General features: G+C 39.8%; 1 protein-coding gene across 5 annotated transcripts; it reads left to right on the top strand.

Moving 5' to 3' along the window:
• Window positions 1–13,748: 13,748 nt before the first annotated feature.
• Window positions 13,749–65,062, top strand: Cpeb2 (cytoplasmic polyadenylation element binding protein 2). Of its 5 annotated transcripts, none has more exons than XM_038320746.2 (12): window positions 13,751–15,575; window positions 17,803–18,084; window positions 18,848–18,937; window positions 25,166–25,256; window positions 37,060–37,110; window positions 44,253–44,276; window positions 52,582–52,752; window positions 53,832–53,921; window positions 56,611–56,729; window positions 56,858–56,972; window positions 59,300–59,481; window positions 61,086–65,062. In XM_038320746.2, exons 1-12 carry the CDS (start codon window positions 13,932–13,934, stop codon window positions 61,311–61,313), a joined length of 3,087 nt encoding a protein of 1,028 aa, XP_038176674.1. In that variant the 5' UTR covers window positions 13,751–13,931; the 3' UTR covers window positions 61,314–65,062. The 5 variants fall into 5 exon arrangements, with proteins under 5 accessions (XP_038176697.1, XP_038176689.1, XP_038176680.1 ...); XM_038320779.2 differs by lacking the exon at window positions 13,751–15,575 and adding an exon at window positions 16,786–16,862; XM_038320761.2 differs by lacking the exon at window positions 18,848–18,937 and having other exon boundaries at window positions 13,750–15,575.
• The last annotated feature ends 7,027 nt before the right edge of the window (window positions 65,063–72,089 follow it).

Raw genomic sequence — 72,089 nt, 5'->3', positions numbered from 1 at the left:
CAGAGAAGTTAGACAATATTGAGGACCCTATGAGAGAGAGAGAGAGAGATACGTGGATCTAATCTACAAGGAAAACAGAAAAAGACAAGATCTCCTGAGAAAATTGGGAGCATGGGGACCATGGGAGAGGGTAGAAGGGGAGAAGAGGAAGGAAGGGTAGCAGAGAAAAATGTATAGCTCAATAAAATCAATAAAAGTTAAAAAGAAAGAAATGAAGACAGCCAAAAGGAAATGTTTACAATTATGCAGCTTCATATTTCCTCTGTGATAGAAGAGTTCTAGATTATCAATAAACCTGAGAAAAGTGAAATAAAAAGAATGATGTGTTGGCCAGTTTTTATGTCAACTTGACATAAGAGATGGTGGTTAGAAGAGGGAATTTTAATTGAGAAAATGGCTCTATAGGCAAGTCTATGGAACATTTTCTTGATTGATGATTGATGTGGAAAGGTCCTATCCCAATTGTGGGCAATGCCACCCTGTACAGGTAGTACTGAGATATATAAGAGAATAAATCAGAGCAAGATAGTATGCAATATTCCTCCATGGTCTCTACTTTAGTTCTTGTTTCCAGGTTCCTGCCTTAAATTCCTGCCCTGACTTCCCCCAGTGATGGCTGTGACTGGTAAATGTTGAGATGAAATAAACCCTTTCTGACTTAAGCTGCTTTTTGGTCATGGTGTTTTAGCCACAGCAATAGAAGCCCTAACTAAAAGACCTGAGATGGAGTAATGGAGAGAAGAAAGAATGCGAAGATTGGAAGAAAAAGAAGGAAGGGAGGAAGAGAGAAAGAAAAGAGAGAGCACTAGAATTATTAAAATACAGACAGTTAAAAAGAGGGAACTCAATACTAGCCTCCTGGAAATTAAATGCATCATTAAAGACTACTATTCATTATATGTCAGACAATACATAACCCAGATGAAATGTGTTAATTTCCAGATAAATCTAAACAACTACAATGGAAAGGTAAATGTACAAATCATAGACTAATAATAAGTAAAGCAATTTAAAAGATTTTGCTGAGTAAAGCCCAATTCTAGATGGCTTAACTGTTGATTCTTACCACAAACATGAAGAATGGCTATTAATCTTTCACACATACTTATAAAGAGATAAGATATAAAACTGAACTTTGAGATATCATCTTACACCTGTCAGATTGGCTAAAATCCAAAACACCAATAATAACCTTTGCTGGAGAGGTTGTGGGGTAAGGGGTACACTCATCCATTGCTGGTGGGAATGCACACTTGTGCAACCACTTTGGAAAGCAGTGTGGCGGTTTCTCAGGAAATTCGGGATCAACCTACCCCAGGACCCAGCAATTCCACTATTGGGAATCTACCCAAGAGATGCCCAATCATACAACAAAAGCATATGCTCATCTATGTTCATAGCAGCATTATTTGTAATAGCCAGATCCTGGAAACAACCTAGATGCCCTTCAGTGGAAGAATGGATGAAGAAACTGTGGAATATATACATGCTAGAATACTACTCAGCGGTAAAAAACAATGACATCTTGAATTTTGCAGGCAAATGGATGGAAATAGAAAACACTATTCTGAGTGAGGTAACCCAGACCCAAAAAGATGAACATGGGATGTACTCACTCATAATCGGTTTCTAACCATAATTAAAGGACATCGAGCCTATAAATTTGGGATCCTTGAGAAGATAATAAGAAGGTGAACTCCCAAAAAAAGATATAGTAATCCTCCTGGATATTGGAAGTAGACACGATCGCCAGGCAAAATTGGGAACTTGAGGGTTGGGCAAGACTGGGCCAAGGGAAGATGGGGAGAGAAAAGTGTGAAGGGGAGAACGGGGGGAGCTCGGAGGAATGGGGTGCTTGGGATATAGGAAGGGTGGATATGGGAGCAGGGAAGCATATATCTTAATTTAAGGAGCTACCTGAGGGTTGTCAAGAGACTTGACCCTAGAGGGGTTCCCAGGTTTCCAGGGAGACGCCCCCAGTTAGTTCCTTGGGCAGCTGAGGAGAGGGAGCCTGAAAAGGCCAGTTCCTATAGCCATACTGATGAATTTCTTGCATATCACCATAGAACCTCCACCTGACGATAGATGAAGAAAATGACAGAGCCCCACATTGGAGCACCGGACTGAGCTCCCAAGGTCCTGATGAGGAGCAGAAGGAGAGAGAACATGAGAAAGAAAGTCAGGACCGTGAGGGAACAACCATCTGGCGACAGATGGGGAAGGTGACTGAGCCCCACATTGGAGCACTGGACTGAGCTCCCAAGGTCCTGATGAGGAGCAGAAGGAGCTAGAACATGAGGGAGAAAGTCAGGAACGAGAGGGGTGCGTTCACTCATGGAGACGGTGGTACAGAACTAATGGGAGATCACCAACTCCAGTTGGAATGGGACTGATGGATCATGCGACCAAACCCGTCTCTCTGAATGTGGCCAACAGCGGGGGCTGACTGAGAAGCAAAAGACAATGGCTCTGGGCTCTGATTCTTCTGCATGGACGGGCTCTGTGGGAGCCTTCTCAGCTTGGTCGATCACCTTCCTGGACCTGGGGGGAGTTGGGAGGACCTTGGTCTTAGCATAGAGTGGGGAACCCTGATGGCTCCTTGGCCTTGAGAGGGAGGGAGGGGAGGTATGGGTGGAGGGGAGGGGAGGGAAGGGGGAAAAGGAGGGAAGGGAAGGGGGAGGAGGAGGGGAGGGAGGGGGGAGGAGGAGGGAAGGAGATGGAAATTAAAAAGAAAAAAAAAGAAAAAAAACAAGAAAAAAAAGTAAAAAAAGAAAAAAAAAAGAAAGAAAGAAAGTCAGGACCGTGAGGTAACCTCCAGCTGGCGTCAGATGGGGAAGGTGACTGAGCCCCACATTGGAGCACTGGACTGAGCTCCCAAGGTCCTGATGAGGAGCAGAAGGAGAGAGAACATGAGGGAGAAAGTCAGGAACGAGAGGGGTGCGTTCACTCATGGAGACGGTGGGACAGAACTAATGGGAGATCACCAACTCCAGTTGGAATGGGACTGATAGATCATGCGACCAAACCAGTCTCTCTGAATGTGGCCAACAGCGGGGGCTGACTGAGAAGCAAAGGACAATGGCTCTGGGCTCTGATTCTTTGGCATGGACGGGCTCTGTGGGAGCCTTCTCAGCTTGGTCGATCACCTTCCTGGACCTGGGGGGAGTTGGGAGGACCTTGGTCTTGGCATAGAGTGAGGAACCCTAAAAAAAAAAAGAAGAAGAAAAAAAAGAAAAGAAAAAGGAAAAAAAGAAAAAAAAAGAAAAAAAGATATAAAACTGAGGAACACTTCTTAATTTTGAGGAGAGTATTATTTACACTAATGCCAGTCAGACAAAAACATCATGAGAAACCCCTACAATTTATTGTCCTTATGAGTGCACACTCATGTTGTCTGTAATGATATTTCACACATCAGTGGACCTTGTGCATGACAGTGATTCTATAAGACCATATCACAGGGCAATGCTGCGAATGTCTTCAATTTGTGTAAGCATATGCTTTGATGCTTACACAACTACAAGGTTCCCTAATGACACAACCACTTAACAATGCCTTTATCCAAAGAACCCCTATAACAAGGTGCAATCATCCTCCACAAAATACTACCAGTTTAGAACTAATGACATATCAAAAGTCATGCATGATGACCAAATGGGATTCATCTCAGGAAGGCAAGGATGGTTTCAAATCTGAAAAAGCAGTGATAACTTGTAAAGGCATTACGTAGTAGTATATTTTATATATAAGCTTAACAAAGCACATCATTACATTTAAACTGCTGGTACTAGAAAATTTCACATTACACATGTAGTTTACATTGTTGTTTATGTTAAATATCTATTGGACTATGATGGTCTAGATGTATCTTACTTTGAGGATCAATGTTCTTCCTGCATGCAGCAGTTTTCACTTCTTTTCCACTGTTACTATTGAAAGACTAACCATGATGAACCTGCCCAGGTGAACTAACACCACCCTGTAGGTGACAATATCATCACTGGAGTGCATCTGTCTTTATAGATAACTTTTCCCTACTTACATCACATATCTTCCTTATATGGATCAAGCACTCCCTGAATGTATTTAACTTTCATAATTTTCTTCATTTTTGAACGCCGGAGGAATTTAGTGTTCTTCTGAATTCTTCATTTGGATTTCTTCTTCTACTACTTGCAGTTAGGCACATAGGCAACCTGCGACCAAGGCTGTCGTCCATTTGCGTACTGTTTAGTGGCTTTTATTTCCATTTTTCTGTACCCTACCGCTGTTTTCATCCAGTTGGCTAGCTAGTCCATACTTTTCCATACACTGCACAGCAGATGACGCCTCAGTTGCTTTCATTGGTTTGCCTATGTGAACATTTAGACTGTGTCAAACACTATAGCCCGTTCTCTGCTTAAATGTTCAGAATCATCCCCAATTCAAGGTTAAGATTGTCACTACCCTCGCTGATGACAACCCTGAGGTTCTCAGTTTACTGCCAAAGTTACAAGTAATTGAGGGCGTTGCACTAGAGCAGTACCCCTGGCTCCATCTCCTACGGGGCCTACCACAGAACTGCTAAATGTGCACCTCAGAAACATCACAGTGCTTCTATATGGAATTTATGCCATTGTGAAAATATTTCAAATATTTCGCTATGTAAGTTTGCTGTTACCCTTCTATATTGAAAGCAAGTCATTTCCTTGCTATGGGTTATATTATTCAAATTTAGAATGATTCATACATATAAATGAAGCTTGGTGTCACAGAGAAATCTTCATAAATTCCTTAGGGCCCCTCTAGAATTTCAGAGGAGAAGTGAATAGTAACACGGAGCTGGCAGCAGCAAGGATGCCCACTCTCCGGGACAAGGTCCGACATCACCACTCTTTGCTCAGAATGTTTTCTCCCCACGTGCCTAATCAATCTTTGCACAAATGCCAGGTAGTAGCGCCCTGCTAAACACACTCGATGGTTTTCTTTTTAACTGAGCATTCATAGATTCCAAACTGAAGTTAAATTTCCACATTCTGGGTTTCCTCAGATGTTAAGATCACATCTGATAGATGCTATACTTTTCACACAGAGTCTAAATATCGAACATTTAGTAGAAATGAGCCCTCATTTTTCTTTGCGTACAATAATTTAACAATTGACGGAGAGTGCTTTGCAGAATGTAGGGAGAAACAGGAACTACGTGAAGTTTATTTAATATATACTACCAGGATTCATTCTTCTAATTAGACAAGAGAGAAATGGAAAAGCACATTTGATGGCCATCTTTGAGTTGTTGCACGATGCACATTTCAAAATAAAATGCTTTATCTTAAAAGTCACCAGTACCAACTATTAAGTCAGGGTGAAGGCTTGAAGGACTATTCTTTCTACCTTTATTTTATAGTAGAAATAACTGTCATTTTATTTTCTTACAAGATTCTGGAAGCATTTGCTATTTTACAATTATAATCACCTAATATTCATGGGTACATAGTGATGTTATTGGGTTAGTTAATCATTGTCACATTGATTGGATTTAGAGTTATCTAGGAGAGAGGGCACACCTTTGTTTTGTGTATATCTGTGAGGTCATTTCCAGAAAAGATTAATCGAGGGGGGAAAACCCACTCAATATGGATGGTGCCCTCCTGCAAGCTGGGGGCCCAGAATAAAAAGAGAAAGACAGCTGACTGGCAGCACTCCCTCCCTTCATTTCGTATCCACTGTGAACTGAAAGGGACCTCCTTGCCACATACTCATGCCCTCACGATATTCTCTGCCCAAGCATATGGGCCAAATGGCCATGGGCTGACCTGTCTGAACACATGAACCAAATTAAGTCCTTCCTGCCTTCAGTTGTTTATAGCAGGTGTTTTCATCACACCGCGGAGGCTAACAAACACAGTAACACGTACCTAGTGGGATGAGTCAATCAGGATTATTAACACCACAGTCCTCTTAACTGCTTATCATTTCAGGTTTAACTACAACTCTTACACTCGGCCCTCAGCTCCTCTTCCCTAGCAGCCAGCCTCTTGCAACCACCAGTCTATTCTCTGCTTTCATGAGTTCAAGTGGCTTCGATTCCACGTACAATTGAGAACACGTGGTGTCTGATTTTTTACTTGGCCTGCTTATCTCACCTGGAATAGTCTCTCTTCAAGGCTGGAGAGCATTCTCCTGTGTATATATAGCTATCCACTGTGGACATAGAGCTACATTTTTTTTTCCTCTCCATCTATTTGTCCTTTGATGAACACTTGGCATGATTCGCTGACTTAACCTTGTTAAAGCTGCAGTGAACGTTAGGTGTGGCTATCTCCTCGACATCCTGGGTTCAAGTAGGGTAGAGGGCAATACACTGCCATAGCTCAGGGGAAGGGTGCTGGCTCACTCTACACAAGGACCTGGGTTTGATTCACACACACACACACACACACACACACACACACACACACACACATCGTCTTCGAGGGCAGACCTGTTGTCACTGTGGCTCCTTGGGAAAGCAATAGCCTTTTTTTTCTTCCCCTGAGCTTTAGCTGAAGGACCACAGAAGAGAGCTGGGGACATTTGAGGCACACTAAGCAGAGGCTATGCAAACATCCATAAACAACCTTTTTTGTTCCTGATCTCTGGTTTTTATGCTGTAGAACAGGAGGGTTATTTGGCTTCATCTATTCAAAAGATGTTACTAAAAGGAAAGGAAATAAAGATGAAAATAACTTTTAATTTAGGTTGGGATTGTGATATATCCGGGTGTATTCTGCCTTCCTGACAACTTCTGCTTTACTCAGTATTCTGTATTCACCGTGGACTCCACCCCTGACCAGCCCAGCAGGATGCTGTTGCATCAAGCATATTCCAACTTATTAGGCTAGTTTCAGTCTAGAATCTCAGTGCTTATTACTACATATATATAATTATGGATGCAAATTATCATAATTCTTATCAATGACAACATTCATATACAGCCTCTGTGACTACAAACAAGAATAATGATTGTGTTTTCAGTTCTATGTCTGAGTATGACTTCTGGACCTAGACCACCTGCTATACAGTGGGAACTTGACTAAAGTCAGATAATAGTTTCTGAGCACAAAATATAAATCAGTAAGAGTGTGAAAACAAAGGAATGTGTGAAATATGGCCCCCACCTCAACTGTTTACAACCCAATCCAGTTGACCCAGCCTTACTTGAAGAGAGAAGGTAACAGCAAGCGAGCTGCTAGCTATGAAAGAGGATCCAGTCAGGATGAGGAAGACTGTGCAGGGGTTAAAGGCCTGTTTCCTGGGTGTGAGAATCAGAGCTGAATGGTAAATCTCCTTTCAAAGATCTTGTCCTGTTTGGGAGCTACACCTTCTCATCTGGGAAAGATGCTACACGCTTTCTTCGGTCAATGAGCTTACATTTGGATAGTGCAAAAATTGGAACAAAACATTGGGCTTGGATCCGCAAGTAAACAATTTCTATTAATCTTTGATTGTTTTCCTTGCTTGCATGGCCTGTCCAAGATTCTGTGTTCCTTCGTCAGACAAATGTTAGTAATGCTGTTGGTTCCACACAAGGGCACATCGTGCTGCAAGTGTGCTTTGCGATCCTCTCCTTCCCGCCTTCCCTTCTCATCTTGCTCTCTTCCCTTCCTTTCATCCCTCCTTCATTAGCATTCATTAGGCAAGTTCTAGTCAGCAAGGAATAGTCATTCAGATACTGTGACGAGTGAGGGAAACACAGCCATCATCACTGTCCACGTGAAAGATGTTAGAAAAAAAATAATTGGAATAGTACACTTGATCTTAGCCCAAAAGGGGGAGAAAAAGAATTGTTACATGATGTGAGAACATAGAAAAGGGATACAACCCTACCAGGAGGATACAAGAAGCACTAAGGCATCTGAGCTGGCCCAGGAAGGTAAGACAGTGATAGCTAGGTAAGAGAAGCAAGAAGCAAGAGGTGTTTCAGGAAGTACTAACATGTGCAGAACTGGAGATGTGGAAAGACACGTTGGACTCAAAGATGGACAAGGGCGGGAGATAGGAGTGAAGACACACACTGCAAAGAAGTTCTCCACAAATTTGAACCTGGTACTGGAGAGAATCACCAGGCCAAAGAAGTACAACCCTGGATAGATGGTTGCCGACAAGGACAATCTGGCAGGAATGTCGTGATTTTTTTCTAGAGTACTAAAGGGAAATGATTAAGGAGAAGAAAGGGCAGAAAAAGCTACCAGGGCAGGACAGAGGAAAGACGTGAAGGCAAAGGGTAGAGATGAACAGAGGGAGGGAGGTCGGGTCTGAGAAACACATCTGCAGCAGAACTGACCTCGAGGGCAGGAGAGGAGGTGGGGGAGGAAGGGATGAGACACGTTGCCAACTTGTGAAACAGGTGGTGTGATGATGACACCCAGTCCAGGAGCCAAAGAGGAGAAGCAGGTTTGAGGGAAGATGTCAGCATAGGCATGGGCACACATTGCGTTGCTATGTCTCAGAACACATACGTCACAGTAAACTAAGCAAGCTAAATTAAAATAGGAGGGTGAAAATCTGACTTTAATCTCAAGGCTAGGCAGATTTGGAAAGTATTAGCACATGAGCATTGATGAGAGCACTTAGAAAGAAAGGAGTCAAGGAATTCCACCTGAACAGATACCCAGAGAAAAAGGCCGACACCGTTGAAATTAGAGTAAAGGTTAAAATGCAGGATGAGATGGGGTCCAAAGTAGGAGAGAGCAAATTTGGAGACTGTATCAATAGAGCAGAAGCTGTCTGTGGTCGGTCTGAATCTTAATTTACACCCCAAAGCAGAAATAATCAGCCCCACCTAAAGACTTGGCCTTGTCTCACACTGGCGGGACCCCCAGATACCTTTATAATGAGTGAGAGGCAGCTGGAAGGCAGGGCACTGAGTTGGCCTCTATGCTGTTCTTCCTCAAATGGCTCGCTGTTTCTGGCAGCCAATTTCAACTCCTCTGTTCAAGAGTCTCAATATTCCTAGTACTGGAGACCGAATAAGGAATCTATTTTTTTTTCTTGAGCCTACTGATGCCTAGAACTATCTTGGCTTGCTTTTGGATCCTGGGTAGCATTCCTGCTAGCGAATGAGCAATTGGCAGATATATATTCCACGGTCTACGTACTGCTGTTATTTCCTGCATGGTCCTCCATCAGTACAGGAGACCCTTCATTCAGTGCATGCAGTTGACAACTATGTATCAGGCCCTGTTTTATGGAATAAGGGTGCTGCAGTAAATACAACTGATAATGTATTTTCCCAGTACACTTCAGGTCTGATTGGAAGGTCAGAAATGTATGTTAGTAAGTAGTTGGTCAGGTGGGAAAAAAAAATCACACAGGATAGGGGCAACAGGGAGCCTGAAGAAGAGGGATGGATATTTTACGGGGAGCAGGGGTGGGCAGCAAAGGTAGGGCTGAGCAAATGAACTTGAGCAGTAGACAGAATTCTCTAGATGGACAGAAAGGATAGAATAAATATAGATTACAAAGGGGCTGATTAGGTCGACTTGCCCAATATGGGATGGGTAGTTCAATAATGGTTATTTGCTTGCTGGAGATCAGAGAAAACTAGTAGCTAACTATTTGATACACAGGATGAGATGCCTCAGTATGCCTCAGCAGAGGTAATCTGATCGCTGAAGGTTTGGAGGGCTCCTGGTGAGTTGTTAGTCTTTTGTGCTTGTGGAAAGGTTGAAGAAGCTGGGTTCCACAGTCAGTAATAGACACACAGCAGTGGCAGGAGCAGAGCAGATGTGTGCACAAGCAAGGCAGGCCGGCAAAAACCTCCCTGCATTTCCTTCAGATCTCTTTATATCTAGGACACTGCTAGAAGAAGGTTCTGCCTATTGTGGGAAAGGGAAAGGGTCTTTCTGTTAAGTTACTCTTTCTAGGAAATGCTCTCATAGGCCTGTCTTGAGGTCTGTCTCTTAGTTGATTCTAGGTCCAATCAAGTTGACAGCCAAGATTAGTCATCAGGAGCAGAGACCTAAAGCAAGCAAGAGAGAGAAGTAGAACAATGTGATGGACCGAACCTATTGGTGTTTGGAGGATAGATTGCAGACAGTGGAGGCTGAAAAGGCAGTGAACTGAGCTGGCTTGGCTGGAATGTTTAGAATAAATCACTCTATTCTGGGGCAAGAGGAGATAAAGGCAATCAGGAAGAACCTTTGGTTATTAAAAGTGTTCCTTTATTCTGAAAAAGTATATTTAATAAATGGGATTGCTCTGTCTTCCATTCTGAAAAGGGCATTGTGACTATTACGTTTAGAATAGATTATAGAATTAGGAATATTATACGCTGGAGCTCTCTACATCACATTCTTCTGACTGGAGACTTAGACAATGAGAATAACAGTCCAGGGGAGAGAGAGTGTTGGCCTGGACCAGATTGGGTGTGGTTGGGATGTTGAGAAGTGACTGGACTCTGGCTATAACTTTAGGAGAAGCAAGATGTTCTGGACATGCTACAAATATGGATGTCAAGGTTGACTTCAAGGCTTTTGACCTAAGCAAATGGGACAATTTGAGATGTCTTTGAGACATTCACTTAGATATTCAAATAGGTACTTATACTGGACAGTTAAAGCAAAAGGGGAGCAGTAACTTAAAGAGAAAGAATCAAAAGTCAAGCAGCTAGGGTTTTGTTTTTCAAAGATGGGAAGTGGTAACTGGTATATTTTTGTGCACCTGGAAGTCCTTCCAAGCAAGGAGAGAGATAATGAGAAAAATAAGGGAGAATTATTGGAACTAGGACCTGAATAGGTGAGGGGAGATGAGCCAATACTGCCCTTAGGCAGGCAAACAGGCCTTGTAGCAAGGGAGGAAAGTCAGGTGACCCGGGACTGAAATTCCTCTGAGGACTGTCTTCCTTTCTCAGGGAAACAAGCCATCAGGCTAGCAGCGGAAGGTAACACTAGGTGAGAAGGCACGAGGAGAGGGTTTGAAGACAGAGCAGAAAGTCTGATGAGGTACTTTGGGACTCTGGTTTTTAGATTCTGTCTCGAGATATATTTATGGATCTTAAGATTTGTGATTTGAGATCATTTAGATAATTTTAAGCTAAAAAGGGAGTTCTTCACACCTGCCAAGATTAAGAATTGCTTAATAAAATCTTTTTGCTCCATGAACATACGTGGGTTTGAGTGCATATAAAGTGGAAGCAAAAATATACTTTTCAGCGCTTTCCCAGGATGGTGGGAGTGGATGAATGAACTGCTTATTTTGATTTACATACATTTGAGATACCAAGAAGTGAAAGTCACATTTAGCTAACAGAGAATGAAGTCATATACATCCAGAAGACAATGGTCCCTTATAGCATCTAGTCTTTCTAGTCTGAATCTATCCCCTTAATTAATGATCATAAAGTAAACATATTTTCAGATGAAAACAAGAACATAATATGTACTCATATTATCTGGGGTCGGAACTTGTCAGAGACCACAGGCCGCTCTCTAGCCCACCTTCCAGCGCCCACTCCAGCAAATCCTTCTAGATAACAACACAGACTCATGCAGTCTGAGTTTGGAACCTGCTTAAGACCACAAGCCCTTCCTACCACCGTCACCCACCTACACATTACAGGAAACCTTTCTCTCTGAACATTTTCACATGTGAGAAGTTTAGCAGCTTGAAAGCTTTAGATGTCAGAAGGTAACTTTCCCTGCTATAAAAAACAGGGCCTTTACAAAACTCTGCAAGGTATTAATGAGTGGAGGACATGGCCTGTAGGGTTTAGAATTTGTTGCACTGAAAATGAAATTTGACCTCATGAATAATAACAAAGGTGATGGTCCTTGCCCATTCCGCAGATGTTTGCTCTTTAAAACAACCCCCCACTGCGTGCGTGCGCTTAGCACTGAGAAGCCTTGTGTTCAAACCCTGGTATAGAAGGGCACTGTGCAGTGCTCTCTCTGCTCTTAGAGGATCCATGCTGTTTTCTTTGAAGACAAATACAGTTTTACTTCAGGAAAAAAAATCTGTTTTTAAGACTTCTTTGACTTTAGTTGTCTACTTTATCCCTGTAAAATATATTAATAATATCTAAAATCTTCCAATAGGTGACTTAGAAATAAACTTGGGGGGGGGGGGGGTCGACAGACTGGCCTGGGACTTACCTTTACCCCTCAGCAATCCTCCTACCCCCTTCTTCTAAATGCTGGGATTACAAGGCACGAGCCTCACTGACATTTATTGATATACTTTTAATTCTAATGTATGCCGGTTTTTAATATTGTAATGTAAAGGAACTACTTCTCCAGATTCATATTTATCTTGGTTGTTAAATAGGACCTTGAGATTAACTTCAAATACCTTTCTGTTTACCGGGTTAATTTGTGAAGCATTTGTGAATTCTACAAAACATGTTTTTAGAAAAGTTAATTTATTAGTACATCACACATAAACATTATAAATAAAGTATCTTCTTCCTGCAATGCTGTTGTCATCTGCTTGACTTACATACATTTGAGACAAGATGAGGGAGCCAATTTAACTGAAAGCGAATGAGGATTCAGAATTACGTTTCTCTGCACCCCTAAGAGGATGCTAAACTATAGCATTAGTCCCCTCTGAATCAACATTTTGTATACTCTTGAGGTTAGACATTATTTCTGGAATTCATTCAGTAGTTTCACTTTCTAGATATCAAGAACACTTAAAATTGAAAACCAAGAACATACAACTCTTATTTTATTTCGTTGTGTGGATCCGTTATTACTGAACTGCAGTTAAGTATGCTTTTCTCTATGTGAAATGTTCCTGTGGGAAGGAATTACACAGGATTAAGTCCCCTTCCAGCGCTCCTCGGAGCTCTGCACGGAAAGCTCTTTTCTATTTTGCAAGCCTCAACAAGTCCGCTGCTGAGTCACAACCTCCTTTCCCCCCTGATGTGAGAAATCTTTCTCCCTTGGAAATTAATAAAGCTTCGGAAAGGTTCTGATTCGAGTCTCCCGGGGAAGGAGGGAGGGACGCCAGAATGAACTTGTAGAGGAGGAGTCCGGCACACCCGGATCGCAGTGGAACGCACCCAAGGCGTGCTGCAGCAGGGCTGGGAACCTACTCAGCGCAGGCGTGTGCAAATAACCGCGCACATTCGGGGCAGCGCAAGACTTTGTTCCCCTTTCTGCAGTGAATATATTTACTACACAGTGCGCTGGTGCTTCGCGGTTTACCCTGGAAAAAAATAAAAGCCTTCTCGCGGAGGCAGGGGTCAATGACAGTCAGTGACAACTCGCTTGGGGGTGCACCAGAGAACACAGAGCACAGGACCTAGTCAGATTCCAGCAGCCCAGCGCCCTAGCCCTCGGTGCAGCTCCGCTACAGCGGTCCCTCACGTGACCCCAGGGACTGGGAGAGGGCGGGACCTGAGCTGGGGGGCGCGTGCAACAGGGGCAGGAGGGGCGGTTGCCCAGAAACCGTCCGCAACGCCCGCGCGTGCTCGCCTCCGTGCGCACGCGCGCGCGCCCGCCTTTTCCAACCTCCACCGGCCTCTTCTCCATTCCGCCCTTGGCAAGCTCCGGGCCCGAGGGACGCGCTGCGCGCGCCCGCCGCCGCAGCCTTCAGGACGCATGCTAATGAGGGGCGGGGCGGGGCGGGGCGAGGCCGGCGGCGGCGCGCTCCCGCGTGCCCGGGCGCAAGGCGGGTGGGCGGGGCGATTGTGAGGTGGCTGCTGACGCACGTTCCGGGGTTCTTAAGCGGCGAGGGCGGCGGCGGCCAAGGCAGCGGCGGTGTCGGAGCCGGTTCCGGGAGGTGGCGGTGGCCTCCGTGAGGGGCGGCGGGGCCCAAGTCGGTGTGCCCCGGCTCAGTCACAGTGTCCCCTTCCCACTGACCCCCCCCAACTCCTTCCACCACGGCCGCGCCGCCACGGCTCCCGGGTCTTCCTAGGCGGGGCAGGGGACGGGGTGCGTCTCCTGCCGTGGCCGCCGGCCTGATAAATGCGGGACTTCGGGTTCGGGGTGCTGCACACTGCCCTGCTGCGCAGCGGCAGCCCCCGGTCCTCGCCCGGCGGCGGCTCGTACCGGCCCTTCGCCGCCGGGCCGTCCGCCACGCCCTTCGGCCCGCTGTCGCCACCGCCGTTGCCTGTCACCGGCTTCTCGGAGGCCGCCTCCCCCTTCGCCATCCCCTCGGGCGGCGGCGCGGCCAGCCCGGCCGCAGCTTCCTCTTCCTCCCCGCTCGTGGCGCATCAGCAGCAGGCCGTGCAGGATGAGCTGCTGCTCGGACTGACCCAGCAGCCGGCGAGGCCGCTCTCGGGGGCGGCGGCGGCGGAGCAGCTCCCCAGCCACCACCCCGGCGGCGGCACGAACGCGGGTGTGACCCACCTCCTCCCCTCCCAGGACTTCAAACCGAGTCTGCACCACCCCTCCTCCTCCTCCGCCTCCTCCTGCTGCTGCTGCCGCACCTCCTCCCCGCAGGACTTCAGTAAGCGGCAGCAGCAGCAGCTGAGCAGCCAGAAGAGGAAAGAGTTGAGCCCGCCACACCGTCCCCACCCTCCGGACGCGAAGCCACCGCCGCCGCCGCTCCACTGCCCCGGTCGCTTCAGCTCGCCGCCGTCAACGCCGCCGCCTCCGCCCGGGCCGCTCCTGCAGTCGGCGCCGCTCGCCCAGCGCCCGCAGCCGTTCAGCCTCCCGCACACGCAGCACCTCCCGCAGCAGGACTTCGCCCCGCGGCAGCGCCCGGCCGAGCTGCCCCCGCTCCCGCAGCTCCCACCCTCGCCGTCCGCAGCCCCGCGGCGCCGCCACGGAGGCGCGGGAAGCCCTCGCCAGACCCCGGGCGCGGGCGAGGGCAGCGCCGCCGAGACCTCCAATGCGGGCTTGCCCCCATCGACGCCGCCGGTGAACCCCGCGCCGGGCTCCATGGAGTCGCCCAACCACCCACTGCTCAACAGCCCCAGCACCCTCCTGCCCGGCGCGGCGCTCGGCACCAGCGCCTTCAGCAGCCTGCAGAGCCCGGACCTGCCGCACCCCGGCGGCGGCGGCGGCGGGGGCGGGGGACCCCCCGGAGGCGGAGGGGGAGGCGGCTCCGCGTCTCCGCCACCGCTGCCCGGTTTCGGCACCCCCTGGTCGGTGCAGACCGCATCGCCGCCGCCGCCCCAGCCTCCGCCGGCGTCCCAACAGCAGCCACCCCAGCAGCCGCCGCAGCCGCCCCAGCAGCCGCCGCAGCCACAGCCTCCGGGCTCCTCGGCCGCCACCCCGGGCGGCGGTGGCGGCGGCGGCGCGGGCGGCTCTCTGAGCGCCATGCCGCCGCCCAGCCCGGACTCGGAGAACGGCTTCTACCCCGGGCTGCCGTCGTCCATCAACCCGGCCTTCTTTCCGAGTTTCTCGCCGGTGTCGCCGCACGGCTGCGCGGGGCTCAGCGTGCCGGGCGGCGGCGGCGGCGGCGGCGGTGGCTTTGGCGGCCCGTTCTCGGCGCCCGCGGTGCCCGCGCCGCCCGCCATGAATTTACCTCAACAGCAGCCGCCGCCGGCGGCGCCGCAGCAGCCGCAGAGCCGGAGGTCGCCCGTCAGCCCGCAGCTGCAGCAGCAGCACCAGGCGGCCGCAGCCGCCTTCCTGCAGCAGAGGAACTCGTACAACCACCACCAGGTACGGTCCGGCGGGCGGCGGTGGGGCAGGAGCCCGCCGCCCCCTCGAGCGGCCAGCGCCGGGGCATGGCGGCGGACCCGGGGCCGGGACAGTAAGCTCGGGTGGGCAAGCGGAGACAGGTGGGCTGGAGCTGCTCCGTCCCCGGCGTGCCCGGGGCGGACGGGAGCCGAGGCTGTTCCCTTCTGGAGTTTGTTCTGTGCAGCACTGGGAAAGCCCAGGTGGCACCTGCAGCCGCACCCCGGGACTGTCACCGGCAGGGAGGAACTGTCAGGCGGCGCGCGGCTCTTGGCCCCGGGGCTGGGGGTGCCCTAGGTGTCTGCTCTTTTTAGTATTTGTCTCATCTTGTGGGTTTGAAGACCAAGGCACCCTTGGAACTAGGATTAACGTGTTTCTTCTTAGACGTCTCCACATGGGGTGGTGTGCCGGGATCATGGGGGTATGTGGCTTTAGGAAATGACACCCAGGCAGACTCTTTGCTAGTCCGTGCCCTAGACTTTTTTTTTCTTTTCTGTTATTGCTCTCCCCCCGACCCCCGCCCAGTGCACATTTTGGGTGACCGCTGAGTTCTTGATGTTGAGAGTTTTGTTGCTATTTAATGGAATTAGCATTTATTATGGTGATCATTCGAAATTCAATGTCAAGATAAAGGATTGTCATGGAACCAAAATTTGACTTTAACCGGTCCTTACTTCTCAAACTTCTGTTGACCAAAGTTTTCAAAGTGAATGCTGTTTAAATTAACCAAAGTAACAGCGAACAGTTAATCGAAATTAACCCAAGTAGAAGTTAACAGTTTTGCCGAATCGCTGTTTTCTCCCCAAGAATGGGGGGATGTGACCTATAAGGAAGGAAAATACTGACTTTTGAAGTAATACTCCATTTCCCATGGTTTATGTGATCTTGAGCAACTGTCTTTAGTGTGTCAGGCTCTTCATTTTTTAACTGGAAGTTTGCGCAGAAATTTATACGCAATTTTGAATTCCCAAAGTCAAAATAGAACGTTATCAGGATGTATGTCGTGATTCATATTTTAACTGCAATATGCGCCAATAAACAAAAAGAAATAGGTCTTACCTCGGAGTGTAAGAGGTCACATGGCTTTCAAATGGAATTTTAGGTCATTGGAAAAGAACTTTGAATTGTGAGTCATTTGGTAGGCAAAACAAGGCTACTGCATGGGGTAATTCTGCTGAGACTCCTTGGTTGTGCTTTTCAACTGTGTGGAAGGAGACAGAGCCTTTATGTTCAGGATTTTCAGCATTTCAAATCCTGCAGTAACACCCATAGGTACTGGATGTCAAGTTTTTAAATTTCTCGTAAAAGAAAAACGTTTAATTTTAGGATTACAGTATTTACTGAGTTTTAGAAATGACATGGTCTGTGTTTTCACTGTCTAAATCTTAGCAGAAAAAAAATTGTTAGGTTTAGCTTATTAACAGAAATACTAGCAATTCATAGTTTCCTTTTTAAAAAAGTATTATGTCTTGTGAATTTTCCATTTTTTGATGACTTTTCTCATCATAGGTTCTAGACGGGAATATATTTTGCTTTTGAATGTCAATTAACTTGAGACTTACATTAAGATTATTAAGAATAAGCAAAGCCTGTGGTTTATTGTATATCTCAGTGGATCCACCTATAGGTAGCATCAGATAATTGCTTTAACAGTTCAAGGATAATTTAACTTAATTAAAGAAATATTGAAAGAAAACAAGAATAAAATACCATAAGCGTTGAATTAACAGTTCAGGAAAATGAATTTCTTTCTGGACTGACCTGACCTTGAAATTCATCTTCAGTTCACAGTGAATGTTACCTCTGTTTGTTAGCTGTTTGGGAAGCCTAAGATCTAAAAATTTTGCTTTCATAGCTGAGATAATTAAGACCATTTAACTAATACTAATTTAACTAGTCCTAGTAGAAGATAGGTTGCTTTCAGGTTCTTCAAAGTTAACTTAAGCTTTGAAGAGTTTTTTAGTAATTGTCATGGGACTTACTATTTATTGTAGATAGGGGATGAAAACTCCCGAACACTAAGTAAATAGGATCTCAACTAGGAACGCTTCTTTTGTAAACCCTTAGGAAATACTCCTGTTGGCTTTTGCACTTCATTTTTAATGATTTTTTTTGTTTTATTTTTTATTAAATTCTTAGCGTAGTTCTGAAATTTGAATTTGAATGCTAAGCTCTCCAAGGCCTGTCATTGAAATAGCTGTGTTTTCCTCAGCCTCTTCTGAAACAATCTCCTTGGAGCAACCATCAGAGCAGTGGTTGGGGCACTGCGAGCATGTCCTGGGGAGCAATGCATGGCAGAGATCACCGTAGAAGTGGAAACATGGGAATTCCAGGGACAATGAATCAGATATCTCCACTGAAGAAACCATTTTCTGGTAATGTTATAGCACCACCGAAATTTACTCGTTCTACACCATCACTGACTCCAAAGTCTTGGATTGAAGATAATGTGTTCAGGACAGACAACAATAGTAACACACTCTTACCCTTACAGGTAAGAATGGTATGTAAATGTCCTTATTCCTAATGCTTATCTTTTGAATAGGAAGTGGGGTGGTGGAGGCAGCAATGGCACTATAGGAAGATTAACAGAATTAAAGATAAACAAAATTTAAGCATATCATTTAATTATTAAAGGGTAAAACAGAGAGAAAACGGAGATACAAGAATTTCTCTGTAAACACGCAATGAATGGAAATAAGCTTCCAAACGTTTTTTTAAAAAAAAATGTTTCTTCCATTACAATGTGAAGCCTTTAAGTGGCAATTCCTTAAAAATGTCTAAGTTAGTTATTTCTTAATAGACAACCAAATTTGCCTTTCTGATAATATAAGCTAAAACATTTTGTAACTAGTTGCACATAGGTTTGTCTGTGGTAAGCTGTTTACTTATTAGAATGTTCTTCATACAGCTGTGATTGTGCCACAGTAATGTTAAGACCCTTTGAATATAATTCAGATTGCCTCCACTGGGTTCAGTGACTATAAATATATACTTATGTATGTATGTGTATAATTTTCAGCACTAACTGTGGCCTAATATCAATGGATATGGTTTTTCCAGGCCTGTTTAATATTTTGTGACTCTAGTAAATGAGGTTTAATTTTCATCAAAACCTTTAAAGGATGGAACAGAAATTTAAGAAAGAACTTTGATTGTTTTTCGTTTCTATCTCTGTTTTTTGGTTTTTGGTTTTTCTTGGGTGGGATGGGGAAGAGAACTGCTCATTTCTGATGCAAACTTCTATGCTATTGAAGGTGAGATCTAGTTTGCAGTTGCCAGCTTGGGGCTCAGATTCACTCCAAGATAGTTGGTGCACTGCAGCCGGAACATCCAGAATAGACCAGGTAGGCTGCACAGTGTGTGCTTCTCAGGGTCCTGGCCAGGAGTGTAGTGTTTACAGTATGAATGCGAGTGATCATTTGCTTTTCAATTATATCATATAAGTATATGCCAGAGATTATTAAAACAATTTAGTTTTTAAATATCTCGATTTAAATTCTTAATCCATTTATTTTCAAATTTAAAAATTTTTATTCATATTTTGAAATCATAAAAAATTGGTTTTGATTACAATGAATTAATCATGTATCCAAGAGCACCTGACTTTAAACATCAGTCAAACTGAATAGGTACTGTCTTCCTTTCAGAATTACCCACAATAAAAATGCAAACTCATTTGTGTATCTACCATCCAGCTTCACATTTCGTGTTTTAAGAAATCTTCCAGTAAATGTTTGTCAGATATGCCTCTGAATAACTCCTGTTTTAATTTAGGGGTTTTTTACCTTTATAAAATAAACTTTTATGGTATAGTATTTTTATTCTAAATTTTGTTCTAAAATATCTTCAAGATCTTTGTGATTTAAAGATGCTGTCTATCTTTCTGCAGACTGAATTTGAATGTATACTGGTACGAGTTCATGAGGATTATTATGTGAGGACATAAAAACCTCAGTCCTTTTATATGAGGAGATTTTCTTATAGATCTCAAGTTTGACCTTTGTTTTGAAATTTTGTAAGTTAAGTGAGTGGAGCTATATAACCCATAGCTAAGGCACTTCCTCAAGTAATTTATCAGCATGAACTGATTTTTACAAAGACTGTATAGGCAGATTAATAACAACACATTTTATAAATAGCATCCTAATCTGGAGGACTAGCACTAACTTGAATAATCAGTCATTAGCTGTTGTTTTAGAAAAATCCTGACTATTTATCGAAGTTGTCCTGCCAGGATCACAGCCTAGAAATGGTAGTTATCTTGTGTTTAGCTTCTTATCTTGTTAATTTAAGCTTCCCACTCATCCATTTCTAGTCTCTTTCTCATTCTGTCCCAGTTCACCTGTATTCTGGTAGCTCTGTTCAGACTGAGTCCATGATTGCTTAAAAATAGTTAGGTTGGGAGAGAAAGATGATTGTGGTTATTTTGCAGGTGAAAGGGGAAATATTTTCAGAGACGAATGAGCATAATTATTTCAAGTGTAAGCACAAAAGCAGTGGGCCCTGTATGACACAGCAGCCTTTGTGTTTGCGGGGTAGGTGGGGCTAAAGTTGAGTTGAGCTCTCGCCAGCCACTAGCATAGACAGAGGTGATGGTGAAGGGGCATTTAAGACTCAGTTCTGAGACTAACAGGACTGCAGTGCTTTACCTTCCTACTTCATCTTCAAAGCCACTCTGCCTTTGCCCATTTGATAACTTAGGATTTTAGGTAGATTTTTTTCTCCCAATTGACTGTTTATATATACTTTCTGGTAAACTGCTGAGTAATTAGTATTTGTGCAGAAGTGTGATGTGATAGTGGATAAAAATAGGTGATAGAAATTGAACTGAACTGGAAGACAAGTCATTCCAAAACCGGAATCATCATCTTCCTTGCATTCTTTACCACATCTCTTGGTCATAGCCTCATCAATAAAGAAGGATCTTGATGAGCAATGCCATGTAAAACCTTTGCTGCCCAGGCCTTTTACATTCTCTGATCTGCTTTGCCATTTCTTTTCCTCACTGATCACACAGTCCTCCAGTCCCCAGGCTAAAATGAAAGACTTAGGACCCATCGGGGAGGGTAGAGTATATATGACCTCATTGCTGCCTTTAAGTGATCAGATGGTCTTTATTATACATTCTATTATGTTTCCATCTTTCCATAAAAGCTGGTGGCATTTGGAGTCCTAAAAACACAAAAGCATCCATGTAAACTGGTAGTGTAAAATATAGACGATTTGGCAAAATTAAAATACTTAAAATGCTTAATTACTTAGATAATTTGAGATTTTATTTTGTGATCATAGAAATTTTAATATTAGCAATTTTTGTTAACAAGTATATTATTTTAAACCATTTAATTTTAGTGTATGGTTTATATTTACTTCAGTCTGAAATGAATCAGGTCTACAATCTAATAAGTTACAGAACTAACATCTTCATTCAGGATACTTCAGATGTGACCTATGCCAAGATCTGGACATGCAATTAAATTCAGTAAATGGGAAAAATATTTTCATAGCTTAATTTATTTCATTTGTATCAAGTAAAATTTTATAATTTTGTTATTTTTTATTTTCAATATTTTTTATGGAAAAATGTCAAATTTAAAGCATTTTTAAAGCACGATGCACATTCCCAACTTTAAAAAGAGCTATCAGGGCTTATCTAATGCATGTGTGTATGTATCTGTGTGCAGGTGTGTGTGCACATGGAGATGAGGATGGTAGGTGTCATCCCTCGGGACTGCTGTCCACCTCCTCTGAGACAGGGCCTTTCATTGGCCCAGAGCTCACCATTAGACAAAGGCAAGGCTTTCTGGCCAGTGAGTCTTGTGGATCCACCTGTCTCTACCTCAGTAACCCTGAAATCCAAGAACTCTCCACCATGCATGGCTTTTGAGGTCACTGCCCCATGCTTGTGAGGCATGCACTTTACCATTGAACTGCTTGCCTGGTTCCTAATGTTCCTACTTATCTCTCATAAACTACGTTTTCTTTTTTGTTTTTTTTTTTTTTTCTTTGCCGTTGGGACTAGGATCTTACTTTGTAGCTGAGGCCGATCTCAACTTTGAGATGTCCCTGTCTCTATCCCTTGAGAACTGAAACTATTAGGTGTGTCCAGAATTTATTAATCTGAAAATGCTTTTAGCATTTAGTAAGAACTAATATTCAAAACTGTTATTGATTTCCTCAAAATAAAATTTTCCATGAGACATTTAAAAAATCACAATGTGTTTATTTGTGGATACTTAGATGTTTTAAATCAATGTAAATTTCCCTTTAACTTAGGTTGTTTACCACTTACATGTTTTTATATGTGGCACCTCTGCAGTATGCCCTGAGAAACCCATCAATACATGTTATCTTCTTTCTGGGCAGTTTCAATGTTTTCAGTGCAGGATATTTGCTGTATATTATGGAAACTGCCTTGAACTAGTTGAAGATATTTTCTGTCAATCAAACATCCAAACTAATATAAAGTAATAAATCACATTTTGGAGATCTTCTTCAGGAAAGTCTGTCACTTGACTCTTTCATGTGTCTCCCTAAAAAGTAGTGTGTGGTAGAAAAGCAAGGCCAGCATTTCATGAGCCTGAACTTCGAGAGTGTAGGAGTCTTTAAACTCACACACAGCCAAAAGTCAAGAAGCTCTTTTGTTGGAGCAGTGGGTGCTTTCCCTGGGTATTTAGTGTCTTAGCCTCAGTCCTTTAAGTGTTTTTGGAATATTATCTCTCTACCCTTTCATAAGTGCTTATGGCTAACATACGGGTACAGAAAAATAGTCACAAAAGCAGTAGACTTTCAGAGGCTACTATCGTTTTCCGTTTCTTCTGTTTTTCTTTTCTTGATACTGTAGGACTTTTATCATCTCATTTCTGTAAAACCCCAATTAATTGATTTCCAGAAGGCTTTAATATTTTAGACTAGGTTGTATATGAACTTTTCCTCAGTTTGATTTTTCTGAAATGTCTTAGTAATTTTCAAGCAGCCATGTAATAGTAAAACTAACATGATCTTCTGTATTTGTTAGTATGTCAGGACTGTGTGTTCATCTTTATTTCTAAATTGCCTCAAGTCTTCCTTATAGTTTTAAACTGATAACAATTTAGATGAGTAAATCTGTTCCTAGTATCCTTACTTTAGAAGAACACATTTGTTTTATAGCACAATATGAATCATTAAATACAATTTGTTTTAAACTATTGTCTTTAAAAGACAGTTATGAACTGTAGAATGTTTTCTTCTAAATATTTAGGGTATAGAACATAAAATATTTTAGGTACTTATACTCTTAGAGCCTACACGGTACATCATAAGAGTATTAATGTTTGCTTTGACAGTTTTTTATTAACCCTAACTTAAATATACTTAAGAACTTCAATATTACAATAGTCTTCCATTCAATAGCTAGAAATTCATCTGATAACAAATCTATTTTAGTATCTTATACTTGTTCCAGTTTAGTCAATTAGCAGATTCTATAGAAAAGTCTAAGATTTAGTCCTTTATAATTACCATCTTAACAGTAGTCTTTACACTCATACAGCTCAGCCTACACGTTTTATAGAGAGTTTTATGGTAGTGATAAAGGGGTATTCATTTTACAGACATTTGAAAGCTAGATGTGTGTGATTAGAAGGACCCTAACCTTAATTACTTTAGAAGATAGTGGAAGAATCCAGGAAATGGGCACACTGTCGAGCAGAAAGAGAGATGGTAAAAATGGAGGCATTAGTAAGCGTGGAGGTCTTGTTTGCACAAAGGCCCCCCTCTTCTTACGTCCATCTTATGCCATTTGCTGTAACAATGCTTTAGGTCTATGTGTTCAAGTGGTCTCTAGGCATTGTTAAGTCTGATTTGGTTATTTTCCAGAAGATGGAGGCAGAGTATAAAGAGGTTCAGTGGTGTAGAAGATCACAAATCTCAGTGTTGTTTATACTGTGCTGGCCAGCAGCTTCACGGTCCACCTAACATCTCCTTAGTCAAGATGAGTTAAGATGGGGCACCAGTGTGTACTAAACTGCTTTTCACATAATTCTGCAGCATGTCGAGTTTGGGAAGGACTGCTCCTTTTCATTGATTCTCTCCCGCTCCCCTACCAAGTTCACCTGTTCTAGTGAAGCGCAGTACAGATAGGTATGTTGTGTGTTCAGGATCTTTCCCTTGAAGGTCAGTGAATTGGACCTCTGTAGGTAGTTGGTGATTAATTGGAGCAAGAGCCTCCTCTCTATCAGCTTTGCCTCTTTCAGTGTTACTACTCACCCTTCCTAATTCCTTGATAGCGCCTTGTTTAGTCTACAATGCTGATCCTGGCCCCTGGCTTTAAAAAGCATACAACCCTAGTTAGACATCAAAGAAGAAGAAATAAACAAACCTTATGTTTTTCTTTAGCTCTCCAAAGACCTAGTTCTGAATATTTTCTGGTTGTTGGTTCCTTGGGGAAATCATGAGGGCTATAAGCCATTACTTAATGAAATAATACATGTAAATGTCCATGGGTGCATATGATCCTAGAGACTTCTGGTATAACTTGAATCATGTGGCGCCAGGTTAATGCTTTACTTGGATTTCTGTGGAAACTGTCAGTTAGTTTACTTTTCTTATTCTTTTCTGGTTCCCTGTGCTGATCATTTTGAGAGTTTAGATGACCTATCCTTGCTTCGAATTTGTACATTCATGCATATATAACAAGTGAGTGGGGATGGCTTTGACATATTTTAGAAAAGACATCAGACTCTTTGGAGGGCATGGACCATAGCTTGTTTGTCTAGTTTCCCTTGTTAATTGCTTATTCATTGTGTTTGTGTTGAGTAGAACATAATATCAGTTCTTAGACATTAAAGAACTAAATGTCTTCTATAAAGCAAGGAGATTGTGTTGTCAGCAGAAATGCTGCTGTCAACACAGAAGGAAGTTCTCAGAGTTGGGGAAGGGGATGTGAACTGAAGTGCCTCCCTCCCCTCTTCTGCTGCCTTCCTTTGGAGTGGAGTTCGGAGAGGGAGGATTACAAAAAGTGGAAGCACTTTGGAAAGTGAGATTTGAATGTAAACATATGAGGAGGCATTCATACCTTTTCTAATATTAGTATCCTACACTTAATTTTTGTGTATAGAATGCTTACATATTCACTGTTTTGCAATTCTGAAGACTAAGTCAAGTTTTAAGTGTGTGACAGATGTTTAAAGTGTGGTGCAACTGTTAAATTCTTCTCAAGATGCTCATTTTTAAGTACCAATGTCTGTCTTCCTAGATATATGAGAGAAACATGAAGCAACTGGAAATGTTTTCTGTGTGTAATGTGTGTAAAAATGATCAGAGAGATTATTTCACTGCATTCAGCTAATACTCCAATAAAATTACATTAATTTTTATATATTTTAGAAATGAATGTGCTAAAAATATTGTCCCTTAATAAGAGACATTGTAGTTGACATGATACTTAAATATCAGTATTTTCTTGGGATACAAGTTAAGTGGTAATATATTGATCAAGTGTCCTGCTTTATATAAGAAAGATTATATGTTTTTAACTTTTACTTTTAAAATTACATAGATCTTATATCTTTTCTTTTTCTGTCTTCCAGGATCGAAGTAGAATGTATGATAGCTTGAATATGCACTCTCTGGAAAATTCCCTTATTGATATCATGAGAGCAGAGCATGATCCTCTCAAAGGTATGTGGCAATTTACAGCATCAGTTTCATGCCTATATTGTTTTGTCTGCTTATGAAAAACTAGTACTTATATAAACTAACTTTCTGATATGTAAAGAAATATCATTAGCGTTATTTCATATGCATTATTTTCTGTCTCTCGTTGTCCTTTATATTAGTGCCCTTTATTGCAATCTTACCACCTTGAGGAAACAGGAGTACTAGTTACCCAATGCGTGCAACAGGTCATGCAAACTTTAGCCACTCAGAGCATCAGTAAGTAGTTGTTGCCACACCATGTGAATATCTTAGGGTTTCTGTTGCTATGTTAAATCAAATTAACCAAGAGCAAAGGTTTGGAGAGAAAAGGGTTTCAGCTTAGAGCTTTTAGTCCATTGGGGAGGAAAATCAGGACAAGAGCACAAGACAGGAACCTGGAGGCACGAACAGCAGCAGAGACCTTGAAGTGACACTGCTTACTGCTTCTCGTCACTTGCTCAGCCTGCTTTCTTATACCGTCCAGAACCTGCTGCCCAAGGGTGGCACTACAGATAATGGGCCGGACCCTCCCTTATTTATCATCAGTTTTATGAATACATTTTCTCGATTGACTCCCTCTTCCCAAGTGACTCTAGTTTGTGTCAAGCTGACAGATCAGTAGCCAGCAACAGTTAATGTATTGTGAATTTACGAGAATAATAATTGCTATTTCTAGCTCAGTACTTCTCATTGAGTCAGAGTCGTGGAATTCTTTATAAGTTCTCCAGTTTTTATCCTACAAATGTAATAATGTTTGTTGAGACAGAGTTTCTCTGTGTAAGAGCCCTAGCTATCCGGGAACTAGCTCTTTAGGTGAGGCTAGCAGAGATCCACCAACCTCTGCCTCCTGAGTGCTGGGATTAAAGGTGTGTGCCCCCATTGCCCGGCAAATGTAATTCTTTTAGAAAATTTTGTCCTAAAAACTCCAAAAACTGTTTTGTTGGCAGCTAAATTGATAACAATAATCCAAGACTTTCTCAGCTTCTGGGTTTTAAACATAGGGTTTTTTTTTTTTTTTTACTCTCTAATCCTCACATTTTAAGGAGCATGTTATGATTGTTGATGTACACTGGTGGCTATTCCTCAAACTAATATGGTTATGGCTTGGGTTCTTTTGTGTTCTTGTGGGTGTTGTTGATCTTTTGCCTCTATTGTAAGGTTCTCTGTTTGCGGTCTTATTCTTTTTCACAGTGAGTACTGTTTACCTTGGATCATCCCTTTCAGAATAAAATCCACACCAGGGTGGCATGACTGTATACTAGCATTCATGAGACTGTGTAGCAAGACTGTCTCAAAAGTAAACACACACACACACATATACAAGAAAGAAAATTGTTAATAGTTTACAACTAAGAATTTCTGTGCTGAATTCTGTCTTCTCTAGGAAGAAAACTCCTAGGAATTATAAAGTAAAATCAAGCTAGTTCACTGTTACCAATGCATATGAAAAGCTTTCCTTATTTCTCCTGGTCTTTGTTGACAAGGCTTCTTGAAGATGCTAGAGGAAATGTTTGTTACCAACACTACTCATCTTTTTTCAAGCCTAGGCAGTTAGAACGGCATCTAGAGGGGGGACCTAAAAGGAAATTTAGCAACAGAATGATGCTAAGAGTAATGAGTTAAAAATTATAAGAAATTCATATCTTTTGATAGAAAAAAATTAACTTTGGCCCTGAAAAAGAAAGGAAAACCTAAGCCTTCAGCGACTTGTATGGATCGCATGTTGGCCAGTTTCTAACTGGAACGTTTCATTTTCCACATGTATTATGTCAGAAAAGGGAAAAGAAAACTGAGCATTTGGGAGAACATCTCCATGTAGTGTAAAGAAATGGGGCTACGTCTACTGCCATGGTGTTAACAGCTATCAGCACTGTTACCTGAGCATCCCAACACTAGATTTTCTTCTCTTTCTTACTGGCTCATTACACCACTTCCTGCTTTATCATGACACATTTTCTTCCTCCACACATTCTGATCATTATACTCTACTGGGAGTGAGGATGCTGGACCCCTATCCAATCTGTCTAGGCAAGGTGATTGCAAATTGAATGAGCCTGCCAGGGTTAACCAAGGCATATGTTGTCTTCTCATCTTTCCTTTTCTTCCTCAGAAAAGCACTTTGTCTTCTTATCTCAGAAAATCTTGCCCTTGTTTAACACACAAACCACCAACATGTTTCTCATAGGAGCAAGATGAAGTATCCTCTTAAAATGTCTTCTTCAACCATCATTTGCTTCATCTTCCTCATGAGATATACCAATAGACAGGAGAGGGAGAGTGCAAAATTTTAAAATGAGTTCCCTTGTCTCTTTCTATTGTCACAAGAGATTGTATTACTTATATATTGCTGCAAAAATAACTCAAGAGTTTAGCTTAAAACATTTACCTTATATAATTTGTCAAGCTTAGAATTGGGTAGCAACTTGATTATTTCTGGCTAAGGGTTTCATAAGGTAGCAGTCAAGAAGTTGGTTGATCCTTCAGCCTGAAACCTTGATTAGGCTAAAGAATTCCTTTCCATATGGTGGGAAGGTTACAGCGTGACTGCTAGTGCCATGTCTGCCTACCCCTGCTGCCCAGAGTAAATGGCACAGATCAGTGCAAATGCCCCGGTGCCCTACAGCCTAGCCTCAGAAGCATCACACCGCTGTTTCCACAATATGGCTCAAGATATGTAAATATGAAGAGACGGGGGCTAGAGGGAACCATTATGAAGGTTAATTATTTCAGGAGTCAAAGGCAGATCTATAAGTTTATATTTACTTATAAGATTAAAGCAAAAAATAAACTTCTCACAGTGGGTGTCAGCAGGGAGGAAACAGTTGAGCAGATGTATAGAATGTGGAAAGAGTAAGTGATTACTGATCTGGCTAAGAACTAAGTGGCTTCACTCATGGAAGCCACCTCTCCTCCCACTGTCATCTAAAATTCTTGGCTCTAGTTACTCACTTTTTCCAGCACCTATCTCCATGTTTTAAGAAAGAGGTTTTTATGGTCTTGTATAGCAAACGGGAAGCTCTCAGCTTGTTGGAGATGGACAGATAGCAAGTGGTGGCCGGACACGGAACTTTGTACCATGTGCCAACTCTGTACCCTTTGCTCACTGTGCATTGTGAGGATATACACTTGAGGAAAGCCAAGTTCTTTATCCCTGAGGAAAGTATAACCTGCTGGGGAAAGACAGAAGGATCACATACCAAAACTTTCCATGTATCTACAGAAACTAGAACTACTGTAGAGGAGAGAATGTTTAGAAATATGGTAAATGGAAAGTTATTCCTAATTTATATATGGAATAAAGGAAATTCTGATATGAAGCTGGAGTAGAACACTGATGAAGAATTACTGGGAGGAAGTGTCATTGCGTGAGAAAGCAAACTTGAGATTGGCACTTCTGAAGAACTGAAAGACTGGTCCCAGTTTGTTGTTTAGTGTCACATGGCACTGTTGGTTATACCCTGCTCATTCAGTATTGTAAGGCATGGTCTGTCATCAGAAACACTAGCGCACTGGGTGTGCTTTCCTCAGTCCGAGTACCTCTGACGGAGTTTCTGTGTCCTTCTGCAGTGTGTTCTCTCTGTGAACACTCTTTCTAATGGCTGTCTTGATTCTAGGCACACTCTGCTTTCCTTTGAAAAGAATAAGTGTAGAATTTTAAGTAGCTAAAGAAAAATTATGCTTTGCCAAGTACAGTTTCATAATTTTGCAATTTTATATTTGCATATGTACTTAAAATAATCTGTGATCTTTTTATGCTTGTATGAGTTGGTTCATTCTTTCCCTTTAAACAAAAGAACAAGACAGATCATTGTTAAGCCACCCTCCTTCCTTCCCACAACAATTTGTGAAAAGGGTCTTACTGTGTAAGATTTAAACACTGTGCCCTCCCTCGAACTGTAAGAACAAAAAATTGAATTTCAGCTTATAAAAATTGACCTAAAGACTATAGGGAGAAATACAGTTTGTGTAACAGTTCTTGAGATGATCAGTCTCAGCTGGTCGTAATGATTTTTTCAGTGTTCCCTGAATAGTTCAAGAAAGTCCAGAAACAAGGACTTAGAATGGAATTTTATGCCAATAAACATTTTGAAGTGCATGCTTTTCAAAGGCTCTAAGAACCTAGTCTCTATTACCTAGTATCAGCTTCATTCCTCACTGATAAATGCCTGTGTTTATGACTCTAGAAGCAAGAAGCCCTGCTGACATTAGGGTACCTGCCCCGAGAGATAGGAGCCTCTTGACGCTTCTTGTGGAGTACCAGATTCTTGCTGTCGCCCTAATTTGCTCTCTGTTTCTCTCATTGACTTTATGAAAGGAAACAAAGTTCAAAGCCACAAAGCAACTTAGATGAGTTTGTAAGCCTCCTGTGGAGAAATCATATTCTAGGACTTAGGAACTTGTGGGTGGGCAGAGGTTCTCAAGCTCGTGTCAGAGCCACTCCCCACAATTGTATGTTTGATTTTTAGCCCTCTGTTGTCACTGGTCACTATCCTATGATTTTCATGTCCTTTTTCTTTCTTTTTTTTTTAAATCTTGACTTTTTAAAAGCAATATTCCTCTTAATGAAAATAGATTCTTTTCTTACATAGACTATATCCTGATTGCAATTTCCCCTCCTTTTACTCCTCCTTGTTCTTCCCCATTTCCCCTCCCATCCAGATCCACCAGCTTTCTAGCTCTTATTAGAAAGCAACAGGCTTCTAAGGGAACATAATAAATTAAATAGAATATGATATAATATAGTAAAAGAAAAACTAACACATCAGAGTTGGACAAGAGCAACAACAGAAGGAAAAGAGCCCAAGAGAAGGCACCAGAATCACAGACCCACTCATCCACATACTCAGGAATCCCATAAAAACTCTAAACTGTAAGCCATTAATATATCCACAGAGGCCATGCCTTTGTCTTAATGGTATATAGATCTTGTTTTGTTGGGCCTGCTTTCCATTACCCTCCCGCGATAGGACATCCATTTTGAACACTTGTTCGTACTGATTTTTTTATAAGATGATAGAGCAGTATAGAGTTATAATGTCCAATTTGTTTTCTTTTAGTTCCTGGGTTGCTGTCAAGCACGATGCTGTCCTGAAGCCTGTTGCATGTTTGTCTTAACATTTTTTTGTTCTTTTTGGGCCCTGTTTTATTTGTCATGCCTGTAGTTCAGAAGTTCCACAGTAATGGTTTATTATAGGTTACAAACATGCATACACGCTTGCCTCTATTTCTCTTACTTTTTGAGTTGCATATTCCTTTGGATCCACAAACAGCCTTCTTTACTTCATAGAAAGTTGGGGCTTGATTTCTTTTATAATTTAACCACTTCTACCATTGTGGGAAATTTTTAATTGTTAAGCCTTGTACACTCATAATCTGTTGGTTTGGAGAGAAACAGTTCCCATTGTTTTGATTTGTGTGCTGGGATGGAGAGCAGAGCAGTGAGCTGTCGCTGCTTCACTCCCGAGCTCGTCACAAGGTGTTCTCGGGTCACGTGACTGCAGTTTCAAGACCCTCTTAGAGAACCTTTTTATAACTTTATTAATATGCCTTTTAATTTTATCTGATCTTAGTTGTCTGATTGATATTCTGTTATAGTGTTGTCTATACTTTCTCAACATCCTTTTTTTCTTCTTGTTTTGTTCTCATGCTGGATGCTTTCGTCAGAGACTGTTTACTATCCATGCTTAGAAGTAAAATACTAATATGGAAATGGGAAGTTCTGTGCATGCAGTTAGGTGTAACTAATAGTGACTCCAATAAGCAAATGATAGGAGACACTGACAATGTCTTTTTCTCAGTATTTCACTGTGGTCTGGGAAGCACACCTTGGTATCTTCCACTTGTTTTTGTGAGATCTTGTTGAGTCTAGCTTTGCAGCCCTCTTTGAAGAACCGAAAAGGTAGCCATGTATCCCTGGTGCTTTTAAAAATGAACAGGCATTTAACGGCCTTCCTGTTTTCAGTTCTACCTCTCCTACACCTTAAGGGTTAGCCAGAGCTCCTCGATGCTGATTCTCACCAGGGTCTGCTTGTTTCCAGATGGCGTTCCCATGCCCAGAGTGGCTTGGGGCTGTGCCTTCAGTGAGTTATGGTTTAGTCGGTGACACTTTAAAAGTTTCAGCTTCCAGAAACTTGCTAGTGTGGTTCCCCTGCGATCTGTTCCATTCATCTTTGCCCTAGTGAAATATTTCTCTGTCAACAGAAGCCATGCTAGGTGATTTAAAAAGCTAAAGAAGTAAATAAAAGTATTAATTCCTCCACATTTAACTGGAAGATTCTGTGGTCCCTAGTCAACTTGTACTTCATGAGTGAAGAGGCCCTGCATCCCTGCCCAGGGTAGATTAAACTGTATAAAAGACTCCGAGAATCAGATTCCTTTCAGAGTATCTCATTTATTTGAGCTATATCAACTTCTTAGTTTAGGTATCTTTCAAAGGATACTATGTCATGGGAACAGTGACCATATATCTGTTTGTATTTTGCTGTAATATCTATGAAAATGCCAAGCAAATAGAGGCATAGGCACTATTGTTTATATAAGTAAACATTTTGCATTTTAATATTCTTCATAAATATTTGTTCAGAATGTCTAGAATCATCATGTATGGTATCTGTGCATGTATAACAGCATGCCTCACTATAACTAGCTGTTAAATTAAAATCTCATGCATTTTTATCTATATTTATTTCCATGGGCTATACTAAATGTTTAGTTTTGTAACTGAAGACATAGATACATACATACATGCATACACACACATACATGCACCTTGACTTATAATTTGAAAATATTATCATTCAAAAATGTATTTACCACACCTAATCTACCAAGTGTGTGCAGAGCACTTACCACAGTATTTTACATATGAAGTATGTAAAACTGAGGGATGTAGCTCAGGGGTCCCATATTACCTAGCATGCCCAAGGTCCTGGACTCATCCCCATCGTGGCAAAAAAATGAACTGTTGAATATCCCTTCTTGAATACTATATTAAAAGCAAAACCTGGAGTGATAATATGATAGCTTTTCCCACCATTATAAATCATGGATGGTCCTCATTGCTAACTATACCAGTTTATCATTGCCACTTGAAATATTTGGTCTCCCATTTGTTATTTTTAGTAGCCATCAGAATATTTTTATTTCAACAAATTTATACTGGAAAGTTTACAGCCGTCAGATCAACTTGACTTTAATATTTTCGTATTCATTTTAATATAGTAACAATAATCCATTATTTTACTAGATAGCCAATTTAGTGTTTTCTTCTTTCTCTTAGTTATACTTTGCTTGAAACAAACAGTTACATTACATGATTCTTGGTGTTGCTTTGTGTATTTCATAGTAGAAAGTGATACTATGACAAAGAAATAAAGCATAGTATAATTAGACAAAAATGATATGATAGGATCTTGATTTAAGAGTGAGCAGTTGAATTCAGAGGACATTAGCTTTTATAAGCTAGATGTCAAGAGTGGTTGTGTTGCTTTCATGGAGTCTACTCTTTTCATTTAAGGGTCTTTTCTACATTTTATGACCTTATTCCTAGGGCTTTGGGGGGGAATTTGTGAAGTTTGAGAATGGGGTCAAAAATGACTGTCATGTATACTGGAACTGATTAAAAATTGGAATTATTCAATGTTGGTACTGACTACATTTAAGTGGGTTTTCAGAACTTCATGTCAGATCTTTAGACATGGAAGTAAAGGTGAAATGTAGATTGCAAAAAACCATTGGATAAACAGTGAGAGTGCTGCTTTATTGAAAGCACATAAGAAAGAATGTTAGTTGTCTTCAGTTAGGAATTCATAGTTGTGGGTGTTAAATATGCCCATACATTGATCACACATCAAGCTTATTTTTCCTCACAACCAGCATGTTCAGCCATGTTCAAACTTTGTTTGGACACCAGTAGCTTATTATTAATGATTACTACCAAGTATCAACTGCTAATAAGTACTAGAACTTGGTAGTTCTTGAGTTGGTGCTTTTAACCATTGTACCTTTTTGTGCATTTCTAATCTAGGTTCTTTATGATTATTATATATGTTGTCATTTAGTTTTCTCTTTAAAAATATTGACAAAATGCATCACACTGTACTTTAGCAATTTTCTCATTATTGATGAGGAACATTCTTGAAAATATTTTAAATTACCTAATATTGTCGTTTTTACAGTTATTTATTTGCATTTGTGCATGAGTGTGCACACATAGCACAGTACACATTTGGAAGACAGAAGAAGTTGTAAGAGTTAGTTCCCTCCTTCTACCACAATGGCTACAGGGCTCACCTCAGGCCTTCAGGCTGACAGCAAGTACCTTTACCCACTAAGTCATCCCACTAACCCCATGTTAATGTTAAAATAGACTTGCCTAAAAGTAGCACATGTTCATTATGGATATATTAAAATCTTGGTAAAACAATCATTCCACAAACTTGCTTACAATTATAATGAATAGCTTGCCTCAAGACTTTGTATACTTAGATTCTTTGGGTTATCAGGAAAGTCAGCTTCGGGGAGATGGAGGTTCTTTTTTAGAGCGGAACATGTAGAGTGTGGTGGTTTGAATAAGAATGACCCCTGCCGGCTCATGTATGAATGCCTTGTCATCAGTTGATATACTGGGAAGGATGAGGAGGTGTTACCTTGTTGGAGCAGGTGTTGTCTTGGAGGAGATGTATCACTGGGAGTGGACTGTAAGCTTTTAAAAGCCCACCCCAGGCCTAGTGCCTCCTCTCTTCCTGCTCATAAAGATGTAGCTCTTAACTACTTCTCCAGCATCATGCATAGGCCTCCATGTTCCCCCCAAGATGATAATGAACCAACCTTCTGAAAACTGTAAACAAGATTACAATTAAATGCTTTCTTTTATAAGAGGTGCCTTGATCATGGTGTCTCTTCACAGCAATAGAACAGTGACCAGGACAGATGTCTACATTCCTTTTCACTTTTCTGTTATCTGGAAATTCCTGTTGCTGCCTCCTGACCTAAAACTTCCTTAGTTTACCCATCTATCTGCATCTCAGCAAGCAGAAGAAAATTAGTCTTTCCCTTTTGAAGCATATTTTCCAAAAATTGTACATACCACTTTTATCTTTATCTTCTGGCCAGATCTTACACAGTATGACAAAAACTGAGAAATGGAGTTTTTTACGCTCTGGGCCTTCCCCCCACCCCCGTAGAAGAAATTGGGATTCTCTTGTTGATAGGTAGGCATAGTGTCAGTTTATGTACCACCAGCCTTTTAGACTTATAGCGAGGAATTACTTTCTTAGCCGTGTGTTCTTTTACACATATTTTTTCTATTGCAGTGTAAGTGTTGTAAACCTTCTATGCATTCTTTTTCCTATATCCTGTTATCAATAGGATCAGTATCAAAGCAATATAAGAGAATCAAGCCAGTCAGGTTCCCATTCTGGCAATCATTCCTACCAATGAGGAAGTGACTTAACCTTTCTTGTGGTAAAGTATATTCACATTAAAATGAAAAAAAATAAGAACCAAATTCAAAGGATTGTTACTAGGAGTAAATAATTGACAGTTGAATCTATAAAAGCCCTTTGTATATAATAAGCCCACAGATGTTGCTCATCATTACTTTCAGTTGGCAGATTCTTAATCAAAGTGGTTTTGGTATAACTAAAGCATTAACTGTGAAAGTTAACTTACTGATTAATATTAACACTTTCACTGTAGTAGATGATAAGTATTTGGATCATTTGAGTCTAAATTTGCTCATTTATTTGTGGAGTGTTAGAATATATATTTAAATATACACTCATTCACCAATTCATTTTCTTCTGTTGCCTTTAAAAGTCTATTCAAGTGCCAAAGTGTAAAAGGACTGTTTTGCAGTCAAAGGGAATAGTGAAACTATTATAAATTTGTATCGACATAAAGTTACCTGTCTTAAGCAAGACCCCAGGACAAAGGCTCTGCTTACTTAATGTAACATTCTAGTATGTAGGCATCCATTCCTGAGTTTAGCTAAGTGCTTCTTTGTGTTTCATTTTGTGAGATACTGTACAGACATAATTCTTAAAGCAGTGGGCAGGCATTACTGAAGTTTTGTGTTTGTTTCTCTGACTATACCACAGGGAAGGCTTGTCTTATTTCTCTTTTTACCTTCTGTGTTTTACATTCTATCAGGAGAGAAGAACTGTTGTACTCAACAGCAATATGGTTGCCATTTAAAGAAATTTACTATTTTAAATATCATGTCAGAAAATCAGCAATTTTTGATGGCTTTACATTATTCTCTAAATTTCGTCAGCTGCAACAAAATGTTAGGAAAGTCCTAATTTCCAAAATAAACTGACTTTTTGAAAGTTTTGTGACATGCTGCTAAAATGCCGCTTAAAAGCTGTGTGTCTGGGGCTGGAGAGATGGCTCAGAGGTTAAGAGCACTGACTGCTCTTACAAAGGTCCTGAGTTCAATTCCCATCAACCACATGGTGGCTCACAACCATCTGTAATGAGGTCTGGTGCCCTCTTCTGGCCTGCAGGCACACACTCAGAATATTGTATACATAATAAATAAATATATTTTAAAAAGCTGTGTTTCCTAGGTCTTTCAAGTTTGTACCTTCTCTTTGTGTTTTCTTGATTCTCCTCAGAACAGTAGGCATCATTGTATGTTTCTGGATTATGGAAGCTCTATTGAACAGCTCATTTAGTTAATTCATGAAACTTGGGAGTAAAAAAAAGGTGATAAATTGTTCTTTTAAGGGACAATTGCTTACTTTTCTAAACCACAGTATGCCAGAGATCATATTATGCATGTTTATATGCGAATCTCTACTTCATTCATCTCGGTGTGTGTATGCTTATTTTTCTGATGGCAATGAATTTCATGTAGGGTTATTGTCCTTTTAAAGAGAAACTATGCCGATGGTGACTAGAATGCAATCTCAGTATTACATTTGAATATAGCCTTAAAACTGAAGTATCAGAGTTAGATGAATGCATTCCTGCCTTTCAGTGAGCTTCAATAATGGTCATCCTTGCTGTTGACAGTAGCCAAATACACACTCTGGTGTGAAAATAGTAGCTGAGCCACAGTGTGTTTTCTGCATGGTCTTTGTAGCATGTATAATACTGTTGTCTCCAAATTTTTTAAATGCAAAGTCTTAAAGAAGAGCAACTTAGAGCAGACAATTTGTTACTGTTCTCACAAGCCTTAGTATTTTCACTTTTTCTTCATAAATAATGTTTAAACTCTAAATGAAGTACACTTATAATGATATTAGTAATAATAGCAGCCTAGGATGTCTTCTTTGAATTTATTTAAACATGACAGTGTAAAACCACATTGATGTTATAAAAACCACATTGAAGTAAAATTTTAAAAAGTGAAAAGGCTTGTTCTAATTTTACATTTTAAAATTTTAGTTATTGTTGAATTCAAAATTAAATCTATTTCCTCAAAGTTTTATTTTTGACAAAAGTCTAGAGAAAAATTCCAACTGATTGACTACACTTTAAAAACTCCTTTATCATGTTTTCAGAAACGAAGTCCCCATGATGCCTTTACAGTATAGATAGAAACACACGTGTTTGCATTTGCTCTCATCATGATCTTACGGCATGGGAACTAAGATGAACTTTCCCAGTTTGTTTTCAGGTTTCAGAGATAATATGCTTTGAGTTAAAGATAAACTTTTTAGTTTTAAAAACTATACATTGCTTGAATTTTTTTTTCTTTACCCTATTTACCCCTGCCCTTTTTTCTTGTCAGATAGCTTCATAATCTTTAAATTCTTCTTTTCTTGTCTATTTAAAGGTCGTTTGAGCTATCCACATCCAGGAACTGACAATCTGTTGATGTTAAATGGTAAGTTTTACCAAACGTTTGTTTCCACACAAATGAAGATGATTCAATATGTATTCCCCTGAACCTTACTCCATATAGATAGTTCAGTTGTCTTGTAAAAATAAAACAGTGTTCAGGTATGGCTATACTCACCTGTAGCCCCAGCTCTGTGGGATGCTGGAATGAGCGTCATGTGACCCATCAAATACAGACCATGCTGGGTAGCAGAGAGAAGGCACATCTTTTAAAACCATGAAGTAAAACTGCAAAATTAAGAATCTGCGTGTTTTGTCCCTGAAAAAATAGTCATTGAGAAGTGTATTGTGACAGTATAATTCAACCACTTCAGCCTCAGGAGCAATCCTTGTTGGCATGATGGAGTTCTATTTCAAGTTGTGACCTAAGACAAGAAACTTAGTTCTTATTTTCCTGTTTCTCACTCTGTAAACTGGAGATAAAGGCAACTTTAAGGACTAAATAAGATAAAGTTTGCAAAGTAAATAGACCCTAGTACTCAGTATAAGCACTTGTGTTTGTTTTAAGGAATATAACGGTGAATTTATAAATGTAGTAATCACACTGATTTAACTTATTCTAACTTTCCAATTAGAAGTTCATCAGTCAGAAAGGAAAAACTTTGATTAAAATGTTTTTCTTGACATTGGACAAATATAAATATATTTATAGTCACAAGATTAGCATAAACATGATTATGGGAGTGGAGATGAGGGGGAAAGTCCTTTTAAGGAGGAATCATGAATTACAGTCAAGGAAAGGTAAAGAAGAGGGATACTTGTAAATAATACATGCTCAAAATTGCATCATTATGTTAGCTTGGGTCCTTTCACTTAAAGTTTTATTAAAATAGGATGTAATAAAGGTGTATGAGCAAATCTGAAAGTGAGGTCAGTGTGCAGTTAGGCCATGTACACAATGACTGAAAAGACAGAAGGGTAGAAAGGAAGCCTGTTGCCTGAGAAGTGTCAGGGGAGACAGGATTTTGGGATGAGAAAATATTGAAGCATGGTGATAGGGAAGGTGATGGGTTGATCACAACCTGAGTATAATGCCTTGGGTTGGCAGACATGGCAGCCGGGTCTAACCTAGTCTAAACATGTAGCAGACTGGTCTAACCTAGTCTAAGCATTGGAACTTTGAGTAGAGCGATGAGGTTGGAAATGTTATTCAAGGACCTCTTCTAGTCCTTGGTTCTCAGGCAGTGACTAACATGGTGCTGTTGAAACCGAATGTAACATTACAAAATAGCTTATTGTTAATGTTCTGTCCATTTGATTTGTGAAATAGGATAGGCTTAGCTAATAGTAAACTATATGTGGATTCACGCCCCTTAAATGTTCTATGTAGAAAATAAACATAAAAACTTTTTTATTCTAATATCTGAAAAAGTCACTGAAGTTTCCCATTTTTCATGTGTCAGAATACATTTGAAAGAAGTACCCCTAAAAATGTGTGAGTTGCGTTATTTACAGCTCGTCTTACGTTGTTGACTGAATGATAAAATACCAGTCATGTAAGCAAGGAACTTAGAAAGGCACAATGGTTTTGCAGATTATGATGTTGTTGTTGTTATGCTAGGTTATTAATCAGCTGCTTTTGTAAACTGCCTGAAGTCCTATAAATGTTGACTAAATCATGCTTCTTCATAAATAAGATATAAAAATATTTTATTTCAGGCAAGTTACATCTAGTAGAAAATATACTTATTTTATTATTTCTTAAAAAATTTCTTAATTGTCTGCATTTGAGGTGATGGTGCTTACTTGGCAAAGAAAGACAACTTGGGGGTTTTAAACTTTTATCAAGGGATTAGGGAAGGAAAAAGAAGGTAATGACTCTAGGGCATCAACAAATATTCAGGTCAGGACAAGAGCTTTGCTCCACTGGGAAGCATGTCCTTTTTTATTCACCGGGGACAAACAGTGAAGAGATGAAAGAAGATTCACTTAATTGGGTACATCCATGGGGTGAGGTGAGGAAGTCTTAAAGAGAGGCGTCAAGGATACTCAGGATACTGAACAAAGGCAGATAACAGCACTTGATAAGGAGAAATGCAGCTTAGATATGTTTAGCATGTTATGTTCCCTGGAAACCAAAGAATTAAGTGATGGTGATACAAGGTTCTTCCTACATTAAGTAGTTTTTAAATATTACTGACTGATGGTGGAGCATTTTATGTTATAGATTGAAGTCACTGTAGGGTAGTTGGTTAAGTAAGTTGCTTCCCCATTACTTATTATTGTTGTAAACGTAACTAATACCATTCACTTTAAAGATCAGTTTTGAGTACTACATTTTACATCACTGTGCTATGTGAGGTGTGTGGGTAGCATCACAGACTCTAAAGCTAGCTTGCCTTTCTGTACAATGTGGAACAACATGCCAAACTTGACCCTGACTTTATTTCTTAATACCTAAACCAAAGCACACTGCTTGCCGCAGGGGACTATTGAGAGGAGTGAGTGAACTCATGCACGTATTTAGAACCTCTTCTGTGAGTAAGTGTTAGCTGGGGAGAGTGAATAGTGGAAATCAGTGCAAAGATCATCAGTTAAAGTCGGGTTCTTCAAACAGATGAGGAGCTAGCTGGGTGAGTGCTTCAGATAGCATGACAGGAGGAGACCACGTACGTGATGTTTTCAGCTATTGCAAGGATGTTGCATATGATGAGCAGAAAACTTGTTTTCTTATTACAGGAAACAAATAGGAAAGATGCTACATTCGGCATAAGGGCAAAGTTTGGGTCCCTTGTTTTCTGCAATGTAGGAGCGTTCTTCCATGGAGCACACAGAATAGATTTCAGTGATAGACATATTATTATTAAGCAAATGCATGACTGTTGCAGTTAAGGGCATTTTTGAGAAATAAATGATTACAGTGATATTAATTAGGCCTGAATATCTTTAATTAAGCATAGTAACGATTTAAGTAATAGTAACATAATGCCAATAAGATATACTAACATTAGAAAGGCCTTATAATTCCTCCTTATGAGTTGTAGTTAAAGCTTTCAGATAAAGGTTTAAATAAATCTGGGGGTAGGAAGTCAAACAGGATGGTGATCACATGGCCTAACATTAGGGAGAGCCTCTGTTGAACTTATGACTCTAAGCTTCTGCTACTCAGATGCCCCTTAACGTAAGATACAGCTACACATGCACACCCACTTAGCTCATGGAGTTATATGGACTAAAATGTTTTAACATAAATGCCATATAAGGTGGAGCATGGTGCCATTAGTTGTGGCACTCAGGAGGCAGAGAGTAGCCGATCTGTCAGCTGGAGACCAGCCTGGTCTACATAGCAACTTCCATCTAACCAGGACTGCATAGTGAGACCTTGCCTCAAAAGAAAAAAAAAAAAAAACCAGAATATAAATGTAACCACAGAGGGGCTCCTGTTCCTAAATAAACCGTATTCCTCAGGTAAGTTTGGAATCAAGTGGACTTGATGTAGAGACTGCAGTTACTGGTTATTGTAAGTCACTGTTATTGTTAAGTCTCTGTTATGTGCCCACAGTTAGTGTTTATCGGCTTTTTAAGAAAGTCACGTTATATGCAGGTATAGACTGTTTAAAAACCCAATTTTAAATCGTTAGAACAATAGTTTGTTCACATATCTGAGTGTATAAACCTAGCACATATAGTATCAGGAGAAAAAAAGTAAAGTCAGTCCCAGAAATCTGTGTGTTTTCTGCAGTATAATGAAAAATACAAGGTTCTGTATGTCAAGTATTTGTCTCTATTTTGATTGAATTGCATTTTCCCCACTTTTCTACCACTTTGCTACCTTTTAGCTAAAGTAATTTAGCTATAGAGTTGAGAACCAGTATATAAGAACAGACATCCCTAAAGAGAGTATAAAAACCATTCTGTTTCCTTATTGTCACTGTGGCTAGAACCTGAATTAGATTATTGGTTAATCCATCCTAAATTTTACAGTCACTTGTGTAGAAGACTTCAAACTACTTCTGAGCCTCCTTTATACATTGATAAAGCATCAGTAATATAGGTATATGTGTGTATTAAATGTTCCTACAGGTCAAAATAGGAAATTCTTCGCTTTTTAATCTGTTACTTTTTTATAAATGATTTTTATAAAAAAAGTAAAAGAATAAATCATTGCCCTTTCCCACTTTAAACCATTTTTATTTGGAGGTTCAGAATGTTCAATGAAGGCTTTTTTTGTTTGTTATTTTGATAGTATTCTTTTTTTCTTTTTACATACCAATTCCAGTTCCCCCTCCCTCCACACCTCCTGTTTCCCCACCTTTCCCCAACCCCACCCATCTGCTCAAAAGTGAGGGTAAGGCCTCCCCTGGGGAAGTCAGCTAAGTCTGTACCATCACCTCATTGAGGGAGGACCACCCCCTCCAGTACCTAGGCCGAGCAAGATATCTCTCCATAGAGAGTGGGCTCCAGAAAGTCATTTCATGCATTAGAGTTAGATCCTGATCCCACTGCCAGTTGTCCCATATACTATCCAAGACACACCATTGACACCTGTATTCAGGGGGCCTAGTTGTTAGTCAGGATTCAGTAATCTCCCAGTAGCTCTTGTCAGCTGATTCTGTGGATTTCCTCGTCGTGATCTTGACCTCTTTGTTATTATTGTTCCTCCCTCACTTTGATTATACTCCTGGAGCTCAGCCCAGTGCTTACTTGTGGATGGATATCTGCATCTTGGCTCACTCGTTAAAGGCTAGGCTCACAACCAAAGAAGGCTTTTTAAAAACATAATATTCATGTGGACTGTTTTTGGTAGAGTTACTTGACTATTCTGCTGCAGAGTTATGCTGAAACAAACCCCAGAACTTTATATAGAAACATTATTAGAAACGTGTGTTAGACACACCGTGTTCAGTACAGCGGTAGCAAAATGGTGATTTCCATGATAGGGTAGAAAATGTTTTGCATAGTTTAACTTCATTTGTAGTCAATTCTCTCTTACTTATTATTCATCTCCCCACACCATGCATGTGTCTGGGTGTGGGGGCTGTGCGAATGTCATATTGTCCGTGTGGAAGTCAGGACAAAGGCCAGGAGGTGTTCTCTTCCAGGTTGGGTTCCCAGGATTGAACCCAGGCCTTCTGGCTTACATGGCAAGTGCCTTAACCCACTGGTTATCATACTAGACAGACTTCTGGTTTTAGTGATATAGAAACTTCAAATCTGAGAGTTGTCCAGATTCAGAAATTCCTCTGGTATGAGATAATCGGGAAAATTTTCTAAATGACTAAGCTCAAGCCCAGGAATGGCATGAAACTTAAGCTGCTATAAATATTTATATGTTTTCACTATTTTAGTATTGAGAAGCCCCATCTAAGAGTGTGAAAGTTAAAAACATTAGCAGGATTGGTGTTGCATTACTAGGTTGGGAATTATTTTCCACATTCTGATTTCATCACAATTTATAGTTTGATTTCAAACTTGTTGAAAATAATTTCATTTGTTTTATGAATCTCTGATTTCTGAATCATTGTTGAAATTCTCCAAAATAAACTTAACTTGATTAATATTATTGGCCTACCCCAAGAAAAAGCAAAAAACCCAGCTCTTGAGATTTTGCTGTGCAACATCTATGCTATGTTGTGGGACCCGTTGACCACTTGAAGGCTTAATATAACTGTTAAGAATTAAGCAATTTCATTCTCCTTCACTTAATAGCTCTGTTTAAATTATGTTTTTCAACCTGATCTTCTACATTTAGTTTCTCATTAGGATGAAACTATTTTAAAAGCCTGTTTACATCTTAAGAATTGATAATAAAATTCTAAAAGTGTTGTCTACCTTTACCCTCACAGTAAAATGACTCATATGTTAAGTAAGATGTGCAGCAAATCTGTAGACTGTGAGACCATTTTCACTCAACAACAGATTGAGTATACACCATAATGACAGAGATAAAGGTGGTTAGCTTCCTTAAAAGAATGGTAGATGCCTTCTGCTTATTGACTTATTTCTTAGAAATAGAAATGATAATAGCTGACATGTTTTGCCCTCCCTATTCATTATTATAGAATTTGTACCATATTGACATACAGTAGCATTTCTTTATAGCAAAGTTCAAGATATATTCTTTTAAACTTTATACAACACAGTACATACTTAGTGTGTCAAATATATCTTTTGACCTTTAAGTTTTATACTCTAGAGAGATGATATTTCTGGCAATTTCTAATAAAAATTGTGAATTGATGGTTTTTTCAGTATTGAAATTTTCTTGTTTCTCCAATCTATAAACATAAATTAAGACCTCAGTCTTATAGCATTCATTTTATTTTGTTTATTGTTTGCTTCATATAAATTATCAAGTAAAACACTCATTGTATGCACTGATTGAAGGGAAAGATTTTCTCAACATTGGTAATTTCTTATGAAATCATATTCGTACACTATCCATGGGGATAATGTAAACTACCAGTTCCTTTCTACTTCATATTGCTAGTATTTATCATTCTGTGAGAGTCGTATTCTTAATTTGCACTAGAATTCCTTTTACTATGAGGTAGGCACATAGTCAGTGGCTCTTATAAAATTTGTCAGAAGACTAGAAACATCATTTATGTCATTTGCTGCAGTCTCTTACTGCATCTTTGAACTCAGTTTTGATTACAGGACTTAGACTCCTATCTCAGTAATCATGACTCTTAACAATCTATATCTTCTGGTCCTCCCTCAATCGGTGTGGTACAGCAGGTGGATTCTACATAGGTGGTGAACAATATGTATCATACAACTTTTTATCAAAAGAAAAATAGGAATTTAATTCAAGGTAGTTTCATTTATTGAGAAAGTGATTTGGGAAGCTGTTTAACTGTAAATTGTTACGCCTTTCTGTAATGATTAGGTGAAAAAGTACTTGTGAGTTTTAAATGTGAATTAGGATAAATTTTACAGCTTTGGATGACTCAGATTGCATGTGTACAAAATATTTGTAAAAGGATATATCTGACATATATCACATGTATGTCTGTATTTATGTATAATTGTAATGATAAAATATGCACATTTTAATTGCTGACATTCTCATGTCTTAAAATAGAGTATCTAAATGCCCACATGACTTTTCATATCATGGTATTTGTATGTGTGGGCTTATTTTTAGTTCTAACATTTTACAATTTGTCCTTTGTTTACATGCAGCAAGGAGTTATGGGCGAAGACGAGGTAATTCATTTCTGTTTGCTATAGTTCATCTGTTTCTAATCGAGCTGTATTGATCAATGTCATAATTACTGATTTCAGAATTCTTTATGCAATATCTGAAAGCTCCTAGAGGAATCACATATTGTTGTGAGAACTTACCAACTTTTTCAAATTCTAACTCTAAACCTACAATGGTGTATTTTCATACTAATGGTCATTAAATAAAATTTGTCCTCCTTAAACTGTCAAAATTTTTAACTCTAATTAAAAATTATATCTATATCTTCTAAAATAAGGCTGTTTTATCTGCCTAAGAAATAAGTTTTTTAGTATTAACCAGAGTGACATGTGATGTGATTTTTCTACTGCATAACCAATTGTCTTATCAATGATTGTTATTTTTGTTTGACCCAGTTGGAAATGACACCTGTGTAAGTAGATTACTATCATTGGCAGAAACCACGTAGCCAATGTTTCTGCGAAGCTGTGATCCTGTCAGCCCCTTTGTCTAGCCTGCACACCACTGTCCTTTTCCACCTCCTCCGTCATAACAGGATTTCCTTGAGCATTCTTTTTGGGGCCAAGGGACGAGACTTTCTGGTATGAGGCTACCACTGAACTCGCTCAGAACACAGGAACACCTTCTGTGACTGAAACTTTGCCCAAGCCAATATGAAAAGAAGAAAAAATTACCTGATATTTCTATAGTTCTGCACACTGAATAAAAAGCATTTGCTCTCACCGTCCTGAAGCCAAGGAAGATAGGCAGTACTAGCTGTGTCCTTGGTTATATTTTACATGTGTGGTAGTGTACTTATCTGTTGACCAGCACCTTCCCTAAAAACACAAAAGCAAAACCAGTTACCACCACTGACAACCAATGTTAATACTTTATGTTCTAAAAGCCGTACTTCAAATTCCATATTTCAATTTTATTGCTAGTCTTGACTCTCCAAATACTTGACTGAATCTCTGGGTTCTTCACTTTTCAAAAAAATGGAAGAGAGTGAGGCTGGTTTGCTTTCTAAGGCTGTTCATAGTGAGCGGGAAGAGAGGGAAGGGTACAGTGTTCATACCTATTTGTAGATCTGTGACCTAGCTCACTTCACAATCAAGTGTGCAACTTTGATTGTCTTGAAAATAACTATCTACCAATCTGTGATTTTTCAGTAATTCCTTTCATGTCTGAAACATTTTTCCTTTATCTCTAGTAACTTGTGTTAAGTCAGTTGGGCATACTCTGTATAAATATAATATGCTAAATTTTTAAGGGCAAGGTATCAGGAGTCAGTGATTTTCTTATTATAGCTCAGCTCAGTAACTGCAGACTATGACCCAAAGAAGGAAAATGAACATTTAATTCCTTGCTGCTCAGATAAAGACTGGTTACCTGCCTAACTGTGTCTTCTTGGGGAGCTCTAAAGAGAGGCGCTCCATTTCAGAGCCACCTAGGCACACCACAGGCAGGTGTAAACTCCATGTCCTCTCCTTGTCCTGAGCTGGCAGCCTCTGCACACAGCTGGTGCAGTAGAAAGGGAGCTGCAGCCTTTTTCCTCAGGTTGTGAGCACAGCTGTAACAGAGCATAAATCTACTGCCCCAGTTCCAGTTTGAATAGCCAGATAGAAAGGTTTAGTCTTGAAGTCTAGCTGCTGTAAGATTTTATTTGCATTTGGTAGTAGCTAGCTTGTAGTAGTAAACAATAAGAATATTTTACAAAACCTGCATATCAGAAGGACAGCACAGAAAGAAGTAGAGATGCTTCCCTGGCTTTCTTTCTATTTTCTCTTCATTTTCCCATCATGCTGATACAGTACCAATCTCTAAACCTAGCCAACCAGGAATCCCCTATTATGAACTTGTGCTGTGGATTTGATGGGCTAGTAAAATGGTGTGTGTTCATTTTGGTCTTTCTTTTTTGTTAGAATAAATAAAGCCTCTCTGTTCTTGAGGGATGTGTCAAAATGAGTTGGCACAACTGGCCAAAACCAAGTCCTGGCTGGCACCAGCACATTGGGGGTGGGGCAGCATCAAATGTCAGAGGGCAGTCTGGCTTCCAGTGGCCATTTGATCAAAAAGAACTGGTTTCTTCCTTCCACCTTTGATTGACCTCTCAGTGAAGCATAGGGCAACACTTTTTGTTTTAAAGACTTCCCACTTGACTATAGTTAAACTAAATTACTGCCAAATGTCTTTGATATATTTCCAGTTCCTTAATAATGTCAATAAGAACTTTACATCAAGCCAGCTCTAGATATTGATTTATGAAATAAGCCTTAGAGATGATCAAAGTATAATTATACCAGAAGTAATTGAGCAAAACCAAGATTCCTTTCTCTGAATGTCAGGAGCCTGGGGCCATGGGAAGCTCTGCAGCATTAGGAAAGAGCAGGGCACATGGAAACTCCTTGACATCAGGAAAATTGCTTTTCTTTTGTAGTTGCTATTTTGTTCAGTGTTTTTTCCATCCCCCTCCGAGAGAATGAGCATACTGGTCTGGGGTGGAATATGGTTAGCATTGTGCTAAAAGTGTATAGGACTAGTTAAACTCTGCCATTCAGAATTTTCTACTTGTCATAATCCCTCCTTTTATTATTATTAATTAAATTTATTCATTTATTTTACATCCCAAACCCCTACCGCAGTTTTCCCCTTTCTTCTCTCCTCCTATTCCTTCCCTCCAGCTACCCCCACAGTCCACTCCTTCATGTTTCTGTTCAGAAAGGGGCAGACCTCCCATGGGTGTCAACAAAGCATGGCATATCAAGTTGAGGAAGGACTAAGCTCCTTGCCTTGCTTGGCAAGGCAACCCAGTAAAAAAATAGGTTCCTGGAAACCAGCCAAAGAGTTAGGACAATTCCTCTTTCTGATAGAAGAATAAACAGCTATTGTTTTCCAGAAAGAAAAAAAAACATATAGGATAGTTTGAATAGTAGAAATGAAGTTATTTTAATTAATTTACTAAGCCTCGGGAAGCATTTTTTTTTTTTTTAGAAATTAATCCCAAAGTTGGTAGCTTGCATATGGAATGAGAGGATGTGGGAAATAATTTTAGAAGGAGTGAGTTTTGGAAGTTGCTGAGGTTTGGTATGTTTATAGTGTGGAGCCATTTAGATTCGGTGCCACTGTTTATAAATGATAGTTTCATATAGAACGTATTGCTTATTTAAAGCTGAACTGGAATGTAAAATGTGTGTATTCATGCCCTACCTTCCCACATCTTTGATAAGTAATTATAATAGTTACCAGAGAAAGGACAGGAGTCCCTAAAGCATGAAAAAACATCCCTATAGTAGCTGCATAGGATACCCGGCCTTGGCCTGAGGGCACAGCCTCCTGTGTTTCTACAGTGTTTAGATTTGATGGCAGCACTGGCATTATCTACTATTTTTGTTTGTTTATTTGTCTTGTTTAGTTTGTTTCCTACTTTGGTCACCCTGGAGCTACATGATAGCAGAGTTGAATTGTAGCAGAGTATACTGCTTGTAAAATGGAATTTACAGCTCCAAAGAGGCTGTTCTACAAGCTGTACCCTGCCACACCAATTTTTAAAGAAAACAAAATTCCAGTGTACTTAATTTTAAGGCAAGTAAGAAAGGGGGCAAACTATTGTTGGGGCAAAATATCTTAAAATAATCATTGTACATTAAGTAGTAGATTTTTTTCCTTCTTTGAAGAAACATACCAGGTAAAAGACTGGTTGCTCGAATTGGCAGTACTCAAAAGTACTAAAAAAGTACTCAAAAGTAACTAAAAAAAAAAAAAAGGGAAACTTGCATCACACTAGAGGGTATTTACTGCTTCCATCCTAGAAGATAAGAATATTCAGATTCCCATTAATTTTAAATTTCTGTGCTTTTGTGCTTTTAAAATTTCACAACATTCTATAAATAAGATTATGGAACAATCTATAAAAGTCAAAGAATCGTGCTTAGAGTCAATCTATAAATTGATTTATTTGTACAGATGTTTCCCTTCTATATCTCCTCATTGATATGTTGAGAAATGTCTATTCTTACATTCTAGAATAAATTCAAAATCTGAAAAATCAAGTAGAACCAAATCTGAGTATGTTAGCAAAGCATCAGAATCAGCTTCCCTGACATGTGCATGCGTGTTGTGCACACACTGCCCACACAGGTGGAGGAGATGGAAGCAGGGAGACGGCCATCATTAGTACCAATATCATTGAGCATCCAGCTTGCATTTTCCTAATAAGAATGATAAAACTTGGAGTATATTTTCATATATACTAATGATTTATATATTATTACTCTTTCAAGTGAGTATTAAAATTCATTGTTTTTATGACCTTTTGAGAGAAAGCAATTATTGTTTTCTAAAAATGAAGATTTTTATGAGTGTGGCCAGTATGTGAAATATTCTCAGCCATTCAGTTGCTTCCTTTGTTCATCTGAGCTTTAGTTAATGGATTGTGCATGCTGTACATAGTTAGAGCAACACAACACTTAGTTACTGAGGGAATGGTAAGGTTGCAGCACATTCACCATGAAGTATATGTACCACATTATAGTTCAGAAATACCTTAAGTCACTTTGGGTCACCTCTTATTCCTGTTTAGATTCTAAATATTTGTGATCTGTGTTTTCCCCAAGAAAAATTCTTTTAGAATTTTTTTATTGTATTTATGGATTGGTATTTTGTATAAAAATACTTCAAAATGATACTATGTGCAAAATATTAGCATGTCTAAGTTCAGTCCAGCATTTGGATAGTCATCTTAATTTCCCTAAAATCTAAGCAGTTGTTTCCCTACTCATCTTATTCTTTTTAAAATGTAGACTTACTCAATTAAAGTAAGGTAAATTGAGTGATTAATTCACAATTTATTAATATTTAATGGATATTGTTAGTGGTCATTTTAGTGAGGGAGAAGAAGGAAGGATGAAGGGAGGGAGGAAAAAAGGGTAGATGGAGGGAGGGAAGAAAGGGAGGGAGGAAGGCAGACAAACAAGATGAGTACTCTTAGTCAGAAAATTCAAATTCTAAGAAATAACAAAACAAGAACCATTCCTTGCCCAAGTATTTCAGACAAAGGATATTTGATCTATAATTTTTTTGTTGAAGAACTTTTCCATTGATCACAAAGAAAATATAGATATTTATTTCTTACTATCCCCTATTTCTGATAACAGAAAATTTTGGAATTTAAACTGTCACTCAACATAGGTCTCTTTCAGAATGTCTTATTTCAATTGAAATTATCTGTGGAGTAGTTCCTGTTTTCTGGAGGTTCTTTCTTCCTGTTGTTACAGCCTATAAATTTTACATAGTTATATCTAACATATATCTAGTTAGTGTCTGCAGCAAACACAGTTCTCACCTCAAAAGGAGAATGAGATAGTTCATTTAGGAACCCAATATGAATGGGCAAAGCCCAGAAACACTAATTAAGATTGCCTCGACTGGTATGTGCTAGTGTAGGAGACCTTATATGGCTTTCATAGTCACAGAACTAAGGAAGTCAAGTAAATTGGTGGCAGTAATCAGGCAGTGGTACCTTGTAGGGGTGCAGGAATGAATTTTGTCTGAGACTAAAGGATTAAAAACCAAATTAAAAAAAAATGGAAAATCAAGCAAAAGCAAGGTTTATTCAAAGAGGACAGTTTCATTGGAGTTTAAAAGAAAGTCCCTAGGGAAGGCAAGCCATAATCTCAGCAGCTGCCCAATGGAAGAGAAGTGGAGAAGGGAAATAGTCAGGATCTTTAGTTAATGCAGTAAGGAGTGGACAAGCACTTAGTGGGGACAGAATCTGCAGAGAAAGTGTAAGGAACCCCAAGTACCAGAAAAAGCATATTTGGATCTGGCGAGCAGTGAGAAAAGAAGAAAAAAATTGAAATGGTTACACTTTTGAGTCTGCTGCACAGACCCACACAAACTTGATGACATCCCATAAGGGATTGGGGGAAGCGATTCTGGGAAGGAAAAGTTTATCTCATTAAAAGGCTGATTAGTCCACCAGTCTCTTTAGTGTTAGCTTGAAGTAAACCCACCTACTGAGGGGTGAACTTTGGCCAGGTGGCACAATTGGATTAACTTGTTTACGTTTTGGGTATCTTGAAGGTAGTTCTCCACCCAGGCCAGAGATTTCACCTTCTTGACAAGAAGAAATTAGTTTTCCTTAGTGGTCCTATACTGTTGCTGTGTCAAAAGGTATTTTATAGCAAAGAGAGATGTCTGCTGTAGACAGCATCAGATGCTGTCTGATGCATATGATTAGTTTAGAGGTTTGTAGAGGCTATTCCAGCTCTCCATAGTCAGTCAGCTTTGTAGAATCTTTAGCCTGGGTGGCTTGTTTATTTTTGTGGGTATGTAGCTTTCCCTTTCTTCCCCATCCAGTTCTCCACAAGATGTCATATCTTACCTAACTTTATTTATATCACATCATCATGAGTCACATATTTCAAGATGGTAACATGTTAATCATATTTTAATTAAGCATTTATTTCTAGATTAAAGTATATGTTATTAGAGTATACACTTGTTTCTTTGTTCTAAAAATATATCCTTGATTTAATCTTCAGAGAACAGCTTGTCTGCATTGTTACCCCTTTCCCTTCTCTAATACATCTGAAGACTAAGATCTGTATTGTACTACACATGTACAATATCACTACAAGTGGCAGCCACCCAGCTTCTTAAGATTGCTACCAACAAATGTTGGGATACCCTCAAACAGTTTTCATTTCTTGCAATCATCGTATCAGTTTGCTTACCTTTTCCTTTTTCCCTCCTGACCTCTCTGATGCTTCTGTCATGGTGCTGTTGGAGCTTCTCGCTTTCTTTCTCGTCCTTTCTGTAGTGGAAGTCCCATGCCTTCCATATTTGCCAAGGAGCTGCCCTCCTCACTTCTTCCCGGAGTTTTCATCACTGATATTTCCAATCACTTCCTTAGAACGCTGTTTACTTGAAAGACAGTTCCTTTTTTTCTCCACTCTGAAGCATTTGAAGCTTTATATGTAGTTTTACCCATGTCCTGTTCTTGTACCTGTGTCTGACATTTACTCTTCAGTCAACGTGGGACTGTCTTTGGCTACTTCCTGTCCACTGTTGTTTCTCTTTCATTTCTCATCCTTGTTTTCTTGCCTTCCTTGTAGTTTGGAGCCTCCCCTAATCTCAGCTGCTTATTTGTCTTCCTCTGCCCTCAGTCATAGGATGTCACATTCTTGCTGGGGCTTCTGCACCTAGATGTTTGTTTGCTGTTTTTGTTTTTCCACCTACTCAATAAAATATCTTATAAGGGTAAATTCTGTTAACCTCTAAGGGCTTTTTCTTTATTATGTCTGGCATGTTTCAGTCAGTTGTTACCTAGTACCCTTAGAGATTCAAGAACTTACTGTGGTATTCAGTATACTATTGCTTCCGTCTAGTCTACTGCCTTTGAAGCATTTGTAGGATTTCTTAAAGATAGATGCCATCCTTACATGTATAGATCTTGCCTTGCCTGTGTGTGCATTTCTTGAGGGCAAAGTACTATATTTTGTTATTTTACTTTGTGTGAGCATACAGGGCATCAGCATTAATTAATAAGATTAAACAAGACATGCCCTGAAAGGGATGCATTCCTAAAGAATGGGCTCAAATAGGAACTAGAATCCTAAGATGCTGTTCTTTACCTCCCACATGTGCATAAGTCCCCTCTACATAGTCATGATTGTCATATGTGATAAATTATTTCAAGACCTATAGACACGTAGGGCTTGCTGCTTACTATAGCATCTTAAGTATTTTCTTGGAGTTCTTTGTTGTTGTTGTTGTTGTTGGTGGTGGTGGTGGTGGTGGTGGTGGAGGTGGTGGTGGTGGAGGTGGTGGTGGTGGTGGTGGTAGTTATTTTGTTTCTTTCATAATGTTCTCCTGCCTATTTAACTTACAGTGTTTCCTTTTTAACACTAGTTTCTAAAGAATTTAATTACACATTCAGGCCTGTTTCCTATACATTAGGCTCTTTCTGCTATCCATAAACATTTGAAATGAGCTAGCAGATTTATTATTTCTTTTGTGCTATAGCTATTATCATGTGACTCTATTTCTTTTGCTTTTGCTGCCGGGGATGGACTTGGAGTCTCATCTGTGCTAGACAAGCATCTGTCCCTGACCCACTTCCTCAGCTCAGTGACTGTTTATCTCTGGGCCTTACTTGAGTCACTTCTCTCTTGAACCTTGCTGTTCTGCTGTCTGTATTCCCAGTCATGTCCATGACAATGTCAGCTTAGTGTCTAACCCCTTACATTTGGCATCTGTTTGCTTGCCTTTGTTTTGTTATTTTTAATATAAGAGATTGAGCTTATATTTGTCCTTGTATTTTAGGTCGCTCGTCCCTGTTTCCAATAGATGATAGCTTGTTGGACGATGGTCACAGTGATCAAGTTGGTGTTTTAAATTCACCCACATGTTATTCGGCTCATCAAAATGGAGAACGAATAGAACGCTTCTCTCGAAAAGTTTTTGTTGGTGGGCTTCCTCCAGATATTGATGAAGGTAAGTTCATCCAGCCTTAAAAACAAAATGTGTAAAAAGGAATTTTTGAGTTCAATTATTTGAACAAGTACTTTTAAGTTCTAGTGATTTTTAGCATATGCATCATCACTGTGAGCATTTTTTGAAGGTCTCTATGTTCTAGCCCATATCCTAATGTTTAATGCAAAACACACATGCCAGTATCTGTGTGACTGTAACACACACATGGCATTCCAATGCATACATACACAGTGCAATAGATGAAACCAGCTATGAATCTCTCTCTGTAGTGTGCAAAATTCAAAGGTTAAATTTCTTGAAATTTATCAATTAAAGATACAGAAACAGAGTATGAAATCCAATAAGGAAGTAGAAATAAAACATAAAATAGGAAATTATTACTATGCAACTGTTAGTTAATATGTAATAATACAGAAAAACAACTTAAGATAGAGCTTAAAAAATATTTAAATTATTGTTTATAATGTCATGAGAAATTACCCATTCATAATAGCCTACAGAGAAGATATTGCTACATTTAGAGAATATTTTCAGTTATTGTTCATATATTTGCAAATATATTCTGCATATTCATAAGCTTAACATAAACTATATCATTGAAATTGAACATACAGTATTTGAATGTCAATGAAATTGCCTGGGTTATATTAGCAGTGGTATGTTTTCCTGACATTATAGCTAGTCTTGTTTCAGTAGACCTTATCCTGACATGAACATGGCTTCACTTGTGAACACCAATAGCTGTTTTAATTAACTTGATAATAATGGCATGTTTCATCCCAGCGCTAGTCTGATTTGGCATACTATAAAGTTGTTAATATTCAGGTGATGTATGAAATAATAGGATTCACATTGAATACCTTACTAGATAGTGTGCTGCTTAAAAATGAATTTATTTTGACTACAATAGTGAAAATTTATGTAGTGTTTTAGTAAAGATCTATTTTCTTTTTACATTAGAGTTAATCGTAAGGTATTTCACACTTTAGACATAAGTCTTCCAGGTACTTAGAAATACGGGGTTTCTTGGAATGAATCACTAGAACTAACTTGCGATGCACATTCTGTACTTTTCTAAGATGAGATCACTGCCAGCTTCAGAAGATTTGGACCTTTGGTAGTAGATTGGCCCCATAAAGCAGAAAGCAAATCCTATTTTCCACCAAAAGGTAAGAGGTTTATTACTAATATTTGCGAAGCTGTATGAGAGCAAAAGAAATAATATCAATTACTTATTTGGGGCCTTCTTTTAGAATTGAGCATAAGTACCTTTCTGTAAATACTAATGATTTATGGACTGAAGAGATGGCTTATCCAGTAAAGGCTCTCGCCACACAAACCTAAGTTCTACCCTCGATCCCATAGAAAGGGAGAAGGAGAGAACTGGCTCCTGAATTTTTTTTCTGACCTCCATACAGATAATGAATAAAAAGCTGTTTTAAAGTTAATCTTTGTAGAGACCGTCAGTCTGAGTGGAGTGAGGCAGAGCAACTTTAAGTACTGCTCCAGTTTTACTTGAAGCTGTTAAGGAGTCATAAGATTTGATACACTTTCCTCAAAATTTTTTAATGATTTAGTAAATTCAAATGAGTATATGTTTGAATATGTCTTTGCCTAAAGCATTAGTCTAAAGTTACACAGACTCAAACTTATTTTCCATTCTATGAGATCAAGATGCACATGAAGTGATTCGTTTACATTTTATAAAATAAAACCGTTTACATAATTTACAAGAAATACACAAGCAGGTGATAACGTGACACAGCACTGGGAAAGTAACTTGTCGAGCATTTTTAACTCACTGTCGAGTATTTATAAAAAAGTAAACCACCAGAGGAACAAGGAGCAAAACGCATCAGCCTAGGAGCATGGAACAGACTTTGTCAATGAGACTTCAGTTGCTCGGGAAATAGGCCACCATCCTAATGAAATTTAAAAAAAAAAAAAAAATCCTGTACAGTGAAGGAAACAACCAAGTGAAGAGATGGCCTACAGCTAGAGAATAGAAGGAAAATCTTTACAACTTTACCTGTGGCATGGGATTAATATCATGAATAAATACACAGAGAACTCAACAGACCAACAAGAAAGCACATGACCAAACCAAAATGGACTTAAGAAGTGAATAGATTTCTTTAAAAAAAAAAAAAAAGTACAAATGAACAATAAGTCACTTACAAAGCACTCAACAGTTCAGTCATCAGAGAAATGCAAATTAAAACTACTTTGAGATTTCATCTCACTCTAATAAAGAATGACTATCATCAAGAAAACAAGCAAATGCTTGTAGGGATGTGGGAAAGAAGAGCCCACTCATATTGGTGACAGAGCACATCCAGGGCAGCCACCAAGTAATAAATCAGTGCAGAGATTTCTCAAAATATAGAAAATAGAGTTATATGATTCAGTTGTGCCACTGCCTGGCATTCACTCAGAGGGCTTTGTCTAAACCTCACAGACAGCTTGCACATTCTTGTTTACTGCTGCTCTGTTTATGAGATGTGAGAAAGGGAATTAGTCTGGCTCCCTCTCACCTGGCGAAGAGATAATGAAAATGACATTCAAGTACACAGTAGACTTTTATTCAACCATAAAGAAAAGTTAAATAAAGAAAAGTTAAGAAAATTTTGGAAAAATAATGTGGAAGTAAAAAATATATTAAGTGAGGTTACTCAGCAAGACAAATGTCACTGTCTCTCTCATATGTAGATCTAGTTTCTAATTTTTAGTATCTCTATATTTATGTGGAAATGAGTATGCATATCAGTCAGAAAACTAGAAAGGGGCCATGAGACAGGAAAGGAAAAGAGGCGTCAGGGGGCTGAGGGAAAGGATGGTAGAGCGCATGTGGGGTGAAAAGGAGGAGCCCTGGTGGAAGGGCTGGCGTGGGGTGAGAGCTGAGAGAGTAGTGAGGGCTTTGGAGGCATGGTGGTCAGCAATGCCCAAATGTATATGAATTGCCCTAAGGAAACCTGCTTCTTAGTCAACTAGCTAAAGATAATTTTTTAAAAAGGTAAATGTAAGGAATAAATGTAGTTGCTTGGACCATTTACTGCTAGGATAATTCTGTGGCTCATCGCTACACAGAAGTCCCTGCCATGCTTATGCTCCTGTACAAGTCATGTGATCAAGGATATGTTTCCTGGGGAAAGGAGGTTATGTTCCCAACAATGGGAAGAAAGGGTAAAGAGCTGATTGCTCATTCAGAACTACAGACAGCAAATTATCCATAGTGAGTAAAGAGGGATACATTGAAGAACTTTTAGTTTGATATCATTAAAACAGGTCTAGAAAAATAGTCTCATGGCTGAGAGAATTAACAAGTCTGGATAAGGCACCTTTGAGCTCCCACCCATCCCCAACTGGATTGCTCCCGCCATTCTTCTGCATCTACGTGCTGTGTTCTCTCATTTGTTGCTGTGGTCTGGACACAGCAGTCTCTGAAAGCACAACCAATTCCTAAACACTTCACTGCTGGGGTAAAGGCAAACCTGCATCTGTCTCACCTGATCTCACATCTCTCTCGCTGCTTCTGCTATTCCTCATCCTCTTCCAAGTCCCACAGTACTGTCTACTCCAGGACGTCTCTGTATAGTGTTCTCTCGTCATGAAGTTTTTGTGTCTCTGCCCTGCAATATTGCCGTGTGTGTGTGTGTGTGTGTGTGTGTGTGTGTGTGTGTGTGTGCGAGAGACAGAAAGAGACAGAGAGAGGGAGGAGAGGAGAGAGATGGGATATTATTTTCTCTGTGGAAAACAGAATGATTGGCTTTATGCATATTAACAGTACTAACAGTACTTATATTGAGGTAAAGTCACTTAACTTGGCATGCATAATTTTTATGGTTATGGTTATTCCAGGCTATGCATTCCTCCTCTTTCAAGAAGAGAGCTCAGTTCAGGCGCTCATTGATGCTTGCATTGAAGAAGATGGAAAGCTCTACTTGTGTGTTTCCAGCCCTACGATCAAGGACAAGCCTGTAAGTAAACAGCACATTAACTGTGGCCTATAAAGACAGGTGCTCAAACAGTATTTTTAAATTACTGCTTTAAAAATTAAGACTGCACTAAAAATTTTAAACAGTGAAATGAATAATTTTCCCCACAGGTTCAAATCCGTCCTTGGAATTTAAGTGATAGTGATTTCGTCATGGATGGTTCTCAGCCTTTGGATCCCAGAAAAACAATTTTTGTTGGAGGTGTTCCTAGGCCATTAAGGGCTGGTAAGTAGACTCCCTAAGTCATACAAATTTGTCTTCTCTTTTTGTTGATTTTGGTATCTAAGGAAGTATGCACTTTTCTGCATTTGAGTTGTTAACTGAACTTAGTATTTTAAATGAGAGAGTTACAAAGTTCTGTTTCTCAGTAGCTAGTAACCAAAACTCTGAAGGCTGTCAAGTGGGGTGTAATTATACATGTGAGTATTTACTGAATGTGCATGCTATGTAGTTTCACACCATCTGAAGGAGCTAATGATTGCTAATCTCTGAAAGCAGCCTCCTCATGTCAGGGAGATACAAATTAATGTCACACATCTAAACACTTGAAGAATATGATAACTGCTGCAAAGAAAGATGATTGGGAGTAAGAATGCATGTGTGTGTTGATATATTTTCATATATTTATAAATATATGAATGTCGTATGTCCATATTTAAAATATATTATGGTGTGATATCTTAAAAATATTTAAGCTGATTTTAAAAAAACTGAAGAGAGTTTAGACAACAGGAGCATTGTGAAGAGTGTGTTTCAGACAGTGACAGAGTGAACGGCATCTTTGGAAGTCAAGTGCAGAGCAGCAGAGGATATTCATGGGGGACTGTATAAGGCATAGACTGGATGACCTCGGGTACATAGGGTTATGGAAGAAATACAAATGATATTGGAAGAAATCAACAGAAGTTAGATCATGCAAGTCTAATAGACTAATTGATGTTGATCCTTAAAATAAGAGGATTTTTGAAGCCAAAGAGATACATAATCACATAGGCCTCTTTTTGGAAAGATCAGATAAGCTGATGATTCATGAAGAAGAGACTGAGTAAATAAATAACGGTGGGCCTCATGTGTGGGATTGCTAGTGAGGCAGAGAAAGAACCAGTTGGTCTGCTATTTGAACACTTAGGCAGGCAATGCTGCTGGGTGGTTGGCGATGGCTGGTAACTAGCTGTGAGAAACGGCAGAGGGCAAGTTAAAGGAGATTGGGATTCTGGTTATGAATATAACTCATGGCCCAATTCAGTAATCTGAAGTGGAAATTTCAACTAAACAATGTGGTATCTAGTAGTGTGCTTAAAAAATAGTTATTTCTAGTGTTTTGGAAATAAATGGAAGAGGAAGGATTGAAGACAAGCAGATAAGCAAATTAACCAAATGAAAACTACTGGATTTTAAAGCAGACCTGACTGATAGAAGGGGGCAATTGGATTCTCACTGTGTTCTGAAGAGCAAGTCTATGAGATTCTCTGTATAGTGAAAATGAAGGATGAAAGCAGAAACTCTGTTGCTTACCTAGTGGAGTCAATGAAAGCTCATCAGATCATATTTCATTAAGTAGAGGAAGAATGTGTTCATGTGTGGTTCTTTTTAGCATGCTATGTATTGCAGTATCACAAGAAATTGTCTGGTGGATGATTGCGTTGTATGGAATTCAGATACAACTTCAGGTCCACAGGTGATATTTAAATACGTGACATAGAATGGGATCACCCAAACCCAAGTGTAGACAAAGGTACAAAGCCTGAGGTTGCTCTGACGTTGAAAAGTGAAGCTAAGAAGTCAACAGTGAAGTGAATTATCAGCAGAATCAAAGGCCTTGCAATTTATATGCAAAAAATATTTCCAGACAAAGTAATAGATTAGCTATGGTCAGTGCTGCCAGCAGGAAGATTGAGCACTGGACTTAGGAGATGGGAAAGTTGATCTTGAAAAGATCAATTAAAGTGGAGTCACAGGGTGATAATCTAATCGTTAAGGGTTGTACAGATAGGTATGGGGCAAATCTGGCTACAAAATCTGTTACCCATTGGTCACCAGGGTGATTGAGCTGGTCTGGCCTCCCCCACCATACTGTGTTTCCCTTCCAACCTGCATGCTCTGTCAGAGAGGACAAGATTCTCTTGTAGGAAGAGGGGATTGTCGTTAAGAAAGGAAAAGAACCATGCTTGTTGAAATGAGTTTGAGAAGAAAGCTGAGCTATAGGAGAGAGAAGGAGGTGCCAAAGCAGTGTCCTTCCCTAAAGAAAGTGGATGAGATGGATAGGCAGGTGAAACAGTTGGATTTTAAGAAAAGAACATGAAACTCTGTCTCACACCAGATTATTAGACAGTGCGTGTGGTGGTAATGCATGTAACTCTACATTTAGAAGTGGTTTGCAGTTGTTGGTTTGTGAGGGTTAAGATGTAACTCAGTTGTCGAATGCCTGCCAGCCTGTGCAAAGCTCTGGCTCCCAGGCTTTCTCTTAACAGCTGCTTTGTGTTAGTGTTCTCTTAACTCACTGTTGATTTACTGTCCTCTCACCTTCAACCTGAGTGTCTTTTCTTTTGAAGTGGAACTTGCTATGATCATGGACCGGCTGTATGGTGGTGTGTGTTACGCAGGAATTGATACGGATCCAGAACTAAAATACCCAAAAGGTGCTGGGCGAGTTGCTTTCTCCAATCAGCAGAGCTATATTGCTGCCATCAGTGCTCGATTTGTTCAGCTTCAGCATGGTGATATTGATAAACGCGTAAGTTACATACCGGGAAGTCATCCGTGTCTCACTTAATACGTATAGGTGCTTTTTATCGTAAGGAGTTGGTAACATGGCCCAAACACTTTTATCTTCCTTTATCTCCTAGCACGATATTCTTGAAACACAAATTTCTTAATGTATTTTAAACTTGAAGCATTGCATAAGAGCCATAAGTATAGATGTGATTTTAAAGCCATGTCAGAAGTTTTTATCGGCCTATTGGTCCCAGCTATCCGTCTAGCTGTGGAGCAGTTTATAGGAGCTTGTGCTCAAGACAGAGTGCCTGGGACCAAGCCCATGTCTGCCATTAGCTCTGTAATCTCAGGCACATGGCCCTCTCTGCCACTTTTCCTGCCTTAAAGCGTGGGAATGAGTGCTTGTTAGTCTCTAGGTTATTTTGAGGACTCAATGAACTTCACGTGCACAGATACTTGGAGAAGTTGGCCCACAGGAAGTGCTAGTTAAGAGCTGGTTTTCATTTATAAACACTAAAATTCAGAAACTGTATATATTTCTGTAAGTCATTTGACCTAAAATTGAAAACACTGGTTTATTAGCAGCATAGATTAGGTCTATATATAGAAGTCTTGTGACTGACAGCTGAAAGCCATCCTGTTGAATACTTGTGAGCTCTGATTACCATCTAAAATAGGAGAAAAGCTGCTCATTTACATATCAGTTTCACACCAAAATCTGTGAATTGTATATCACTAACTAAGGATTCTAAAACAGTGACACCAGCCACCCAGCCAGCCAGAGACAACAGCCTCGGGCATTCCTCAGTTACAAGAAGGCAAGGCTGCTGCAGCAAAGCAGCCGACACTGATCCACAGCTTAGCGATTCCCAGGTCTTACACCTTCCCTGTGTTCAGTCTTCCCCACTCCAGCAGAGTCTACATTCTCATTTACAGATGTGGAAACAGGTCAAGAGAGTCCCCTCAAACCTGACATCATCTGCTCACTCAGTTCTTCACAGTGGGGCTTTATTTCTTACGAGTTTATAATGAGGTCTGGACATGCCCTGGATCAGATTAGCCACAGTTCCAGCAGCTACTGCAAGCAAGGTGCAGCTCTGGCCTGCAAAGAGAAGGCTGCTGCAGTCCTAGTGGCTATTGAGTTTCACCAGCTTACAGATGACTCCAGAATAAGAGGAAAATCTGGGAAGAAATTTGTCTTCCATGCTAATCCCTTATGAATTTTGCTCACAATTTGAAAATACTAATGCTAGAATACAGGTGTTTCAAAGATACAAAAGTGTGATGAGAATATCTTCGATCTTTAGTTTTTAAAGTGTTTTTCTCTCTTTGGAAAATAGGATTAAATAGCTCTTCATGACCTCTGAAGGAAACATGTTGAAATCAGTGAATTAGTGTTTAACCACTTAAGCTCACAGCCAATTATGAACATGAAACACGATACACAAATGTAGTCGGCACAGAAGCAAGCTGGCTTTCATTTACCCTCCAGTGGGGGAAAGCGGTTTCCCTAAGACACGGCTACTTTTCTCTAAAACACTATAAACATTTAAAATCATTCCAATTTTTTTTTTTTCTGAAGGAGACGCCAGTGAGATTTTTTTTTACCTCTTCTTTTTGTAGGTGGAGGTAAAGCCATATGTGCTGGATGACCAGATGTGTGATGAATGCCAGGGCGCACGCTGTGGTGGAAAATTTGCCCCCTTTTTTTGTGCCAATGTCACTTGCCTGCAGTATTACTGTGAGTTTTGTTGGGCAAATATCCACTCTCGTGCAGGACGTGAGTTCCATAAGCCATTGGTGAAGGAAGGTGCTGATCGCCCACGTCAGATCCACTTCCGCTGGAATTAAGTCGAGCAAACCTGGCCTCCGTCTACCAAGGGAAGAAAGGGTGCATGTGGCTTACTGTGCTGAAGATACTGACCTGCAGAAGAGATAAGTGCGTTCTTCTGCTCTCACCCAGCTCTCAATACATGCATCGTTATCAGCAGCCAAACACTACAAGCCTCTTGTTTTTCACCAAAACCCTACATCTCAGGCTTACTAATTTTTGTGATATTTTCATGTTAAAATAAAATGTTTTTTTGTATTTTCTCCAAGTTATTTTTATATGTAAAGTTAAAATTAGATATGAGAATGTTTTGCGTAGGGGCAACACAGTCTGCTGCTATATAGTGGGTGAAGCGTGCACTTATTTCTTAACATGGGTTTTTAACTTCAAGATCTGCCCCAGTACTTTACCAAAGGTAGCAAAATAATAGTGAAGATGGAATATGTCTGCTACAAATGCTTATTTTTATTGTTGCTGTTTTCAGTGTGTACATAAACTAAAAATTAGGGTTGATTTTGTTGCTCTCCATTTTGACTTGCAAGAAATAATACCTCAAGATAATCTGATTTATTAGCTATTTTTAAACATTTTTAATCACAAGCTGTATTAGCTTTGCTGCTATATAGGTGTTGTGTGTAAATGTCACCTATTAATACGGGATTGAAAACGTTAGAGACCACTGCATTGCGGATGGAATGCAGGCAGCACAATATGGCCGGAACTGCCATAGTTTAGAATGTGAAACAATGCATGTTTACTTAACCTGTGTCCACCATATGCATGCACTAGGACATTAACTAATGAGGTGAGGTATTGCAAATGTTCAAAAAGCTCTCTTGAATCTAGGTAGCATGGACAAATTATAAAATTTGTTTCTTTACAAAAAAGCAAACTTGCATGCATTCTTGTGACTTCAAGTTAAAAATGTTGTCCTACATGTGTACAATATGCAAATTAGTTTTAGATTAGAGAGTGCAGCCATTTTGTGATCTGGTCAGTAGTGGAATTCGATTTTATGCAGACTGGATGTAATATTTGTAATCCCTGTGCAATTTTGTGATGTGCGGTTCTAATTCATGTGCAGTGATATAGTATAGATAAAAGATTGAATAAAAGAAAAACACAGGAATTTTAAAGAAAGTTGATTTTAGCCCCTTTGATAGTTCATGGTTAAGATATCCTTTAAAAACCAAAGATGGCCAGCACACTGCTAACCAGTCACCGAATGTGAGACCCGTGAGAAGCCCATACTTAAAAGGAGGGTTTTATAGAAGAACACAGAACTCTAGTGAAGTCAAAATGGAGATGGGAAAATATAACAGATGGCTAGTTGCATAAAATTTACCTTTAAGACAATGGTGAAATCTGGCTTAAATTTGCTTATATGTTTGACCTATATATATGGGGTCTTCTGTCTAAACTGGGGTCACTGTTGCATGGAGCATTGTTATTCTTAATGGTTAAGAATTGCTTTTTTAAAACTTTGATGAAGGAATTTCAGTAATGACTTTGCTTGCAGTTTTTTTCTTTTTTCTTTATTGAGGGAGTTGCGTGGAAACATGCACAGTTCTGACTAGAACATGGTTCGTGGTGGTTTTCCTCTTTAGAGCATCCTAGCCGCAGCTAGCCCTGTGTTGATAATGTAGGAGTTACTCTGCAGTGGAAGCAAAGCACCCCACAATGGTAAATGTTTTTGGTTTTGTTTTTGTTTTTATTTTAATGCAGAACTAAGATTTTTGACTCTAAAGAGAGAAAATTACAAGGGTATAGCCTGTGCAGCAAACCCTTGGGACAATCCTTCACATGAGCAAAGTGCTGATCTCAACATTGGTTGTCAATGGTATGCTTTTTTGTACTGTAAAAATATGTGGTTCATGTCTAACTCTGCTGTTTTATTGTGGTTGTGGCTCAAGTTTTTAATGTTTGAAGCTGACGCTGTTTCCAGAGGAGCTCTTTACTAGTTTATTTGTCAGTGTCCTTACTCGTTACTCCCATGACCCTCCAGAGTGTCTGGAGCATTCTTTTCTACCCTCGCCCTGCCAGACCTTGATCCATTTTGACATTTGTTATGCACTATTTTTATATCTCTGTGAGAGATTTTTCCAACAGTCAGCTATTTTATGGCACACTTTTTTTGACTGATGACATCTCCTTTGCTATACCTCAATTTTTGGAATTTAGAAAAGAAATCAGTAGTTTTGCAATGTTAATTATTTAGATATTTAATTTCGCAGATTTTTAAACTTTATTTTCATAATTTCTGCTTAATGTTTAAAATTGAAGAGCCTTTTCATGTATTAAATAATGAACTCTAAAATAAATTGTGTGATAATTGGAGACGCCGAAAATCATTTTCCCTTCTTAAACAGAATCAACTTTGAAATGAAGGGAAAAGAAATGGTGCCCTTTCCCACCAGGGTGACCGCGACAGAAATGCTGGTTTGTGTCACCTTCGTTTCTGTTAGGACAGAGCTTATTGGTCTAATATTTTGTTCCCCCTGCCTCACCCCTACCTCTAATTTGTTTCTTTTTCTGTTTGGGAATTATTTTTCCTTTTATGTACTACATTCTTATTTTCTAACTGTTGAACACTGTATTAGAGTTTTTTAATTTACAGATCATATTTATTTTACTATTTTTGTAGAAAATTATTAATTTTGATTGTATTTTTGTATTTCAAAGCTTCTTCATTTGTGTTCCCTAAATGTTCATATTGCTGCCCAAAAGTATGAATGACTGTGGAGGAAAAAGTACTTTAAAAGTCCACCCTTTTTGTTAAGAAGGAGACATTTAGCATTTATATATTTGTGTATGGAAAACACTTGATATTTTATCCCTGTTGCATCTGGCTGCACGAGCCTCTCCTCACAGATGCCGCAAAACTTGAATATAACACACTTTGGAAGGCTGACTAACCTCGATTCTGTGTTGTGATGTGCAATACTGTTTCTAATGTTTGTATAAAGATACAGTGTAAACCTTTTTAATGCAAATTTATTTTTTTCATTGCATATTTTGCAGACTTTATCCACAGTGTCATTTTTTACTGTCAGAAAAGATGCCCCTTTTGTCATTGCAACTATTTTTTAAACCCAGAAATCTTTGTACTGATGTAAATGATTGTAGTTATTTTGGATAGTGTTTTGCTAACAAAAGGAGAGACTTTTTTCATGCATATTTCTATTTTGTTTTTTTGGGTTTTATTTTATTTTAATAGTAGTAAAATACTTGGAATAATTTTTCATATTCTTGTCATTAATATTATTTTGTATTTTTATGTGAAAATATATAATTTTATGACACTAATTGCTAAAGTTTATTTTATGTTGAATTATTTTTGGAGCTGAAATCTTTGTAATATTAAAGCAACTAGTTTCTAATTCCCAGTTTCTGTATAGAATCGCACAAGTGGTTTATGGAGTGTTTGGATTGTAACTATAAATGGTTCTTTGATATGCAAATTAATATTTTCAGTTGATTTTATTTTATATTCCTAATGGGGTGTTAAAGCCGTTTTTTATTTTTTTCTAGATAAAAAGAGAACCCATGCTTTTATGGACACTAGGTAAAACGCCTTCAGCTTAAAATTTTTGTTAAATAATTTAGTTTATTTTATTGTTATCTTCCAGGTGTCTAAATCTCCAGTCTGTCTGTTGTACTGGTAATTTAACTCTGTAATGGAATAGTTTGCTGCCAACTATTTATATTAAGTAATTTTTAAATATTTGTAATATTGTTGACTGACTAATAAACTATTAAGTTATTGGCATAGCTGTGGAACCTTATTTTATAGTTCGCACCTTACACACTGTCGGGGGCAGTGAAGTGGTGGTTTGTTCAGAGGCCACTCCACAGTGTCTCATACAGCTGGGAGAAGCCCCAGGGACTAAAAATGCAGAATTCCTCGGTATTTCAGCCTGGAAGCCCCTTTGCATTCATGCCCCTTCCTGCACCTAGCCCTCACACACCTTAGAAATCTCTCACAGTGCCCGCGGACCTGTCAGCTAATCTGACTTGATGCTGTACTCAAGGCTGCCTAGAGAGTGCAAAGGTTAAGAATACTGATGCTCTTTCCAGAGGACTCCAGTTTGCTTCCAAACATCAAGTTTGGCAGCTAAGAACTTCCTGTAATTCCAGATCCACAGGAGCTGGGGCACTGGCATGCACATGCATTTAAAACCAGACCTGTAAATAAATGTTTACAAATGAAGCTAATTAATGGGAAGCAGGTCTAACGATGCTGCTTTAGATTCAGTGTGTTTGCACCCACTTGTCACTCTCTCCCTGTTCTCTGTACATCCTGTGGCTAGAGGAGGAACAAGGACGAGATGCATAGACTGAGCAACCTGAGGCCCAGGTCCCTTATCCTAAAGTTGAAGTTCCATCATGAAGCCAACATGTGGTTCTGGGAAGAGAGAAAGGAAGAATCCATTGTTTTTATTAGAAAATGTTCATAGTGAAGATTTTTGTTTTGTCTGTGAGCATACAGCTCCCAAAGAGAATAATAGGCATTTCAAAACAAAATTTTATATTTTCAGGGCATTGGTAGCCTGTCTCCTCCCCAAGGCTCAGGGGTTATCATGGAAGAGGGGGCAACAATACTGTAAGTAGTTGGACAGGTGGCTCAGTGGTTTACAGCACTTGCTGCTCTTCCAGAGAACCCAAATTTGGTTCCCAGCACCCATGTAAGATAAGGAACCCAGGCCTCCTAACTGCCTCCCTGTAGCTATAATTCGAGAGGATTCTGTGCTCTCTGGCCTCTGCAGGTGCCTGAACACATGTGGAATACATAAAAATGAAAATATATTTTAGAAATCTGTAAGGGCCAGAGGTTTGAGAGGACTGGGGTCAAACTGTTTTTTGGAGAGAGGACTGTTGGACTCATGAACCCATAGGGGCTGCTGCTGAAGGCACAAGCCCTGCACAAGATCAAGCCAGTCAGATTTCCAGTGGGAAGCGCCTTGCACACAGTCTCCCACCCAACAGGGGGAGGGGAGGGAATATCAGTTCAAGGTTGTGGTCCCTGGTAGATTGCCCATACTCCATGGCTACATCATGTACATAGAGGCAGAACTGGCTGGACTCAGTGGGTTACAATAAAAACAAAAAAAGAAAAGAAAAAGGGGATGAAGGGTGATCTAGAACAAGTTGGAGGGGAGTGTAGGGGTGAATATGATCCAAAATACATTGTAAACATGTATGGATATTCAAAAATAATGGTCATATTTAAAAATAAAATTGGGCTGAAGAACTGGCTCAATGGTTAAGAGCACTGGCTGCTCTTCTAGAAGACCCATATTCATTCCAAGCATGGCTACTCACAACCATGTGTAATTCTGGCCTCGGTATCCCTCATCCTCTTCTGGCTTCCAAAGGCACCAGGCATGCAATAAATGCACAGACATGCATGCAGACAAAATGTCCATACATATGTTTTTTAAAATGTAAAAGTTAACATTTTCCCATATTCTACAATATGATCAATCCCCCTAAATGGGTTAGTCATTATGGCCCTACATCATCACCTCCATCACCATAGCCTACACCATTGCCTATAGCCTCCCAAATAAAACATGGATTTGCACTTAATTCTATCTCAACACAGGCTACTGATTTTTCTATTTGAAATCTTATAAAATCCAAAGATTCTCATCTATTCTGACGTATTTTAAATTATAGCAAGTGTTACATTGTCTTGGCTTCTCTGATGCTGACACATCATATAACTTGCTAGGCTCCTCTTTCACTTAACAAAAGAATTGTTTGCTCTTTTTGAGACAGTTTCCCTAAATCAGGCTGGCTTAGAAATCAGCCTGCAAGGAGCTTCAATTACAAGTGTGAGCCACACACTCAGCTACAAAAGAATACGTTTCAAATACAGCCTAAGGACTGGACACTTACAAAGCAGGATCCTTGCCACCATTCCCCTTTATAGCCCTCTGTAGAAGGGAAATTCAGTTTAGTTCAAACACAAAGGACTACACTGCAGAAGATAAAACAAGCTAGAAAATAGGATTGGTGAAGAGAGAACTGCTTCTTGAAACAATTTGACTTCATTAAAATCATGTTGAAGAATATGTCTTAAATTTTTGCATTATTATAAAAAAATGTAGTTGGGTCTAAGATGGCTCAGTGGGTAGAGAGTGCCAGCTCTGTAAACATAAATACCTAAGCTCGGATCCCTAGCACCCACATACAAACCAACCATGATGGCAGGCATCCGTAACCCTAGCAACCACATACAGACCAGTCATTATGGCAAGCATCTGTAACCCTGGCACCCACATACAGACCAGCCATGATGGCAGGCATCTGTAACCCTGGCACCCACGTACAGACCAGCCATAATGGCAGGTATCTGTAACCCTGGCACCCACATACAGACCAGCCATGATGGCAGGCATCTGTAACCCTGGCACCCACGTACAGACCAGCCATAATGGCAAACATCTGTAACCCTAGTAGCCACATACAGTCCAGCCATGATGGCAGGCATCTGTAACCATAGTTCTGTGGGAAGTGGAATGGAAATAGGGAAGATCCTATTGGTCAGACAGTCTAGTCAGTTGTGAGCTCCATATTTACTTGGAGATCTATCAAAAAATTAGCTGGAGACCTGTTAAAAAGAGACATCTGAGACTAACCCCTGACCTGCACACATACATGAATACAGCACAACACACACACACACACAGGGGGGAGGGGTTTGAGAAGTTTAACACCAAACCTTTCTAAAATAACCATATGGGACTATTGAGATGACTTAGCAGTTAAAAACATGTTTTGGTCTTCCAGAGGATCAGAGTTAAGTTCCTAGCACCCAGGTCAGGTGTAACTGCTTGTAACTCCAGGGGATAATAACTTCTTCCTACATTTTCTCTCTCTGTCTCTTTCTCTGTGTGTGTGTGTGCGTCTGTTTATGTTTATGTCTCTCTCTTTCCTCCATCTCTTCCACACACAGAAATAAAAATTTTTTAAAAGAAAAAAGTGTATTTGAAAGACAGAAGGAAGGGATATATTTAGGAAATAAAGATGGTGCTAGGTCTCAGTCATGGGCAAAGATGGCCATCTAATGTACCATTATGGAGTAAAATGTCTATTCCAGTTAAGTGACCACTTTAATCTTTTAGGTTCTGCCCACTTTCCCATTGTTGCATAGTTTACTTCCTCATCACTAAGGATCAAACTTACCTCATTCCTTATTTTCAGTTCAAGATACTGTTTTTAGTTTGTGTGGGGGGGAGTATATGAGGTATGGGGAGTATACACATTGTCACACTGCACTTATGCTTATGTGGGTTTCTGAGATCAAATAGAGGTCATCAGGACTGTGCAGTCAGCTGAGCAGTCTCCCAGACCCTCAGTTATGACTGACTTCCTAAAATCAGCATGTTTTCCTCTCAGATGTACCAGGCACACACATGCTCAGGCCACAGTGCTCATCTCGTGACCAACCTGACACATTTCTCTCCACTCACATCCACTTGTTTTATATCTTGCTAGTGAAGTGTAGTTTAAGGAAGATGGAAAAGCAAATGCTTGCTCCGATAGTAAGACAAGAGAGAGGGGGAAGAAATTCAAAACCCATGTCTCAGATTTTTGGGGGGACCTGAATTCCAGATCTCCAAGACTTCTTTCTTTTTTAGAATTGTGTGATATCACTCAACATCAATTCACACTGTGTTTTAAAATTCTTTCCAGGAAATGGGAGCTTCTTCCAAGTGAGTACCCAGCACCCAGCCCCTATTCTATGTGTTTACAATGATAGCATCCTAGTCATAGTAGACAAAGTGAAGCTACTTGGGTCTGTCAATAGAAAATCAGCAAAACACTTGGGATATCAAATGTGCAAGGAATATTACTCCTCTCAGAAAGACATTCTGACACTTTCTATAACACAGGTTAACATTGAAGACATTGCACTAAGAAAAATAACTCAGTTGCTCAAAACCAAGGAAGTATTCCATAACACAATGTTTTACAGAGAGAACAGAATGGAGTTTTCCAAAGTCTGGGGAGTTATTGTTTGGTTCAGACCTTGGGATGGATGAGAAGTGGTGATGGATGGGGGAGAGGGTCATATAAAACTCGAATGTGTATAATGTATGTAGCATTCACAGAACCTTAAAAATAGAGGGGGCCCCTTGACAGATGCTCACCTATTCAAAGCACTTGATACCCTTCCTGAGGCTGGAGTTGGGTTCTCTTCACACATATCAGGAAGCTCAGCACAGCACCAGGGAATCCAACAACTTCTGGCCGACAGCCCCCCTCCCTTTACCCCATGCATGTGCATATACAAATACAAATATATACACGTAAACTTAAACCTTAAAATCAAGATAGTAAGTTTTATATAGTTTGTACAATTAAAAAAAATAGTACTGCCGAGCAGTGGTGGTGCATGCCTTTAATCCCAGAGGCAGAGGCAGGCTGATCTCTGTGAGTTCAAGGCCAGCCTGGTCTACAAGAGTTTTAGGACAGCTCCCACCCCCCCCCAAGAAAAAAGAAATAAAGAAAATAAAAGAAAAGAAAAAGGATAGTAAATTGGAAAGTTGGAGGCTGTTTGTTCTCTCCCATACCTGAAATAATCACACAGAAACTGTATTATTTGCAATACTGTTTGGCCTTTTAGCTCATGCTTCTTATTGGCTAGCTTTTATATCTTAAATTAATCCATTTCTGTTGATCTGTGTATCGCCACATACTTGTGGCATACAGGTAAGGTTCTGTCCAGCATCTGTCTCCTGCAGTGGCTACCTGGTTTCTCTCTGACTCTGCCTACTCTCTCTATATATATATCTATCTTCCAGCATGGCTATATTCTGTTAAACCATTGGCCAAAAGTAGCTTCTTTATTAACTAATGGCAAGAAAACATACTCATAGCACACAGAGAGGAATCAAAATGAACGAGCAGCCTCAAATACTCTTTAGAGTTGTCTTAAGTGCAAAGAAAATCCCTGCCCTCTTATGAAGCCATCTTTCATTTTCCTATCTAACTACAATTTTATCATGCACATTTCAATTCCAAAATAGTAATATTTTAAAGTTTAATTTTAAGAATGCAAGACTGTATTTACTCATGGACCTGCTTTTGTACACTTTTTGTAAGACACATCAGTGTTCCCACTGAGGATTCCCACCCCCCAAACACACCAGAACCCAGAAGGACAAATGTTAAATCCTAAGGCGGATTCCTGTCTGTCCGCGTGAGCATCTTGGCCACAGTGTGGTAGGAGATGTGTGCCCAAGGTTTGGAGCAGTACTTCCCCATTGCTCTGGGGGTCCATCATACAGGATTACTCTAGCAGGCTGGCTTCACACACTATGTACATTTTTTTTTCTGGTAGCATTGCATGTTGCTGGTACCTTTACATCCTAGAATTAGAACGGCATACTGAAAGAATTAAACCACAGCATGGCACATGGGATCTCTATATTTTCTTCTCAACGATTTCTTAAATCTCTTTACATAAATACTGGAATTAAAATAAAAGTCAACCACCCTTAATACTTCCGTTCTTAGCTTACATTTGCTTTCTTCCGGTTTATAATTTTTGTTTATTCTTTCCTTGTGGATATTGCAAGATATTGCATCTCCCCTTATTGTTTGGAAATTTTCGTGCACAGCACTTAAAATTCTCTTCAGATTATGTGTGATACACACACCCATATATCTGCAATAAGTGCTTCCATCATTGTGTTTGTAGACAGGCCCTTCTGGTGATTCTTTCGATAACATGTTTGCAATTTTTGCTTTCACAGTCATCTAAGTGGAGATTACTAATGGTTTTTCGGTCCTAGGATGCTTGATCTTCTGAGGCTGTTGGCTATCAGGTTGATACTCACTGAGATATTTATTTTGCCATCTCAGACTAGGTTCCCTTTGGCTACTTGGGTCTCTTATTGGAACCAGAAGTTAGCTGGCTCCAGTCCCAGTTTTAGAAGCCACTTGATGCAAGCTGTAGCCTCAGGCAGAATGATATAAATAAACTTCAATGACCTTGCAAGGAGGAACCCAAGAAAATAAACACATAGCATAAGCATCTTCTACACCAACTCATCTATCCTGACTTGCCATAGCTTGATGACAATCCTATGCTGGTCTTTACCTGTTTCGTGATAAGAGTATTGCCACTATCCATGATCTCCCCTCCTTGCTCCCATACCCTCCACAGACCTTCTCAGATGCCTGTGGCAGCCCACTCAGCCTCCATCTAAGAGAAATACAAGATATATGGACCCTTAAAGCCACCTTCACACAATGAGGACAAGAGGCAATGGTCAATCACTCTTTCCTTCACTTTCTGCTGGAAAATGCTCAGGCAAAGTCCCGTTCTTCTCTGAAAAGCCTAGATTTGCATTCCTAATTTTTACTGTCACTTCAGGACAGAGGCCTAGCACAAGAGTGCTTTTGCAGGGCACTCTTGTTTAAAGCATGGCCTGGCATCAGCGGAACCAGGAAGCAGGCGGAAAGAAAGATTGCAATGCAATTCATAGTCATTTCTTTGATATAGCAGAGAAAGGAGGGTTGAGAAGGAATCTAGCGCCAAATATTTAGAATATTGCCCCAAAGTCTGTGACTGCCTCTCTGAGGTCTAGTCTGTATGACATACCCTTCTGAGAAAAGAAAAGTTTACACCCATCACACTTCCATTCTTCATCAGTGACCCATCGAGTCTGGTAGGAAAAAACACCAGCGATGTCTAGTGAATTCTTGTGCCAAGCAACATGAAGTTATTGGATTTAGCATGAGAAATTTGCCTAATCACAAAGCAACACAAGGCCACCTGT

Source organism: Arvicola amphibius, chromosome 1 (assembly GCF_903992535.2).
Source record: "Arvicola amphibius chromosome 1, mArvAmp1.2, whole genome shotgun sequence".
NCBI classification, from domain to species: Eukaryota; Metazoa; Chordata; class Mammalia; order Rodentia; family Cricetidae; genus Arvicola; species Arvicola amphibius.
Note: the sequence above shows the minus strand (reverse complement) of the source record. Positions and strands in the feature narration are given on the sequence as shown.

Excerpts from the sequence above, each read along its gene's own strand:
- Cpeb2 (XM_038320746.2), top strand. The coding sequence starts at position 13,932 with ATGCGGGACTTCGGGTTCGGGGTGCTGCACACTGCCCTGCTGCGCAGC. Across the intron at positions 25,257-37,059 it reads AGAGCATGATCCTCTCAAAG|GTCGTTTGAGCTATCCACAT; the intron begins GTATGTGGCAAT and ends GTCTATTTAAAG. Across the intron at positions 37,111-44,252 it reads CAATCTGTTGATGTTAAATG|CAAGGAGTTATGGGCGAAGA; the intron begins GTAAGTTTTACC and ends GTTTACATGCAG.